Source organism: Oncorhynchus tshawytscha, linkage group LG07 (genome assembly GCF_018296145.1).
Source record: "Oncorhynchus tshawytscha isolate Ot180627B linkage group LG07, Otsh_v2.0, whole genome shotgun sequence".
NCBI classification, from domain to species: domain Eukaryota; kingdom Metazoa; phylum Chordata; class Actinopteri; order Salmoniformes; family Salmonidae; genus Oncorhynchus; species Oncorhynchus tshawytscha.
In genome coordinates, this window is record NC_056435.1 from 32,132,716 (window position 1) to 32,193,663 (window position 60,948).

General features: G+C 41.7%; 6 protein-coding genes across 14 annotated transcripts in view; 3 read left to right on the forward strand and 3 right to left on the reverse strand.

The window, feature by feature from the left end:
• Nucleotides 1-1,395, forward strand: part of LOC112254372 (host cell factor 1) — a 13,631-nt gene extending 12,236 nt beyond the window's left edge. For all 6 annotated transcript variants that reach the window (XM_042324297.1, XM_024426891.2, XM_024426890.2 and 3 more), the window contains one exon: nt 1-1,395. This exon is cut by the window's left edge and continues 1,205 nt beyond it. The gene's annotated coding sequence lies outside the window, so the exon portion shown is untranslated.
• A 4,868-nt stretch (nt 1,396-6,263) lies between these two features.
• Nucleotides 6,264-12,108, forward strand: LOC112254373 (GATA-binding factor 2). 2 transcript variants are annotated; one of them, XM_024426894.2, is made up of 7 exons: nt 6,264-6,519; nt 6,653-7,579; nt 9,626-9,862; nt 10,012-10,515; nt 10,627-10,772; nt 10,939-11,064; nt 11,357-12,108. In XM_024426894.2, exons 3-7 carry the CDS (start codon nt 9,649-9,651, stop codon nt 11,642-11,644), a joined length of 1,278 nt encoding a protein of 425 aa, XP_024282662.1. In that variant the 5' UTR covers nt 6,264-6,519; nt 6,653-7,579; nt 9,626-9,648; the 3' UTR covers nt 11,645-12,108. The 2 variants fall into 2 exon arrangements, with proteins under 2 accessions (XP_024282662.1, XP_024282663.1); XM_024426895.2 differs by having other exon boundaries at nt 7,457-7,579.
• Nucleotides 12,109-19,599: 7,491 nt separating this feature from the next.
• Nucleotides 19,600-23,626, reverse strand: LOC112254374 (bcl-2-like protein 1). The gene is made up of 3 exons (XM_024426896.2): nt 23,468-23,626; nt 20,636-21,305; nt 19,600-20,385 (listed from the first exon to the last, which is right to left on the reverse strand). Exons 2-3 carry the CDS (start codon nt 21,149-21,151, stop codon nt 20,242-20,244), a joined length of 660 nt encoding a protein of 219 aa, XP_024282664.1. The 5' UTR covers nt 21,152-21,305; nt 23,468-23,626; the 3' UTR covers nt 19,600-20,241.
• A 331-nt stretch (nt 23,627-23,957) lies between these two features.
• LOC112254375 (activity-dependent neuroprotector homeobox protein) lies at nt 23,958-31,109 on the reverse strand. Its single transcript, XM_024426897.2, has 4 exons — nt 30,745-31,109; nt 27,333-27,449; nt 27,024-27,116; nt 23,958-26,816 (listed from the first exon to the last, which is right to left on the reverse strand). Exons 2-4 carry the CDS (start codon nt 27,438-27,440, stop codon nt 24,561-24,563), a joined length of 2,457 nt encoding a protein of 818 aa, XP_024282665.2. The 5' UTR covers nt 27,441-27,449; nt 30,745-31,109; the 3' UTR covers nt 23,958-24,560.
• A 1,895-nt stretch (nt 31,110-33,004) lies between these two features.
• On the reverse strand, nt 33,005-36,876 carry si:dkeyp-97e7.9 (DEP domain-containing mTOR-interacting protein). Of its 3 annotated transcripts, none has more exons than XM_042324298.1 (9): nt 36,080-36,876; nt 35,585-35,763; nt 35,205-35,328; nt 34,776-34,954; nt 34,413-34,625; nt 34,132-34,269; nt 33,780-33,850; nt 33,568-33,672; nt 33,005-33,471 (listed from the first exon to the last, which is right to left on the reverse strand). In XM_042324298.1, the coding sequence occupies exons 1-9, from the start codon at nt 36,163-36,165 to the stop codon at nt 33,346-33,348; spliced, it is 1,221 nt and encodes a 406-aa protein (XP_042180232.1). In that variant the 5' UTR covers nt 36,166-36,876; the 3' UTR covers nt 33,005-33,345. The 3 variants fall into 3 exon arrangements, with proteins under 3 accessions (XP_042180232.1, XP_024282668.1, XP_042180233.1); XM_024426900.2 differs by having other exon boundaries at nt 34,132-34,272; nt 36,080-36,867; XM_042324299.1 differs by lacking the exon at nt 34,132-34,269.
• A 457-nt stretch (nt 36,877-37,333) lies between these two features.
• LOC112254379 (transcription factor MafB) lies at nt 37,334-39,422 on the forward strand. Its single transcript, XM_024426906.2, has one exon. The coding sequence runs from the start codon at nt 37,645-37,647 to the stop codon at nt 38,635-38,637; it is 993 nt and encodes a 330-aa protein (XP_024282674.1). The 5' UTR covers nt 37,334-37,644; the 3' UTR covers nt 38,638-39,422.
• The last annotated feature ends 21,526 nt before the right edge of the window (nt 39,423-60,948 follow it).

Below are 60,948 nucleotides of genomic sequence, written 5' to 3' on the forward strand. Positions count from 1 at the left end.
TCCTTCCCTCTTTCCCCGCACATTTATTTTAGAACGGGTATCCTTAACTGGCGGCCCACGTTTAGCGCGCCCCCCCAAAGAGTATATTTTTGTTGTTGGACATAATACTGTGAAAACATCAGGAAATCAGCTCCAAGTGATTTTTAATTTAGGAAATCTGTTCTGAAGTATTTCCATGCATAATAGAGATGTGATTGTATACACATGTAGCAAGGTTTGAAATGATTGTTTTAGTCATATCTGGTTGGGCTTCTTTCGGTCAATTTGCAGTCTACACATTTTTTTGTAATTATATTCCGGCCTCACGACCAGCCACTCAAGAAAAAAAATCCGCCTGCGGCTTAATCGAGTTGGTGATCCTTGTGTTAGACAGAAAAATTATAGTGGTAGATTTTCTTTCCTTAAACTGTTAGGAACCACCAAATCCAATTTACATTTCTTTTTTTAGGCTCTTATTTGAACAACTATAGAGGTGAGGTGTGCAAGTTAATTGTGAAAAGTATACCTATTAAATTGGGATGTTTTGGTGGGAAGGAAGAAGCATAGCCAGAGTTTGGACTCGCTTGTAAATTAGTTGTATAATTACCTGTACCAAAATGTTTTTACATGTTGGTCATCTCCCACTTGCCTTTTGTGTCTAGACTTGTAAAAGAAACTGTCTCCCTGATTCAATTGCTATGACTTGCATTTATTTCACAGATTTGCAAGTCTGAAACACAGCAAGGTTCATTACCGAAACATTTGTCTTCAAGATAAATCACACAGAGTTTTATAAAGAGGGAAATCTTGGAGTGGACATGACTGTATTCAGTAGTTAGTGAAATAAAGAGTTTTCAGAATGGAAATGACCAGAGAACAAGTGAAGTCAAGGGAGAATGTGTTACCTCTTGAGATTGTAGTACTTGCATCTTGGTTTAATTTCTTCTCTGGGCATCACCTTAGTCTCCAGATTATCCTGATTTATTTCTATAATGAAACCACTGTTTCATATACATCCATGATTTTGTACGTGTCAGTGTCTGTTGAGCAAAGCTAGACATGCATGCAACCAGTGTATTTTAGTAGTAAAAGCCTTAAGTTTGACCATAAGCTGAAGGATCTAAAAAAAAAAAAAAAGTTTTTACATTTAATGAGTTTGTTCCCTTCATGTGGTATACAAATGTGTCCTTTTCTTCCACAGTACCTTTACCGGGTCACTGTTTTTGCACAGTGCCGAGGTCTTTCAGAACTTTACCTCCCACAGTGGGGCAGGTGCTGGTCTTAGCACTGACACTTGTGAGTTTCTTCCAGCTGTTTGCAGGTTATCTGGAATTGTCCTGTATTTTCCGATGTGTGTTTTTTGTACTGTAGGGAGTAATGTATCTTTTAACATCAAAATAAACATGTTAAACATCACATTATTTCCAGTCATTGTGGGATAGTTTGATACACTAGCACTACAATGCACAGTGATTCAAAGTTGGATACATTTTTTATGCCATAGTTTGGATAATAAACTACTGAATAAACACCCGTCTTAGTGGTTGCAGTCATCATCACTTTCACAACTGCAAGCCCCAAAGAGACCTAACGCTGACTCGCTCACCTGTTGTAAAGCTGTCCTGGCTGCATTTGAAAAGGGCTTTGCCACATCAATGTCCCCCTTGGCTCTTCCCTCACAGTACTGTGCACCTACAGTTGAAGTCGGAAGTTTACATACACCTTAGCCAAATACATTTAAACTCCGTTTTTTTTTAACGATTCCTGACATTTAATCCAAGTAAAAATTCATTGTCCATTTGCGACCAAGCTTTAACTTCCTGACCGATGTCTTCAGATGGTGCTTCAATATATCCACATAATTTTCCTCTTCATGATGCCATCTATTTTGTGAAGTGCACCAGTCCCTCCTGCAGCAAAGCACCCCCACAACACGATGCTGCCACCCCCTTGCTTCACCGCTGGGATGGTATTCTTCGGCTTGCAAGCCTTCCCCTTTTTACTCCAAACATAACGATGGTCTTTATGGCTATTATGGCCATTTTTGTTTCATCAGACCAGAGGACATTTCTCCAAAAAGTACGATCTTACTCTCCATGTGCAGTTGCAAACTGTAGTCTGGCTTTTATATGGCGGTTTTGGAGCAGTGGCTTCTTCCTTGCTGAGCGGCCTTTCAGGTTATCTCGATATAGGACTTGTTACACTGTGGATATAGATACCTTTGTACCTGCTTCCTCCAGCATCTTCACAAGGTAATTTGCTGTTGTTCTGGGATTGATTTGCACTTTTCGCACCAAAAACGTTCAACTCTAGGAGAGAGAACGCGTCTCCTTCCTGAGTGGTATGACGGCTGTGTGGACCCATGGTGTTTATACTTGCGTACTATTTTTTGTACAGATGAACGTGGTATCTTCAGGCGTTTGGAAATTTCTCCCAAGGATGAACCAGACTTGTGGAGGTCTGCAAATTTTTTTTTGCTGAGGTCTTGACTGATTTCTTTTGATTTTCCCATGATGTCAAGCAAAGAGGCACTGAGTTTGAAGGTAGGCCTTGAAATACATGCACAGGTACACCTCCAATTGACTCAAATGATGTCAATTAGCATTTTCAGAAGCTTCTAAAGCCATGACATCATTTTCTGGAATTTTCCGAGTTGTTTAAAGGCACAGTCAACTTAGTGTATGTTAAACGTCTGACCCACTGGAATTGTGATACAGTGAATTATAAGTGAAATAATCTGTCTGTAAACAATTGTTGGAGAAATTTCTTGTGTCATGCACAAAGTAGATGTCCTAACAGACTTGCAAAAACTATTGTTTGTCTACAAGAAATTTGTGGAGTGGTTGAAAAACGAGTTTTAATGACTCCAACATAAGTGTATGTAAACTTCCGACTTCAACTGTATCTCTTCACAGCACAGCTTGCTTCCGGCACATCTACAAGAAAGGAAAAGCCAATTGGCTAGCTTGTTCTGGACAGATAGCTCTTTTTAATGGTTCCAGAGATCAGGCTGAGGACATTTTCCACTAACAATGCAGTAGCTTCCTCTCATCTTCCTCCACCTCCACTATTGTGAAATAACTCAAGTGAAGTCAGACACGTTTCAGTGTCAACCTTCTTCAGTGTGTGTGTGTGTATAGTGAAGGCAAATATCTGGTAGGTTAGCCTTGGGTCAGGGCCTCCGCTACTATGTTTCACCTATCTTGTGTTATCAGATCAGTGTCGACACATGAGTGGAGAAAATGAGGAAAAAACACTGAAAATCATTAAGATGTACCCTAATGTTTAGTGACTAACATCACATGTGTTGCTCAGCTCAGTCTTGTTACGTATCACAATGAATGGAAAGTCAGTCAGGTCACTCTTTTCTCCAAACCTCCTGAGCAGAGAAAGAGGTCTCTGACGTGATGTTAAACATAGTTAGGCAACAGTGAAAGCCCCTATATAGGGGCTTACCCAGAGACTGTAAACTCTCTACCGCAGCAGTGTCCCAGATCTGAATGAAGACTAATATGAGTCTTGTTATGAGCTGAGAAAAGACACTAGCAGCCACTGTCAGCAGCTGTTCAATTATTTAATGTGTTGGGACAGATTGGACATCATTAAGATAGTAAGTACCACAAACAAGTACTCACCTGCAGAATGACTGCACTTCCCTCTAGGCTCACTTCTTTGGTGAGAAAGTCAGTCCCAGTGGTTGCTAGGTACATGTTAGTGAAGCAATAATTTACATACTGTATCTGTTCATGAAGAAGGATTTCCCCACCCTGAGCACACACTGAGTTCCCCTTTCATCTCATTTTGGGACTGTGTCACACACAAAATTATATGACAGTTCACTTTACAGAACAGTGATATGGATGCAATTATCATTGATGAATTACATTTGTGAAATGAACGTTATTTGACACTGTGCTATCACAAACAATACCTTGTAGAATAACTATGAACTTTATAGTAATTTGACACCGTTTTTTAAAAAGTTTTTTTTTATAGTAGCATAATTTGACCCTATGTTGCGTCTCAGAAAAAAGGAGGGGATTCCCAAAGAGAAAGTGATCTACCCTTTCCAAGCTCCTTTCCAGAGAAAAGTCGCATTAAAGGGGCACATATGGCAACTATAAATAATGACAAACCTACATTGGCCAGCATTGTCTAATATTATTTTTCGGACTTATGCAGAATTGCCGAGGTTTAGGTTTGCCCAATTCCGTAATGAGTAATCAGACGTGTGGTAGCCGATCTTATCTGAAAACAGACTTGTCTGCGTGCACCTTTTCCCTGTCTTAATTTACCAGCTATGTTATGTCCCATCACTTTCTGTAAACATAATCAACAATGGCAACAACTTTGGTTAAAGGACTTAATAAATCGAATATCTGAGGTAATTATAGATATATGTTATAGATTTTATCTCACGTTTGTCTTTGTTTCTTATCAGAGGGAAACACGAAGTAAAACCTATTCCTGGCAGTGCGCACAACCCCAATTCGAAACACAATTTTCCTCCTTTTTTTCCTACATTTATTCAGCTGGTTATTGACTTGAACTATTTGTACTGAAGTTTATTTCATTGGACGTTACATTTTTGGAGATTTAAATCATGCATTTAAATCCCATCCCAGTGCAGAAAGCTGCTAGAAAGAAGCCTGGCGCCTTGGCAAGTGCTTCAACTACGGCGCCAATTACATGAAAGTGAATGAAGCCAATTAACCATCGAGTGAAGACGACTTGAAATGAAAGACCCTCAGCCAATGAAACAGTTCCTTCACCAGAGGGTGGTCCGTCATATGATGTTATATATGGGCCGACACAAGGATTTCTGGAAGGAGTTCTATCAGCTCTCACTGTTCCAAGGTGTGGTGATTGTTACCATCGCCATCATCACCAATGCCATGATTAATCAAGACGGTATATCATATCATATTATACACTCAAGATTTGATCTTACTTTGATAAATACATTCATCATGTGATATCATTATCACAATATCTGTAAAAAAAAATAAAAAATTAAAAAGGGGGCTATCAGAGTATCAAATAGGAAAGATCTTATCTTTTCCAATAGGAAAGATCAAATTAGACAGTAAAGGTATGTTATGGTGTTCCAAGCACTTGCAACAGTATAACAAATATTTGTTGTTCTGATTTTTATATTTAGAATAATAATGACAACTTGGAGAACTACAACAACAAAAAAATCAACGATGGCAGTGAAACATTTTAATCACATATTTATGTAATTTTTTGTATTGCAATAAAATATCTTAAAAACAAAGCTCTGTGAATATGGCTGTTGCTAAGATGTGCCCTTCTCTTCCAGGGCCTGTGTAAGACGCATATCTTGTATTTATCAGATGAAGCGCTGACAATAGCCTTGCTTAGAGTTTTATACACACAAATATGTTGGGGTGTGTCAGGGTTTTCTGGCAGTTGGGGTGTGGTACCAGCCTATAATTTGTGATTGACCATTATTGAGTAAATATTTCATTAGTAATCATTTTAAATGATTTGTGTAATAATCCCAGTTTTTACTGTTATAACTGTGTAGATGCCCTAGACAACAACACTTCATGTACACAGAGACACAGCATGTCTGAGAGTTAGCAAGAGAGAAAGGGGAGGCACAGTAGTCCCGGGTGTATACCAGTGTCTGAGAATGGCTCAGCAGCCTCTGTGTGGTAAAGATAAGACTACTGCATACAAAGAAGACTGTTTCTTGGGAATTGGAGGTTTGACCTCAATGGCCACCCGCTGTGTCCCCTGCACCTCCCATCATCATGGTATAACCAATTCTATTATGATAAAATTGCTTAACTGTATAATATAGGTTATACTTTTCAGTTTCAGTGTGTGTGTGTGTGTGTGTGTGTGTGTGTGTGTGTGTGTGTGTGTGTGTGTGTGTGTGTGTGTGTGTGTGTGTGTGTGTGTGTGTGTGTGTGTGTGTGTGTGTGTGTGTGTGTGTGTGTGTGTGTGTGTGTGTGTGTGTGTGTGTGTGTGTGTGTGTGTGTGTGTGTGTGTGTGTGTGTGTGTTTTTACGGCGCATGCCAGTGCAAAGACAGAGATGTATATTTGTGTGTGTAAATGTTTTTTTCCATTTTTTCCCACTCATACACATGTGTATTATGAGTGGCATGGCTTTGCAGGGTGCCTTTATTCCTCTGTGTTTACTGGGTGACAGTGTAATTCCTGGCCTCCCCCTTTAATCTTGATAACCTCTTATCAGAGACAAGCAGCTCACTGACAGAGTGCCACCAGCCACATCCCTCGCCACCGCTCTCCACCACTCTCCTTTCCTCACACAAACCCAGCTGTACACAGTCAGGACCACCTCATCCTCTCGCTCTCATCTTCAATGTTTCTCCCTTTCGTTGAGTGAGCCATAAGGCTGAAAATGATCTCTACGACTTTGGATTTAATGCTTCATTCATCAATCAACACTGTATATTTCCTCAGTATTGTTCAAATTTGAATATTGTGTATTTGAATGCTCTCTTTCACCACCATTATAGGAACAGGGACTATACAGCAGTTGTTCAGGTAAAGTCTGTTCTTCTTCAAAAAAGACAGTTACAGGCAGTGAGCTACAGTAGGACATGTTTCTTGTGCAATTAAAAGGTTCACTTCTCTCTAACTCTCTCCTAATTTCCCTGAAAACTGTAAATGAACAAAGGAGGAGGAAAGTGGGGGATGCTTTGACTACCAAATGACTGTGACAGAGTGAGGCCTGTCTGAAGCCTACCTGTGTCCAGACCATATCTCTCTCCATGATTGCAGCACCTCTCCCGATTTGCATTACTGTCCTCCACTCTAAGCTGTGCTGAACCACAGAGAAATGTATTCTTTGCATTTTTCACTTGCTTTGTTTAAATGCCCGCCTCTCCTTTTTCCATGTGTGTCTGGTCTTATCCGCATTGTATGCATATCCATCAACAGACAAAAACAGTCCCTGCTGTAAGCTGGCTGCATGACTCAATAAATATTGTAATTCAGGAGCAAATACTGAGAAGAGATTCCAAAGCGCAAAAGTCTAATGGAGGCAGTGAAATGCTGACTTGGATATCTTACTAGTCTAAGATATTGGTCGAGATATAACTGAAACAAGTCACATTAACACACACGTCATTTTAATACCGTCAACTCCCCTTTTTTTATACAACAGTTCCTTCACATAAATCGTATACAAATAATGTTAAAATGTTCCTGTTTACCATTCCTGTCAATAACACAGAGGTATATAATGATCATAAGGAGTTTCTGGGTATATATTTACTGACAATTTGTAGTTGTGACTGACTATAGTGAGTCCACTCAAGCAGACAAATTAGATGTCTCTTGGTATAGCAGGACCAGGAGGTGTGTCTTTCAAAAGAGTTCTTCCTAACCCCTCCCATCGTTCCCTTTCTAACGTTAACCTCAGTCATTTTTTCGAGGGGTACAAGACCTCAGTTATTCTTCTGGCGATTTGCCCACACAGACATAGATCCAGACACTGGAACCTCAGGGCGGTGTGTTCTCTCAATCTCTCACCTAGCTGGGTATCCTGTACTGCGGCCATCCTCTGCTCTCCTTTGACATCCACTCTTCACAAGGACCTCAGGTAGGTGCAGCGTTTCTGTCACATTACAGTGCCACTGTACACTCTTAGAAAAAAACGGTTCTAATAGGGTTCTTCGGCTGTCCCCATGGGAGAACCCTTTTTGATTCCATGTAGAACCCTTTTGCATTTTGGGTTCCATGTAGAACCACGTGTAGGAAGGGGTTATTCAAAGGGTTCTCCTCTGGGGACAGCCGAAGAACCCTTAAAGGTTCTAGATAGCACCTTTTTTTCTAATAGTGTTCACAATATCAGCCTGAATGATAGTGGAGGATCATAAGTGTAATGGTGTCTACCTGAAACCTGTGGAAGTTAGCCTTCTGTATTACTCCAGACCATTAGTTGTTTGATTGGCTGCAACCATATGTGAGATGGTAGTGGTGAGTGGCAATGACCTCTTTAGATAATTTTACATTTTGGTAACCACAACTGTAATCCTACAGTTACAGTCAATGAGTAGATGGTTGAATTATTTCTACACAGACAAGAGTATACTTATCAACATGTGTTGTGGAGAAATGGTGCATGGATGTTCAATGGATGTGAATTTATCAAGCATTTTCATTTAATTAATTTACTTTTTTAATTAGAAAAATGTTACGTTTACAAATTTATTGTAACGTCTAATTATTTTTGCCATAATGGCTGGTATACTAACGAGAGTAAATTCCATTGCAAAATGACAGTGAAATGTCACTATTTTCCTAATGTGGCTATTAAGGAAATAGTTTTGTTGTTGTTGTTGCAGTGATAGCATTGATTTATTCTGCACTGTTTGTTATTCAGAGAAGTTCCATGACAGTGGTTTTGTATGGTCTGCCGGGTGGTAGTCAGCAGTAATTGTGCGACAACACATTTCTATTAATCAGATGAGATTAGGGTTGGTGTTCCGTCGCATCACTGGTGCTGGGTATATTTAGTATGACAATAATGTGCTCTATCTGATTTTCTCAGACTCTATCAGACCCTATCAGGCTCCTCTTTCCTCTTATCACAAGTTAATAAAGATATGGGTCAACATTGTCTCTACTACTGACAACATGCACAGTGTGTTCCAGAGCAGACACTACTTCTGTTATTTCCATAGATGTATCATTTGTTTTGGTTAGAAGCACTCTCTGTTACATTATATAATCAATTAGCCACTACAGTGAATGTGATCACGATGTGGTGGTAAAAAAAAGAAATAGGTGGGCAAAAAACTGTGATTGCCGGTCATGGGGAAAAAAGTAACGCTTCCAATACATTAAGTGTATTAAAAGGCAAAAAGTGTGGAAACTGTAGGGGGGATAACTGTGTTTATTTGCATTTACACTCCACTACACAATAAACTCATTTATACTAGGCTTAGGCACTTTATGTTATGCTAAATTGTCACTGAACTACATCAAATTATCTAAATGCTGAACATCTAGATTATTGCCATCTAATGAACTGTTTTCAATTTCATTACTACATTTATATTTGCTTTCCTTAGAACTTTTGACATTTAACCTTTATTTAACTAGGCAAGTCAGTTTAAGAACAAATTGTTATTTACAATGACGGCCTACAACGGCCAAACCCGGACGACCCTGGGCCAATTGTGTGCCGCCCTATGGGATCCCAGTCACGGCTGGTTGTGATACAGCCTGGATTCAAACAAGGGTGTCTGTAGTGACAACTCTAGCACAGAGATGCAGTGCCTTAGACTGCTGCCCCATTTGTGAGCCCTAAATAGGAATTCCTATAAAGGTCATTGGTTGTAAGCAAACGTTTGTTCACTGTTTGTAGTTACAGATAGGCCTATTTATTTTTAGGGTCTACTTTCAGCCACAGTCAAATGAGGATCCTTGAAAGGGAAGTTTGAAAACCTGCTGCTGTTGAGTGACCTTCATGTCTTGAAGTTACATGTGTTTCTTTAAAATGGCAGCCTCACAAAAAACAGTATTTGTAAACACTTCACATCAGTCTACTGAGATGCTGGTACTGTCTGGTTGTTGCTATAGCTCCTAATCAGGTTCCAACTAGGAATAATTAGGTTTCTCCTAATCCTTTCTGTTGTTTCAGAGTTAGTGGTTATCTCTGTAAGAATGGAAGATTCCTCTGAACAGTCTCACTGGGTGTCTCCGGCTCTGCTCAGCTCTGATCCCCTGGCCAGCTTCTCCTCAGAGCCTGGCTTACTACCTCCAGGAGAGGAGGGAGAGCCCTTCTTCTCCAACCCCGAGACTGACTACACCAGCCTTCCCTCATACTTCTCCAACCCCAGCCACAGCAGGGCTCCATCAGGCTACAGACAGAGCTCAGGTCAGAAGCGAGGAACATAAGATAGCTTTAAAACATTTATGTTGACCTTTCATAGAAATAATTAATATTGCATTTAAAATAATGCACAGTTTCTGTAATCAGGGACTCCCCTGACAACTGTGCCCCTCTACTGCTTCTCTCTCATACAGTTCGCCAGGTGTACTCCTCGCCCTCTCTCCTGAGCAACCTTCAATGGCTGGATGGCCCTGGCAGCCACTCTCTGAGCTCTCCATACAACCCATCATCCTCTACCTGGACCAGCAATCCTTTCACTAAGACTCCTCTGCACCCATTCACCCCAACCTCCCTTTATGCCTCCAGCGCCACATCCTCATTCACCTCCAGAGATGGGTACTCCTCTCCAGGTAGGGATGGCAAGGAGAGTCCCAGGCTTCAGGAGGCCCTGAAGGCCGAGCGCTTGAGTCCTTTGGGTGGAAGTGGTGGAAGCAGTTTTCTGAATCTGACTTCTGCTGCTGGGAGTGTGTGCACACCATCTCCCCACTCCCATTCACACATGCTGGGCCCCTACAGCTCGTACATGACCTCTCCACAGGACTACACAATGGCAGGCCTATACTCCTCCCCAGGGGCATGGATGAGCCCCTCCTCCTACTCCCCCAAACTACGTAATAAGATGAGGCTGTCTCCACCAGGTGAGCATCATGCATCATATCCATGCTATCCCACCTAAGTAATTTTACTCTGTCCTCTGAACGTCCTGTGGGATTCCAGATAATTATTTGTGTGTCTGTGATTTGTGGCAGAGGCCAGAGAGTGTGTCAACTGTGGAGCCACTGCCACCCCTCTATGGCGTCGAGATGGAACAGGACACTACCTGTGTAACGCCTGTGGGCTTTACCATAAGATGAATGGCCAAAATCGTCCCCTGATCCGACCAAAGAAAAGACTGGTATGATATGGCATAAGGACCGGATAAGATATGATAATAATCCGTTGTAAATTCCATGGTGTTGACATGCCAATCAATTGGTCGAAAAACACAATGAATCCAAATAAACATTGGAGCTCATCTTTAATCTACAGAATTGACTTATCTTTCTCTCTCTCTGTTTCAGATTGTCAGCAAGCGGGCCGGGACTCAATGTGCCAACTGTCACACCAGCACCACCACGCTGTGGAGACGGAACGCCAGGGGTGAGCCTGTGTGCAACGCCTGTGGACTCTACTTCAAGCTGCACAACGTGAGTCAATGAACAAGATACATTGACTGTTCTCAATTAGCTAGAGAACTATTATTACCATTTGTAGCTAGCACTTCCTCAGTGATTGAAAAGGCAAAACCCCACACAACCCCAAGCTACTGATTCTGAACCCAAGTCATTGAACATAAACTTGAACTTAACCCCTTAATTTTAACCTCAATAGAGAGTTTAAAAAAAATCTACCCCCTGTAGTATAGTAGTATCAGGTTAATAAGAAAGAGAATGTACTAATTTATGTATGTAAAATTAAGGTACACTTCTCTTTTGACAGGTCAACAGACCCCTTACTATGAAGAAAGATGGTATCCAAACACGAAACCGTAAAGCGTCCAACAAGAACAAGAAGGGCAAGAAGAGCGCCATGTTGGAGCAGTACCCTGACCTTTCACAGGGTCCCCCCCTCGATGACCACGGAGGCCCCTACTCGCTGGGTCCAGGGTCACAGCTCTCCTACAGCCACACCCCTCACTTCCTCTCCCCACCCTCCGGCCTGCACCCGTCTGTCAGCCTGTCTTACACCCATCACCCAAACACTGGCATGGTGCCCACACTGGTGTGAAACAGACCTAGACACATTCAGACCCATAAAGGCAACATACAGCACATACAGTACAGACACAAACTCGCCTACTGAGGAAAAGCTTCTTTGTAGCAATGGATGCCTTGTACATAAATGCATTTATACTTTTTTCCTTCCTATTTTATGTGTGAAGTTGATCTTGTCTTAACACTGGAGATAATACTGCACATTTTTACAAGATCAAAAAATAAAAACTTTTATGGAAGGATTTGATTGTATTTTGTTAAAGGCATATTCTATTTTTATGAAAACTAAAACTTTAAAAGTAAAGTTTAAACTTCCCACTGTAATCATTGATACGGGTAACACTGGTATGAACTTGTAGCTATCTGTATTTCGTAAATACGTACCGAATTGTGTGGACTAAAGTTGCCATATCCCTTTTCAAATGTTTATGATTTTAGTTGAAGGTGAAAGGGCATTAAAATGTGAATTGTTTTGTATTTGCTACATTTCTATATTTGTAATTTCTTACAAGCTCCTCATAAACAATAAAACATGAATGGTAAAATTAAGAAAACTGTTTCTGATTATTTACTATACAAATTCCTGGGGTTGAGGCACACGTTTATCATTTTCAACGTGTAAATGGTATTTAAATCTTCTACACTCTTTCAGGTGCTGTGGTGAGTCACTATAGTGGCATTGTACCTTCACTCACTGAGGTATAATGGTGTCTTTGTCCAGGCTCTGTTGGGGGTAAGGACTGACAGTGGAATTGTATTGGGAGCACCGGACATGCAAATCCTCAGTTTTCCATTAAGCAGCGGTAAAGTGACAAATCATTCAACTCAAGTGAGAAAGGTGTGCCAGGTTCTACATTTAGATTGATGTGGCATTACCTAACGTTAGGTCAACAAAAATGGACACACAAGCTGGTACACACACACTCAACTAAAAATAACTATATGAAGAAGTGTAATATTCTATATTTCATGGAGTCGTGGCTGAACAAGGACATGGATAATATACATATCGCTGACTTTTCTATGCATCGTCAAGACTGGTCGGCAGCCTCGGGAAAGATGAGGGAGAGGGGTGTTTCTCTTTGTTAAGAAAAGCTAGTGCGTAATCTCTAATGTTAAGGAAGTCTCGAGTGGATGCTAAGCTACAAGACTGTTTTGCTAGCACAGACTGGAATATGTTCCGGGATTCATCCGATAATATTGAGGAGTTTACCACATCAGTTACCGGCTTCATTAATAAGCGCATCGACAACATCGTACGTACACATCCCACCCAGAAGCCATTACAGGCAACATCCGCACTGAGCTAACGGCTAGAGCTGCCGCTTTCATGCGATACACTAATCCAGAAGCTTATAAGAAATCCTGCAACGACCTCCGACGAGCCATCAAACAGGCAAAGCATAAATACAGGACTAAGATCAAATCCTACTATGCCGGCTCTGATGCTCGTGGATGTGGCAGGGTTTGCAAACTATCTCGGATTACAAAGGGAAACACAGCCGCGAACTGCCCACTGACGAGCTTAATGCCTTCTATGCTCGCTCTGAGGCAAGCAACACTGAACCATGCATGAGAAAGCACCAGCTGTTCCAGACGACTTTGTGATCTCGCTCTCCGTTGCCGATGTGAGTAAGACCTTAAAAAGGTTAACACAAATCCGCAGGGAGAGATTACCAGGACGTGTACTCAGAACATGCGCTGGTCTGCTTGAAACCTACATGTTTCAAGCAGACCACCATAGTTCCTGTGCCCCAGAACGCCAAGCTAACCTGTCTAAATGACTATCGCCCCGTAGCACTCACATCTGTTGCCATGAAATGCTTTGAAAGGCTGATCATGGCTCACATCAACACCATCATCCCAGGCACCCTGGACCCACCCCAGAATTTAGGGAGAGGGGATGTGTAGAGTGCAATCTTCATTGCACTCCACACTGCCCTCTCCCACATGGACAAGAGGAGCACATCTGTGAGAATGCTGTTCATCGACTACAGCTTAGCATTCAACACTAAAGTGCCCTCAAAGATCATCACTAATCTCAGGACCCTGGGACTGAACACCTCCCTTTGTAACTCGATACCGGACCCCCTCACAGGCCGCCTCTAGGTTATGAGAGTAGGCAACAACACATATGCCATGCTGACCCTCAACATGGGGATCCCTCAGGGGTATGTGCTTAGTCCCCTACTGTTCTCCGTCTTCAACACCATCATTAAGTTTTCTGACGACTTGACGGTGGTAGGCCTGATCATCGATGACGAAGAGACAGCCTATAGGGAGGTCAGTAACCTGACAATGTGGTACCAGGGGCTGTAGTGGAGCAGGTTGAGAGCTTCAAGTTCCTCAGTGTCCACATCACTAAGGAATTAACATGGTCCACAAACACCAACACAGTCGTGAATTAGGCATACCAATGCCTCTTCCCCCAAAGGAGGCTGGAAAGATTTGCCATGGGTCCTCAGATCCTCAAAAAGTTATACAGCTGCACCACTGAGAGCATCTTGACTGGCTGCATCACCGCTTGATATGGCAACTGCTTGGCATTTGACTGCAAGACGCTACAGAGGGTAGTGCATAAGGCCAAGTACATCACTGGGGCCGAGCTCCCTGCCATCCAGGACATCTATACCAGGTGGTGTCATAGGAAGGCCTTAAAAATTGTTAACCACTCCAGCCACCCAAGTCATAGACTATTCTCTCTGCTACCGCACGGCAAGCCGTACCGATGCACCAACAGCACCCTGAATAGCTTCTACCCCCATGCCATGAGACTGCTAAATAGTTAACCAAATAGCTACCCGGACTATCTGCATTGACACTTTTTGCACTCTTTTGACTCATCACATAAGTTGCTGACACTGTTTATTATTTATCATGTTGCCTAGTCATTTTACCCCTACCTATATGTACAGTGCATACAGACCCCTTGACTTTTTCCACTTTGTTATGTTTCAGTTTCTTTCAAAAATGGGTTAAATAGCTTTTTCCCTCCTCTATCTACGCACAACACCCCATAATGACAAAGCACAAACAGGTTTTAAGAAATGTTTGCTAATTTATATATTTTTTAAAAATATGATATTTCAGTTACATAACCCTTTACTCAGTACTTTGTTGAAGCACCTTTGGCAGCGAATATACAGCCTTGAGTCTTCCTGGCTATGAAGCTACAAGCTTGGTACACCTGTATTTGGGGAGTTTCTCCCATTCTTCTCTGGAGTATGTTTTCATCAAGGATATCTCTGTACATTGCTCCCTTCATCTTTCCCTAGATCCTGATTAGTCTCCCAGTCCCTGAAAAACATCCCAAAGCATGATGCTGCCACCACCATGCTTCACCGTAGGGATGATGCCAGGTTTCCTCCAGATGTAACGCTAGGGCATTCAGGCCAAAGACTTCAATCTTGGTTTCATCAGACCAGAGCATCTTGTTTCTCATGGTCCTTTAGGTGCCTTTTGGCAAACTCCAAGTAGGCTGTCGTGCCTTTTACTGAGGAGTGTCTTCCGGCTGGCCGATTGGTGGAGTGCTGCAGAGATGGTTCTCCTTCTTGAAGGTTCTCCCATCTCCACAGAGGAATTCTGGAGCTCTGTCAAAGTGATCATCGGGTTCTTGGTCACCTCCCCAACCAAGGCCATTCTCCCCCGATTGCTCAGTTTGGATTGATTGGTGGAGTGCTGACCGGGCGGTCAGCTCTAGGAAGAGTCTTGGTGATTCCAAAGTTCTTTCATTTAAGAATGATGTACACTTCCTCAGATCTGTGCCTCGACACAATCCTGTCTCGGAGATCTTACGGAAAATTCCTTTGACCTCATGGCTTGGTTTTTGCTCTGATATGCACTGTCAACTGTGGGACCTTAAATAGACAGGTGTGTGCCTTTCCAAATCATGTCCAATCAATTGAAGTAACCACAAGGGGACTCCAATCAAGTTGTAGAAACATCGCAAGGATGATCAATGGAAACAGGATGCACTTGAGCTCAATTTTTTTGAGTCTCATAGAAAAGGGTCTGAATACTTGTGAAAATAAAGTATTTCTGTTTTTTATTTTTCATACATTTTCAAAAAATTTATTGCAAAAAGATAATGTATAAACAACAATCATGATGTGCTTTGTAATGAATCAGAGTCAAATATGATATCAAAGTTGTATATACTGATTAAAATTTGCTTACAGATATAGCCAAAGGCAAAATCAATATCATGTGCTAATATCTAACTGTAAGTCGCACTGGACCTTTTTTTTTGTAACATAGCTGAACTAGACTAAATTATACATATACGTATGGACAAGTATAACCCAATATAATATAGAAGTTGTGACCTCGAAAGTGTATTTTTCAGTCTGCGGTGGGGAGTAGGGTTGGGGTTGTTCAGTACAGTGGCTGTCTGACTACTGATAACTTATCACTGAAGCCACACACTGTAAACCACCCACCTGCTGCCAAAAGCCAGTCATACACACTCCCCCCGCAGTTACTCACTCAGAGGCTCTGCAGAGCACACAGGTACTAAGCAATGCATGAATGAATAGGCCTGATCTAACAATAAACAGACTAATCAATCTAAAGAGACCAATCAATTGAACAATAATGATTACTACAGTAATAGTGATCCAATGATAATATAAAGCTAATAATTGGTAGTATGATAGCAGTCACTTTAAATCAAAAACTAAATCAAGCTATTCATGAGGCATGACCATAAAGAAGGCTACAGTTGTGAGCACCTCTCTGCATAGATGTTTTCTTACTTCGGTATTACTGTATATTTCTTGCACTTCACACTGCGTCATGCTTTCAAACTACACAAGCTGTGGACACAAATCCACACAAATAGATTCAATGGACCAGATCTAGATGTAAACATTCATTTGCATAGTTGTGTCTTTATTCATGCAACATTCTGTTTCAGCCTTATCAGCAAACCACCCTGTTGCAAGAAGAACCAGTGAACATCTGGACATGCCACCTAGGCTCAAGCTTACATCCACTTTCATTATGAGAAGGGGTCATAATCATCTTTAGCCTGCTTTTACATGTCCAAAAAATAAACTTCATACAGTATGACTTCCAGGACTCTCTTATGTCCAGGGCTCTCTGACCATAGTGTCAAGATCATGTATAGCAGCTTTGGGCTCAATTCAGAATTGAATTGAGAATGCCTCATAAATTCTAATTAAATGATTGAATTTGAATTAAAGTAGTCAACAGGATACAGAATTGCAATTTGAATTAGAATTAAAGGAAATATAATTGAATTCAGTGAAATTAAATTAAAATGCCTCTTCTAGGTGTAGTCTTAACAAATATACATATTGTACATAAAACATCAAGCATGTCGTTATATACAGCACCAGTCAAAAGTTTGGACACACCTACACATTCAAGGGTTTTTCTTAAATCTCACTATTTTCTAGAAGAATGTAGAATAATACTGAAGACGTCAAAACTATTAAAAAACATATATGGAATCATGTAGTATGCAAAAAAGTGTTAAACAAATCAACATATAATTTATATTTGAGATTCTTCAAAGTAGCCACCCTTTGCATGTAACGTCTGCTTCCAACTCACACTCTCTCAAGATCCCCTGAACGCAGGTCACTTTCCAGCTCACACTCTCAAACACATAGATCCCCTAAACGCAGCTCACTCTCCAGAACCCAATCACCTGAATTCTGATCACCTGTTCACACACATGTATGTCATTATTCAACACTATTTAGTTCAGTTTTTTGCACCCCATCATTGTGAGGTATTGTTTGTTTTGTGACGCCCCTCTATTTGGAGCATTGGGTTTCCTGCAAGTTATCCTCCCGTGTATGATAGTTTTTGCGTGCCTCACTAACGATGCATATTCCCTGCCTGTACCTTAGCCTATCGGATTTCCTGTTATCAACCTATTGCCTGATCTCCCGGATGACATTACCTGCCTTTTCCCTGCCTATACTGTTGCCTTGTTGGACCCCCTGTGTATGACCTTCTGCCTGCCCTTGGACCCAGCTACCTGCCTCCTCCAGTGGTCCTTTACAACAAACACCTGCTGCGCCTTGCGCTTGAAAACAGTTTTCTGTCTCCCATCGTGTTCATTACATTGCCTTGATGACAGCTTTGCACACTCTTGGCATTCTCTCAACCAGCTTCATAACGTAGTCACCTGGAATGCGTTTCAATTAACAGGTGTGCCTTGAATTTCTTTCCTTCTTAATGTGTTTGAACCAATAAGCTGTGTTGTGACAAAAGATAGCCCTATTAGGTAAAATGCCAAGTCCATATTATGGCAAGAACAGCTACTTTGAAGAATCTCAAATATAAAATATATTTTAATTTAACACTTTTTTTGGTTACTGATTCCATGTTATTTCATAGTTTTGATGTTTTCACTATTATTCCACAATGTAGAAAATAGTAAAAATAAATAAAAACCCTTGATGAATAGGCGTGTCCAAACTTTTGACTGGTACTGTATATGCATAACATTTTGTTGAAACAATTGATTTTCAGGACAAACTCTTAATGAATGATCAAGGAAATAAAAACCTGTATGTGACTATTCTTAGTTATATTTCATGAATCACATTTTGTTCAATATGTGGAAATACATTTCCCAGAATGCATTAGTTTCACTCTCAGGTTGACCCCGAGGACTTAAACAATAAGCCAAACAAATGAAAGGGTTGGTGGAAATATAATGGTCCATTCTAAGCAACAATGTTAAAAGAGTATATCAACATTGTTTCCAGAGAAAAGTGATATATTCTTTGGTGTATGGAAGTGTGACCTGTCAGATTCAATGAAACTCTCATGTGCTATGACTGAATTTCTTTGAACTTCACTGAATTAAATTATTCTTCCTGTTACTAAAACTCAAATTGTACATCCTGTGGGGTGTGACTAATTAAATTCAAATTTCAACTCATGAGTTGAATGGGAGTCCATTCCAAATTTTTGAATTGAGGCCAAGCCTGATGTATAGAGAATAGGCCTTTATTTCCCATAAATATCACTCATATTATATATATACTGTATATTCCCTACACATATTCTCTATAATAATATAGTTTTGAAGACAAAACTCTGCTTCAGGCTAATTCCGCTCAGTTTTGTGAGGTTTCAAAAGGAAGCCAGATGCAGAGGTAGGGAATATGACATGAGAATATGACGAGTAAGAGTTAGATTCTCTGAGACGCTGGTGAGTTTCCATAATTTATTTCCTTAACTGGCTTTATCCGCTGGTGTGGCTAGCTATAGTTTGCGGAAAAGGCAACAAATGACAGGGAGAGATTAGCAACCACAGGCTGGGTCCAGCCTGCTCGATATAGTCCTTCCAGATCTGTCATGTCTATTCCATTCAGACTTTCAGCCTTCTTCTTTGAGAAGTCATCTCTTTGGGTGTTTTTAATATCGTAGGCGCCAAAGAATAGATCTAGTAGTATGTTATTATCTGGAAATACCTACAAGTTTATCAACCTATGTATGTGCTCTTGAAGTCAACTTGAAGTCAACTACATTGTGTAGGATGAGAACAGGAAATATACATTATTTACAACTACATACTATAAATTCAAGTATGAAATTCAAAGGGATTACAATGGCTTCTTTTAATTGTGCAAGGGTAGCAGGACTAGGATTCCAAGCCAAGTTGGATGTTTCACTGCCATCAGTGTTGTAAGCCATTTCCAAACTCCACTAGCAAAGAGCTTCGAGAGACAATGTGACATTAGCAGTATTTTTAGAGATACACTCTTCAGATCAACACTCTCTGGGAAACAGGACAAGGTATTCCTGATATGTTGCACAAGAGTTGAGGCTGAAAAATAGTCACTCCAGAAACTGTATTTGTTGAGCACATGCACCCCCTAATGGCATATGAGAATACAGCGTGGCCAATCAATGTATCACTTACTCTGTTCTCTCACTCTCTGTGTTGTACTATTGTCAGTGAATCACATAAAACAAAACCACTTAAAACATGAATATGTTTTATTATTTAGTGCATGCCTGAAACTTCAGCACAGCAAGGAAGGAACGGAACACTTAAAGAAAATGTCAAATGAAAACAGGTTTGGTTTAACTTCTTGGAGCACACTAAATAAAAACAATATTTTAGAATCTTCAATGTTATGTCAAGTGTCCATTTGGAAAGAATGTATGTAGTTGGTCCTAGGGTATACAGGGTAACACACAAACCTAAAAACACAAAAACAATCTATCACACAAGCTGTATTTTTCCCATTCACTCTTAGCTTATCAGGTCCATTTAAAGCATCTCTAGTCTTGAACGCAACACCCTTTACCAATGTAAAGAAAAAAAATAAAACCAACAATATGAAAAATATCATAAAATGTTATTATATGTATCACTTTTAAAATGTAAAAAGAAGGGCGCAGGACAGGAGACGTGAGTAGTAAAACAGCTCACCAAGCTACATATTGATTGCCCAAAAACAGCAATATCCAGGGCTACTAATCAGGTTTCTGTCAGTGCACAAGCAGACTGGGCTTATGTAAACAAACTATTCAGTTCTATTTTCAATGATTTTGCGTTTATATGTGCTGGGTTTATATGTGCTGGGGGTAAAGTAGATGTCGCTCCTATTCCACCACTCACTGGCATTTCTTCATGATGAGAGTGCCGACCAGTACTCCTGAAAGCAGCATCACCCCAACTAGCAGCCATTTTTTTAAGCTCTCCTGGGACCGTCGGACGTCTGCAGCTGCATCTCTGCCAAAGATCTCCGCAAAACGGTCCTTTCAGGGAACAGAGAGAGGAAGATAAATACAGTGAACCTTGTGTTAGCAACTCATCAGTGTATCCCAATACCCCTCTGTAGCTTCTCCTTTTAGGGTAGTCGATCATGGTATCCTCAATTTCAGAGAGTGGGTGCAGCAAACGAGGCACACACACACACACACCATAGTGTTGACAATGAGAATGTATTACAAAATTCCATAACAAGGATATAGAATGTGTGGATGTATAATATCAGCTCTAACCTACCCATCCTCCTTGGCTCTGGATCCAGGGCTGGATATGGTTGTCCAGGTAGGTGGCCATCCAGTCTGCGATGCGCGTCACCAGGTGGCTCATATCCTTCTCAACACACTCAACACACAGGGCCCCGCCAAAAGCAAACAGGCCCACCACGCGACCCCAGTTGACCCCGTCCCTGAACACTTCGTCCATCACGCTCTCAAAGCTGTGGTAGGCTGTGGCAGGGGTGATGTGGAGCTGGGAGCAGAGGTCACTGAAGGCGCGGGTGTAACGCAGCTCAAACTCATCCACTGAGTCCCGTAGTGCTGCTTTCACCGCCTCAATTCCCCCTTGTGCAGAGGAAGGCATACCCAAATTGCTTCTGCCGTTCCTGTTGTTCCCCAAAGACCCATTTGCAATGGCTTCATCTCCCTCAGTCCGTCCACTTGCACCCTCCAGCACCAACTGACAACATGGATAATTTCTCTGGGACAGTTTATAGCTTATAAAAAACACCACCAGTTCCCTGTTACTGTAAGACATATTTTCCACCTTCTATGCACCCTCTTTATCCATTGACTCTACACTATTTGGAATCGCAGGGCTCTCCTGCCATACCTAACACTGTAACTGGGATGTCTGGAATGAAGGCTTGCCCTCTGGCAGTTTCCTCTGGGCTGCAACAAGTAATCACACTCTGGAAGAAAAGAAACACACACACACAAATTCTCAGATGCAGATGAAAACACTGTGGATTCTATTGGTCATTAAGAATGAAACTCTCTGCCCCAGCAGCATCACAATCACCTAGAAATAATGTAAATCAATATTATGATCTACTAGTCCTTACATAAACCAATATAGAAAGTCTTGCTAAATCCAGGTCTGTTTGGGTAAGGTAGAAAAAAACAACATGCATCTCCAAATAAGCCGCTGACACATGTATGAAACTAATTACGCAATTAATACCATTAATGTCAGGTAGCAAGCTAGCTGTTTTTGTTAACTAAATGCAGTGGAGGCTCCTTAGAGGAAGAAGGGGAGGACCAGCTTCCTCAGTGTTAAAAAAATAAATACATCTAAATGTACATTTTTTGATAAAACTATACTAAATATATTTACATGTCACCAAATAATTGAATAAAACACTTTCGCAATGAAGGACTACAGTAGCCTCAAAAGCACTCTGTAGGGTAGCACCATGATGTACACAGAGGGCAGCTAGTTTCCATCATCCTCTGGCTACACTGACTTCAATACAAACCCCAGGAGGCTCATGGTTCTCACCCCCTTCCATAGACGTACACAGTAATTATGAGACCTTCCAGAGGACGTCCTCCAACCTATCAGAGCTCTTGCAGCATGACCTGACATGTTGTCCAACCAATCAAAGAATAAGATAATGAATCTAATACTGAAAGCATAAGCTACAGCTAGCTAGCATTGCAGTGCATGAAATGTGGTGAGAAAAAAATCAGAAAAACAATAACTTTTAAGCTAACTAATTAATTTCTTCCCAACTGAATGAGAAGCAAGAGAGAGAGGGAGCTTTAATTTTGTTTTATTTTTTTCACTTTCACTTACTTAGCTAGCAAATGCAGCTAGTAAGCATCCCTCTGTTTGGGTAGGCTAAACTATGTTAGCTAGCTGTGTCTATCCAACACTGGAACTCTTCTAAGTCAAGGTAAACGTTTGGTTTTGTTTATTTATTGCTACCGGGGCCCACTGGTGTAACTGCTAGCTAAACTGCTTCCTGACTGTACACTCACTGTACTGCATGATTGTAGCGGGTTTACTAACAAGTTAGTTCCATTAGCTATGTTGACTATGACATTGGCTAATATGGTGACAACAATGTAGGCTGTGTGTAGCGGTTAGCAGTTATGATATGAAGGTTTGGCTTGGAAAAGTCTTTTCACCTGGTCACAGGCAGCTGATGTGCACTGAAGTCCATACATGAAGAGAAAATGTGAGAGGAGGATGTGGCTGATATTAAAGTGAACTGTGTTTGATCAGAGGTGTATTAATTTAGCCGATTCTGTTGAAAAACGTTTCTTAAACGGAACAAAACGGGAATAAACATCACTGCATTTGTCAAATATAAACTCTCGATTGCAACTGGACTAATGATTACACCCTAGATCAGCTAGATGCAGGCACGTGTGCAAGACGGTATTGAACGTGTCACTGTCACCTTGATTACTCACATTTCTCTCTCAACCTACGTTGTAAACTTTCATTCATAGGCTAGGTTGTAGCAACCTCATGATGAGTATATTGAAAATTCGAGTATCATGTAGTAGCCGGAACCTATCGATGTTACATTGAGCTGGGTGAATGGAATACGAATGGCAGTGGTTTAATATGCTGTAATAGTAATAAGGCCATACTCATTTTAAAACGGATCCGACCGCAACAGATCTAAAGCGTTTAATTTCCACCAAACAATGCGCTTTCTTCGCTAGATAAAATGAAACGGCTAATATAGCTATTGTTTACATTATGGCACGTTTGACAAGTTGCATAACCTAGCTACTAGTAACAAATTGTCAAAATGTGTTTGCTTTCCTGCTGCGCAATAGCATATAAATGGATTTCCCAGCTCAAAAACAAACGTATTGAGATCAAGTTAATATCACCTGGAGTAAAAGTGACAACCAAGCAATAATTTCTCAATACGGTATGCATAAAATAAGTGAATATATGTAGCTAAGTTATACGTATAAATTAGCATCGTTGCTAGCAAGCTAGAAATGACAGCTTCATATATTGCTTAGCTACACACTGTACAAGCTTCCGATCTCCATAGTAATATTTTATAACCCAATCATTAAAAATACCATGGTCTGTCATACTTACAATTGCAACTAAGACTGAAGCACCTTTCAAGGGAGAGGTATCGATTTTTTCAAAGGTGGATTCCTTTTTGTGCATAAAGGCATATAGAATATCGACATATTTGCAGCAGCGAAAAGGCCATTAATGCACGTTGGCCATTGGCCAGTTCTCTCAAGTAGATCGGATGTTCCGCCTTTTCACAAAATTAACAACCAATCAGACTAGGCACAGCGGAAGTTGAGACCTGTGTTCAAAATGTCACAGTGCAGATATTCTGTGTTCTGATATTTATATCAATGTATTCCCTCAGATTTTGTACAAATATTTATCTTTATAAATAATCTACTTACCCTTTCATTGAGGGTATATTACTCTGAGTTGACCTTTTCAATTTACCAAACATTTAATGAAAATGTAACAAATATTTTTACTTTAATAAATGAATTATACAATGGAATATATTTGCATAACAGAAGGGCACAATGACATGATACTAGTGTTGGTCAAATGAGAAGGTTAATTGCAAACAGCTTTATTAAACAAAAGTGAACATAGGCATACATATTACCCTGCTATCTCTAAAATGTAAATGACAATAATACATCATATGGGTGGACAACCCATATGCATATATGAAGAGTGAAAGTTTTTTTTATTACACTTAAAACGGTGACATTAGTCTGAATGTATGCATAATCTAATGTAGGCCTACTAAATATGTACAATGTTACAGCCAATATTAGTTACAGACGCCATACATTTTATTTTGCACCATTGTTTAGCTCACTTCAGCAAATGTTTATCTGGAGCCAGAAATTAAGTTTGTTTCTATACTTGTGTAGTTCCTAATTCATAAGTCATTGTTCTTTACTTAAACTGCGTATCCCACTGACTTTATGAAGTCTTCATTTGTCCTGTCAGCCTCTCATACTTTCCTATAACCGAATAATTGTAGTGTGCAATGATTACCTGCACCAAACCCCCGTTATACTTTGTGTACCGCAGGTCTTTTAGACTTCTCACTTTGATGTCTCATGTTATCAAACCAAGGCACCTTCTCTCTTGAAGGCCCATCAATGCTTGGAGTTCTCTCTTCTGGCAGGTTTGATTTCTCTTAAGATGTGACATCCACAGATTTGTGTGTGTCAACTTCCCCATTCTTAACAGAACAGTCCTCTTGTTCTGACTCACTATCAGACGAGTCAATTGATATGGGTTCTGTCACTTCTGTGTAAGTACTTAGCTTGAGGGTACAGTTAATTGTCTCGCATCGTTTGCTTTGGTCTGTGTTAAGTGTCGGCCTAGACTTAAAGGCTTTCTCCACTGAGGTGACAGGGAGCTTGGTTTTCTCCTCAAAGTCCATGTCATGCTTCAGTCCCTTGAGTGCCTGCATGTCAAAGCCAAGTAGCACTTTCAATTTCCTGGTCTCACAGTCCCTCTCACATGACCTCCTTCGGTGAGCGAAGTGACTGGCAATGTCAGACTTCCAGAGCCACAGGCTTGCAGACAGCTTCTCTTCTTCCTGTGAGGTTAGATAGGGACGCCGATTGAAATAGGCTGAGAGGAAGGCTTTTCGTGCCTCATAGGTCTTGTGCTCATAGCTTCTGGGGTCCAACACTAGATCCACAGCCTCCCCTGGCTTGTCCATGGGGTAATATCCAACATCATTGTTAATCTTCATCCTCTTGGAGTCAGACATGGTTTGGGTGGGTAGCTGACGCTTTAAGAACCCTGCACCAGAAGAGTTGAGTGTTAAGGCAGACTTTGGTCCCGGACCCTTCTGGGCCCTGCCCACAGCTCGGCACTGCACAAGATGCAGAGTGATCGTGGAGGCCACCATGTTGCTGGTGTAGACACCCAAACAGTGGATGCACTTGTACGTCAACTTCTTCTCCACAGGGTGCATCGTCTGAAGCACTTGGTGTCGTTCCCTCAGATGCTGTGCCAATGCATCAGAGATGGGACCCTTGAGGATGGTGAAACACAGTGGGCATAGGGTCTTGCCAACCTCATTGCTGCCAGATACAGTGGCTTGACTTCTGGCAAGCATGTCATTCTTTCTTTCTGGCATCTTTGAAGGCAGACTCTTCACTGGAGTAAGGAAGCTGTTCTGAGCATGGGAAGCCATAGACTGCTCCTGGGCAGCTACAGGTTCCTTCATGTTATAGGTTATAACAATAAGCTGTATGATCTTGTTCTTAGCCTGCCCAATTGTGAGGTCAAAGGTTAGCGGGGAGGCAGCTGGAGGACCAACAAAGTCATCTGGGTGAGCCTGACCCACATGATCCAGCATTTTCTCCACATTATTGAAGCTGGCATGACACTGTGGGCAGGTGAGCCCATGGATCAGCATGTGGTTAAGCAACGTGTCACTTGGCAGATAACGGTTGCAAAGCAAACACTTACTGGTGAAGTTGTGGATCTTCATGATGAACTTTGCAATTGCCCATACCTTCTTAGCCTTGTGTGCCTTCTCAAAATGAGCACTGTACAGGTTTTCAGGGAAGAGCTCATTGCAGACCGTGCATATCTTCCACTTCTGTGTTTGGGATGTAAGACTAGTGTTAGCACCAGAAACCTGCTTTCCTGAGGGCGACGTTAAGTTATTGGATAAGGAGGCTCTGCCTTCTCCCAACCCACTATGGCCAGGAATGGTCAAACGCTGGCCAGCAATAGAGGACTGACTGGTCATATTCTTCAGTCCAGAAGGCCCCTGCTTTTGATGGGTCCCCACCATATGGCTAACCTGTTCAGACGTCAGAGTACGACCCCCAGTCACCACAGAACCCTTCTGGGTCATACCATAGCTTTGTGGTCTAGACACCACAACATTAGCATGTCCAATCATGGTTGTCACCTGAGAGCCAATGCGCTCATGATATTCAATGACATGCTGCACTAATGCCTCATAGCTACGGGTGGAGAACTGACAGCGCTTACAGAGGATGTTGTTACCATTGACAGCATTGGCTCCATTTTTGACTGATGTCTCTGAGACCATGGCAACATAGGGTGAGACCACATGCTGGAAGTGCTCCCTGTATATGTGCCTTCGCACAACATTGTACAGAGGGTCCCGGTAGGTACACTTCTTGCAATAGTACATTGCCCTCTCCACCTTGTTATTTGCACCCATAGCAGCCCCCTGGTAGGCACCCAGACCCTGACGCACCGCACTGGATATGTGGAAGACCTTGACATGAGTTTCCATAGTCTTCTTGCTCGCAGTGAAAGTGCAGTAAGGACAGTTCAGCAGGATGCGGCTCTCAAAGTTGTTCCTGTGGACATTTCGAAAGTGGTTCTTGTAGCCTGAGTAGTACTTGGAAGAGAAATGGCACTCTGTGCAGCAGAAAGGCTTTGACCGGTACTCCTGTAAGACACAAATACCCAGGAGAGTTTAAGAATGGGACACTGCACCAAAAAATTGTAAATTGTTTTGTTAATGATTGCTCCTTCATCCAAAACTAGTTTGACTTATGATTGTGACCAACAAAGAAGCACTATAATCATTACAAGCCCCAAAATAAGTGGTAATTGAATAACCAATCTTTTAAATTGACTAGTGCGAGTGATTTACCTGTGTTTTGGAGAATGACGGATCCCATGAACAAAGTTCCAGGCAGACAGTATTCTTCACATAATTCTCATCTGGGCAAAATTCTTTGAGGTCCTATGTGAGAGGGAAGAGCAATTTGATCAGAAATCACAAAACTGTATGCTGGATCATGTCAAATTGGAATACATGCCTATTCATTTCTACCACCACAATGGTTGAGAGCACAAGTGACGACAAAATTATAAATGAAACTCACAGAAGTAACAGACACACTTCAACCAAAACCTTAGTGATAGGTAAAAGCTATGAAAAATAAACATTTAAGCTCACCTCCGCTTGCTCCTTGCAGTACTCCAGTCCAATGTCACTAAGTGCCTTCTTCACCTGTTTCCTTGCTCTTCGTATGCTAGTGAGGTTGTTCACAGGGAGTTGATACATCTTTCCAGTCTGCAAGAAGAATACATCAGGGAGAATTCTATTAGTACTCATGTCAAACCTATATGGCCTACATCGTTACAGTTGATGGTTAGCTAGCTAGTGAATTTTAGCTATATTCGCATAGACATGACATCAGTCAAAACAAGACATGGTATCAAGAATAAGATAAAAATAGCTGAAATTAGCTACCTACGATTCCCTGCATGGCAGCTTCTTGTCATTGTTGCTAGCAATCTGGCCACCCAGAATCACAACACAGACTTTTGCCACATTGAATAGCGCGCATCGTTTGTGACGTTGTCAGCTAACCAATCTATAACAATTTTCTTACATTCATTTATGAATAAGATTTTTTTGTTGTTGATTCAGCACATTTTTCTATAAATTGTTGAACATAATAGACTCCAGTCTACAGGCATATCAAAGTTGCAGAGTGGGATCTCAGCTAGTTAAAAATTATAACATGGCACACATAGTAGGCAATGCAAGTTTTAGATTGGTTAGTCTAGCGAGTTATCTATACTTGTAGTAATAATGGGCAAACCAACCAGGCCCTTACAGCACAGCATGTGCCCATGGGCTCTGACCTCCAGGGGGAACCCATTGATTTCGATAGTCACTCTCAGATAGCATTAACATAGCATAAGTCATGGCAAAATGTGAAGTCCCGTAACACTTGACTTGTGGGGGGAGGGGGGGTCGTAGAGCAAAAAAGAACACCATTGTGATTGTCAGAGTCTCCCCTTTCCATAGAGTGGTCAAGAAAATGTATAGGCCAAACCGTTCGGACGCTACAGACATTTTTGTGAGAAGAAGCTTGGCCACCTTCGACCGCAGATGTGGAAAACAGACATAGGCGGATGCGGCGGACTGAGACGCAGGCCACTCAAAAAACTGATCTCTCTAGCTTAAACTGACTGATTTTGATGGGGATTTTTTATTATTTACTTAAACTAGCACGGAACCCAAACAAGTTGTGCGCGTGCGCCATCATGCATAAATGTATTTTGTCTACCCACACCAAACGCAATCACAACACGCAGTTTCAAATATCAAACAAACTCTGAACCAATTACATTAATTTGGGGACAGGTCGAAAAGCATTAAACATTTATGGCAATTTAGCTAGCTAGCGCTTGTTAGCTAATTTGTCCTATTTAGCTAGCTTTCTGTGGCTAGCTAATTTGTCCTGAGATATAAACACTGAGTTGTTATTTTACCTGAAATGCACAAGGTCCTCTACTCCGACAATTAATCCACACATAAAACGGTCAACCGGATGAAATAATTGAATAATATAGATTTCTAAATGTATTTTGCAACACTCGCGGTGTAGCCAGCTTGTTAAGGATTAAAACTGCAGAAAGGTCTCTCCGCCCCATGACAAAATTATCAGAATTGCTTGAAATGTGTTATAAAATGTAAAAATTATCCGCCCCATGGAAAAATGTGTGATATTGCAGGAAATTAATGTTAAAATGTACATTTCTGTCTACACTGTCAAGGGCCCACTTAGGGCACCCAAAAAGCTAGAGCCGGCCCTGCTTACAGATTAAACATTATGGAGTTTTTAAAGCCTCTTTGATGTAAGGTCCCCTTTTCAGCCTGTGAAATCTGAAACCACTTGAAGCTGGGGTGTCCCTCCTAACATTTCATTTTCTTTTCAACTCCTGGCTGAATCCTACATCACCAACAAAGCATATGCCTGCAATCCTTACATCGTAGCGCAGCAAGAGAGTGTGGTTTCATCGCGGTAGCACATTCAGAAATCAAATTATAGCCATTACTCTAAAATAATTCATACACGTTAAACAAAAAAAACACTGTCATAGACGGAAAAGATTAATATGAGATGAAAGTCAAGTTCCTAACGAGTTCAGGAAGACAAGCTAAAGCTCTTTGAATCGTTCACAGCTATCGGGGAATACATTTTGATTAAGAGACATTTATAAAATATGCACATTTTGTTTAACACTAAACATACAAATATGCATTTTACAGTTATAAGGAAGGTGAAATCTTGTTAGTTGTTTTAGAATTTGAATATGCATTATTTAGAAAGTATACAAGTAATTTCAAGCCTTATTCATACAGTTTTGTTGAATAGGAATTATATATATCATATTTTCATCATATTTGTACTAGGTACTTGAGCTTCTGTCCTCAAAGGTGACTACACCTCAGCAATGTATAACTATTTTTTTTTATCAGAAAGGTGAGATTTTAACCTTTGAGTATGCAACATTACTAGTTAATGTTTATGGCCCTCTCATGATAAATAATTACTTTTGAGGATATTGTAGAGGACATTTCGATTACATTTAGTTACCTTTAACTGGTTTAAAGGAGCCCTGGGTAAGGCCAAAATGTCATAAACATACCAACTAATTATCTCGCAATTAAGCTTTTAGATCCAATGTCAAATATATGTCAACAATCGTTCCTCCAAAAAGGACCATTCTATGGAGAACATTTCGTGAAAATCCTCAAAAATATTTTTTTATGCCCATGTTTCGTATAAAATCACTCTGATGCCTTAGCTATTAAGTTAGTTATGATTATTTGCAGTTGAAAATCATAGCTAAATCCCAAGAAAGCCGCATGGATGGCACAGAAGTGATGGGACTTTAGTTCTGGCACAACAGTATTTATTTTCAACATATATTTTGGCCTAGGTTGTGATGTCGTGACTACAGCAAGCTAAACGTGGTAATAATGGCAGCGTTCAGTCAAAGATTTTGAGACGACTATCTAGCTAACGTTAAATTAGCTAGCTAACTTGGCTTAGTTGTGCCTGCAAGTTAGGCTTTTGAACTTATGGTACCTAAACTAGCTATATTGTTAACAGTAAAAAGCTAGCGACTATTTCCAAATGTCAGTGCACTGAAAAGTCTGGGTAGTATATAGCTAACGTTAGCTATTGTTACCGTGAAAGGGCATCATTTTTAGCAAGCATAGAAGCCAGCTAACGTTAGATCTCTGGTGTTGGTAAGCTTGCTAACCACGATGGTTATTTAGAAAACGTTGTTAAACACAATACATGACTGTAAACTGAAGTAGAAAATACACATCATGGATGCTAGTTACTATTTAACTTACTTGCTAGCTGACGTCTGGGGTTAAGCTTAGTAGAAAGCGAGCTGGCTAGCATGCAGTAGTTAGCCAACGTCCAGCCGATCAGTTAGCTAGCGTAGCCATGCATGTTTGTCAGCTAGTTAACGAGTTGCCTCACATAACGTAGCTAGCTAATGTTAGCTAGCTAATTATCAAACACATTTAGGGTCTGTCCTCCAACCAATCTTACCTGGTATGTCTCCGAACCCGACCACAAAACAACTGGGAGCCCAAATGCTAGTTTACAAGTAACGTTAGCTCGCTAGCTGGCCAACGATTGAATCCAACTCAATGATGCAGTAGTTGTTCGTCCTCGCCAAGCCGGTGTTGCTGCTTAGCTAGCTAGCCGAATCTCTGTGCCATCTGCAATATGTTAGATTACTTTCTAACAGGCAAAATATTTGTGATACATGCTAGTGCATATTAGATAAAAATACATTGGACTGTTACAATAGACTCTGATAATCATCAATAAATCCTTCCCTCCTGAATGTTCCCAACTAACCCCAACCAAATCAACAATACAATCCAAAATGGCGAGGAGAAAAAGACGGAAGTGAATGTTTGGGGATGAGAAGTTTTTAATTTACGATTTTTTTTTCTGAGATACGTGCTTTCTTTAGCACTGAGTATGTAATTGTTTCAAAGGTCACAACAATGATCCTTACGTGTATCAATGATCCTTGTGTATAAATAAGGAAAGTTTCATTAGAAGTATGTTTTACTTGAACTGGACCCACCCACATAATCCAGGATATGTGGGCCCATGGAATACTACTGCCTTTTTGATATATACTGAACAAAAATATAAACTCAACATGCAACAATTTCAAAGATTTTACAGAGTTACAGTTCATATAAGGAAAACAGTCAATTGAAATAAATCCATTAGGCTCCAATCTAAGGATTTCACATGACTGGGAATACAGATATGCATTTGTTGGTCACAGATGTATATAAAAAAAAGTAGGGGCGACACGTGGATCAGAAAACCAGACAGTATTTGGTGTGACCACGATGCAGAGCAACACATCTCCTCTGAGTTGATCAGGCTCTTGATTGTGACCTGTGGAATGTTGTCCCACTCCTCGTCAATGGCTGTGCGAAGTTGCTGGATATTGTTGTGAACTGGAACACGCTGTCATACACGTTGATCCAGAGCATCCACATCAAATCAAAATCTATTGGTCACATACACATGGTTCGCAGATGTTAATGCGAGTGTAGCGCAATGCTTGTGCTTCTAGTTCCGACAGTGCAGTAATATCTAACAAGTAATCTCACAATTCCCCAACAACTACCTAATACACACAAATCTAAAGAGGTGAATGAGAATATAAATATAAATATATGGATGAGCGATGGCCGAGCTGTCCTTGATTATCTTTTTGGCCTTCCTGTGACATCTGGTGTTGTAGGTGTCATGGAGGGCAGGTAGTTTGCCACCGGTGATGTGTTGTGCAGACCGCACCACCCTCTGGAGAGCCTTGCGGTTGAGGGCGGTGCAGTTGCCGTACCAGGCGGTGATACAGCCCGACAGGATGCTCTCGATTGTGCAAAGTTTGTCAGGGTTTTGGGTGACAAGCCAAATTTCTTCAGCCTCCTGAGGGTAAAGAGGCGGTGTTGCGCCTTCTTCACCACACTGTCTGGGTGGGTGGACCATTTCAGTTTGTCCGTGATATGTACGCCGAAGAACTTAAAACTTTGCACCTTCTCCACTGCTGTCCCTTCGATGTAAATCGGGGGGTGCTCCCTCTGCTGTTTCCTTTGTTTTGTTGACGTTGATTGAGAGGTTGTTTTCCTGACACCACACTCCGAGTGCCCTCACCTCCTCCCTGTAGGCTGTCTTGTCGTTGTTAGTAATCAAGCCCACTACTGTTGTGTCATCTGCAAACTTGATGATTGAGTTGGAGGCGTGCATGGCCACGCAGTTGTGGGTGAACAGGAACTACATTAGGGGGCTGAGCACCCACAAGACGCCATACATGTGGTCTGTGGATGTGAGGCCGGTTGGACGCCCAGCCAAATTCTCTAAAACAATGTTGTTGGAGGCTTATGGTAGAGAAATTAACATTCAATTGCACATTTTAGTGTGGCCTTTTATTGTCCCCAGCACAAGGTGCACCTGTGTAATGATCATGCTGTTGAATCAGTTTCTTGATATGGCACACCTGTCAGGTGGATGGATTATATTGGCAAAGGAGAAATGTCACTAACAGGGATGTAAAAAAAAATGGAGAGAAAGAAGCTCTTTGTGCATATGGAACATTTCTATGATCTTTTGTTTCAGCTCATATAGCCTTGTTTATATTTTTCTTCAGTATAGTTTTGGCAGGCATTGCCAATTTCTCTCTAGGCTAGCTACTGAAGCTAAATCATGAATAGACGTAATAATATTTAACAGGCTGAATCTACAACTCAGCTATCCAGAGCTCAACAACAAAGCCATGCACTGGGATAATTTTTATTTCAAGACTCCTAAGAAATTGGAAGTAGTTTACAGATCTTTTTGTAGGCTACAAGGGTTGGGTTTAGACAGGCATCCTAATTCTAATCTTTTTAAGTAATTGATCAGTTGACGAATTAGATCTGCGCTGGAAAAACTCTGATGTGAAAAGATCTGATTTTACTGGTCAAAAGACCAATTAGTGGATAAGATCATCATTGGGCTGCCTGTCTAAATGCAGCCAAAGATACCACAACTTTCCCATTTGGCACACAGCACACAATAGTGGAGTTAGTTCAGGAGATTTTGGAGGTTGATTTTGGAAGATTTTGAAGGGACTCCAAGTCACCCCAGTGGTTCCATGACCTCCAACACAACAGTGTGAGGTCCGGTCATCACCAACCTGGTGACCTGGCGGTAATCCAGGTGAAGAACGCTCCGCCCATTCACCTGGCACACAAACTGACGCACCTAGGCATTAGAAGTAGAAGTACAGGAGAATGTCATGATAAACACATATTCATATATTACTGTGTGTGTAACTATTTTTGTATGTGTTTGTGTTACCTTAACCCCTGCAGCAGCAGCAGGGCTTCCAGGATCGACTGCCTGCACGTAAACTGGAGCCACACCTCTGATCACAAAGCCCCAGCCCACTGCATCTCCCATCACCTGAGATGCAAAACACTGGTATGAGGGGGCTAAAACATATTTACTTCCCCAATAGAGACAAGACTAGAAAGAGGAAGGACATACAGTATATTGGCCTTATAGCTCACCGTCAACACTCTCTTGATGAAAGGTGCACCAGGGGACAGTAGCTCCTCACATGTTACATTCCTCTTAAGCACTGTCAAAACCAATGTAGAGTTTTCTTTTCGGTGTTTAAATACATGATTTTATCAATAGCATTGCTATACGATGTTGACCTCTGGGAGACTTGGCAGGTCAGAAAAAGTAGGCGCTCTTGCTCAATATTAAATATTTTTAAATGTTGTTATACTTTTTGGTTAAAACATTATGTTTTGCCCTTAATGGCCTTCATCAGAGACGAACTGCTTAGGGAGACTACATCTTTGTAAGCCTGAACAGAACTAATTATGTCAAAAAAGAACAGAGGGACGATCTGACCTGATTTTGGATTGCATCTCACCACTGGGGCAGAGGAGAGTGTGGCAGGGGGTAAATATCCACTAGCATGTAGCTGCAGAGAGTTCAAATTGGCCTGATGCACATTGGGTATCATCTTCAATGGTTTATTGGGCTGCACTGCTATGAGAGGTCAGACATAAATGCATGCATGTTTGCATAAACAGCTCATCCACTGTGTCACAACAGTATAGGCAACCTTGGAAGAAATGTGCATATGAAGTATTTTAGAGCTCTTGCTTTGTTTTTATGTTTGCATTTACCAGATTGAAAACCACTGCTTTCCTCTTGTGGGGGGATCTTGGGCAGGACAAAGGGGCTGTCGGCATGGTTGTCCTCCAGTGCATGCACTGATGCACCTTCCTTTTTGTCTCGATCAGTTTCATTCAAGAGCTCAGACAGGTGGCGCCGGCGGCGAAAATTGATGCAGAACTGATACAGTAATCTACTGTCAAAGAAGTCGTACTTCTTTGACACTAATGGGAATTGGGAAGAGGAGAGAGGAAAAGCATCGTACTAATTTTTCTGATAGAAGTAATTTGAGTAGGTGATCAACTGCGAGAGGCTATGGAAACAGTATTACCTCCAATGTTATCAGCCAAAGGTTAAAAGGTAACATAACTCACCATGCTGAATGATGCCATGCTCTAGCAAAGCACGGCAGAACTCCAAACCCTGGCGCCTACTCTCCGTCTCTCCATTCTGTAACAACCAGTCCATCAACTGGCAGCCAGGGATGGAGCGCTGGTATGCAACACCCTGCTCCTCCCTTAGTTGCAGAATGGAGTCTCTGCCTGTTATTAGACTGCAAAAAACAGACACACAAATCAGGTCACATCCATTTTGCACTCCAGAGACAGAATGAATGGAACAATTACACACAAACTTGTGTATACAGTTGGTAAAGTTTCAAGTTTCAGTCTGTAATCACCATAACTAGCACATACTGAGAACATAATACAGATGATGTGGTTACCCTAAGATGGGTTTGACCTCAGCAAGGACACTTGTTCCTAACAGATAGAGACCCCCAGGGTGAACAAAGTAGTTCTTACTGCTCATACAATCGTTGTCCTCGCATGAAGACCTTCACCTCGGTGTTAAATGGAAATGTGCCATCATCCTTACGGAAACGGTACAGCAATTTTGCATCCTTGAATATAGGGTGCTTGTCACAAACTAAAGAGATCAGAGTGGAAGAGAGACAAAGGAAACGTCCTGAGAGTGTCTTCATATTGCCCTACTTTATGGTTCAGCATTTTGGATCTCCCATATCAATTATCAATGTTAGTATCTTGGCAAAGCTCTTATGCTCTTGTGAGAATCTGCATTATAGGAGTTGGATATGCACTTTGTCCTGTGACAGGGCTATAAGCTCTTGGAAAAGCTACTATGCATTTTATATCCCCCGAGGAATGTTATTGTGGTGCCCTACCATGGTGCACAATGTCATGGTCCATCAGGTGTTGCATGAGGCAGACCGCTGCGGCCTGATCGGGAGCTTCCTTGTTGCTGATCAACCAGTCTGTAAGCTCTTTGGCTACAAAGCAGTTGGGGTAAGTGCGCAGATGGTACCGTCGATCCTTGATCAGTTTGCCATCATGCAGCCTCAACCTTGCAGTGAGGTAAAATGTTGAATAAAGCAGCTATAACTACTATAAGTAGACAAGGGCACATTAAGAAATATATTCAAACATGAATTGAATCAGTTTCAGTTGACATCTCGAAATGATATATTGTATCCCTTATAATTAAATGTTTACATTAAATTGGAAGGTCAGCTGAAGGAAATATGCAAACTACTATATCTGGAAGGAGCTTGTCGGATTTAGACACAGTACGTTTCAACAGGTAGCATAACCATAAAGAAAGCCAATCTCTCTCTCTCTCTCTCTCTCTCTCTCTCTCACACACACTTTCTCTCTCATACCTCAGTTGTTCTCCAGCAATCATAACTTTAGCCTTGTGCAGTCTGGCCATTGATTTTCTGTTTATGCTGCTTCCCATTTTCTCCATGTTCCTTTACTGTCACTGGTCTGAAAAAAACTACTCATTTCATTAGAAGCCTGTATGTTTACCAAATAACCAGTGCCCAGCAGCACCCTCTGACCATGTTGGATAGATGTTATGTATAAACACACACACACACAAACCGAGGGAGAGAAGGCTACAAGAAAGTACAATATGTGATGTGCTGAGAAAATCACAAGCCACCATTATCATACTTACTTGGTATAGGCTACTGTGCATGCTCTTTACATTATTTTAGCAAGGTCACTATAAAAAAGCCAACATTCACATTTTGTTTTAATTTAAAAAGAGCGGGGTAGCTATCAGACAACTAGTTTTCATTCACAGTTCAGTACACACTGAGGGGCAAGAATGAAGTTTTACCTCATATCACCTCAAGGGGTCAGCATAGATCCATGAATAGAACATTTGGTTGCCCATTCTCAGGAGAAACCCCATAGAAATACAGTTATTTAGAATTAACCTATAGCTCTATGATCAAGCCTTTGTGCTTTTCATATCATGTAAGGAGAAATCAAATAATAACACATGCAAGTGGAATATAAACACTTATTTTCAATGGACTACTCATGGATTAGAGATAGGATAGGCTATTTGTTTTTATGGGTGGTGGTGCATTATTCAAAAAGCACAACAGCTCTATCAGAATTCTTAATTGTCTTTTTGCAGAATTAACTTGCACTTAAATATAAGCACCGTTGTCCAAATATAACCGTGACGCTTTTATGTTATTCATATGGAAAGTCATATGGTAATTTAGGGCGACAAAATGTTTATTTACTAGCCCTATTGACTAGAATTAACATAGGCTATTTAATCCTGAGATGCTTTGCATTCCAGCATCAGTTCCTAAATTGTCTTTCAAAATAAACACTTTTAATACATCAATTGGCGAGGGAAAGTGTGAAGGAAAGAGAAACGTATGCACAAATTAAATAAAGAAGTAGGCCACAGTAGCCTAGAAAACGTGTACAATATGTCTGCAGGTCTATGTAAAAAAAAAAAAAAATGTGGGCTACATTCTACATTCAACCTCTGCTGGATTGTCAAAACACATACATCAGCTATTATGCAAATTGCCCTTCTCGCCGTCTTTTTATTGGAGAGGAGCATGGAGGTGTAGTCTATATCGTGTGACATCATGCAACGGTTCTTTATGAAGAAAGTGCGCTCGCAAGCAGAAACCAGTAGCGCTACACACATGCAGAGAGCTCTTGGCCCCGCCGTGGACTCTGAGCACTTTTCTTCTGTCCGATTAATAGTATGCGTTTCTAAACTTTTGAGTGAAGAGGACTGGTTTCTTTCCATTTTTGCGCACGCGTATTTTCACTGTAGATTTCATTTGACGGACTTACTGATTGTATAAAACGTCTTACCAATAGTGCAATTGTTGCAAAAGACTGCATGAGAGAATTGAGTTTTGTGACCCTTGGATGTGGCCAAGATAAATAGATCCAGAAAAGAATGACCGCCGAATCGCATACAAACCTGGGTCTGCCGAAAAACCCTTTGGGTTATGTCAGTGCGTTCGACTTGATGAAGTTCGATGTGAAGAAGGAGACAATGCAGGGGATCGACCGCTCATTCTTTGGGCCGTGCAGCGAGCTCCAGAGACCGGACTCAGTCTCCTCCACCCCGGTCAGCACCCCTTGCAGTTCGGTGCCCTCATCACCGAGTTATAATCCGGGTGAGCAGAGGAACCCTGATGATGATCTTTACTGGACGCCCAGCAGTGGAGGTTATTCTCAGCAAATGTATCCCAACACTTTTGGCCTGACACCTGAGGACGCAGTGGAGGCCCTCATCGGTACCACAGTCCACGGGCACCAACCCTCTCCACACGATCACCAACAGGCTCTCCAATCGGATTTCGAAGGGTACGGGGCGGCACATAACCTCAACGGTCATGCCCAGCAGTACCCTGGACTTAACCGTCAACCCGACGCCCTCTCGGGTCCCACTGATATGCAAGATATGCACTGCCAAAATCAATATAACCACAACAAGCACGACCTCGACTACTCGGCTCAGCACTCACCCGACTCGCAGCTAAGTGCGCACCACCTCCATCAGCAGAATCGCCACGACAGACGACTCAACGTGGAGAGCGGCTTCTCCGACGACCAGCTGGTGTCTATGTCAGTGCGGGAGCTCAATCGGCACTTGAGGGGTCTGACCAAGGACGACGTGATGCGTCTGAAGCAGAAGCGCCGAACCCTGAAAAACCGCGGTTATGCACAATCCTGCCGCTACAAACGTGTTCAGCTGAAGCACGTTCTGGAGCATGAGAAGACCAGCCTCGTCACACAGGTGGAGCAGTTAAAGAACGAGCTCAACCGGCTGGCACGCGAGAGGGACGCATATAAACTCAAATGCGAGAAATTGACTGGTTCTAATGGTTACCATGAAACTGGGTCTACCAGTGACAATCCTTCCTCGCCCGAGTATTTTATGTGAGTTTATTCTTTGTAACAGCCACAAAATCTATTTTACTGATTTTTTTTTATTGATATGCTTATTTGTTTTAACAATATTAATGATTTCATACTAGTTCTTGATGCAAACCTATCATCTAATTCAGCTTTTAATGTTATTACGATAATAAGTCAGATTTGTAATATTAATCTATAATCAATCATGCATGCTGGACATGTATGGAACTGTCTATTTAGTAGGCCTAAACTTGGCTGTTGTAGGCTACTTTGCCACACACACACATCTTCATGAACATACTTGAAATAGTTCCTCTTACTTTTGTTAAATTGAATAACCAGTCTGATTTATGAAATTACATTACATACGAGAATTAGAATATTAATTTTGTCTTCATGTAGGCTACTAGGCCGACTCTCAATCTTGTCTTACGTTGATTCATCCACCGAAACACTTGGAAATGGTTTTACTTATTTGTGTTCAGATCTTCACTCAAGTGCTTTTCTGTGATAATTCTATTCTAACAAATATAATGCATACATGGTTGATGATGTATCTATCTCCTTGTGCTGGACATCCTTTTACTCACATTGCATTTTGAGGACCTGGTTCTGCTGGCCAGATGTGGCTTAAAATTGTGTTGTTTTTCTTTCACAGACATTTTTGTTAATTGTTCAAGAAAAAGAGCTAGATTTAAAAAAAATATTATTGATTTATTATTGCCTGCAAATGACCATTTTTTTGTTACCTATCCAGCCATGTTGAAATCATTTGTCATCTGCTTTAGATCAATAAAGCCATTAATACTTCTTTGTGTTAGTCTGTTGAGTAATTGTTGGATCCACTTATAAACATTTTTCTGGCTCATTTATGTATCCTTTCATTGATTACATGACTAGATCATGGAAGCCAGTAGCTTTAGATTTCGTAAAATTTTCTTTCTCCAGAATATATATATTTTTTTAGAGACAAAGGTTTGCTTTATGTGGCCATATTGTTTTAACACTTAGCAATACAATTATTATTTTACTCATGTCTGTATAAAGGAGAAGTGTAGTGCGACAGGCAGACAAAATGTAAAGGAACCAAGTCATCTTGCTTACTTTTAATTAGGCTTATTGATGTGGAAAGAAGGACAGTTATTACAACAAGAAGGAGCTCCATTAAACACCAAATTCAAAGCTGTGACAAATGTGTTTTATAAAAAAAGGTTATTGAATGATTGATTTAAAACAAATGTCTCTCCATTTACACTCCTTTCACCATACCATAACGTCTAGGATTCATTCTGTCTGAGAAAACAAGTGTGAACTTTGCACTTGGAGCATACACATTGTATATCAGGCTCCAAGAAAGCTGTGGAAGCATGGTTATATAGTGAAAATATAAAATTGTATTTATTTATGTTTCACACACAGTCAACTGACTTGATATTTTAAAAAATTATACAAAACTTAGGCCTAATAATAAACACTTTTGCATACAAATGCACTAATTTGGCTTGTGACAAATGAAAGTGGAGTGTCTCTTTTTTCTGTATGCTGACCTTTGACCTTCATTGATGGTTGCTTCCTGAGGGACCACTGGATGTGAAGACTCTGAAGACTCACTGGCTGGGGCTGTGTGGTGGAGACAATGCCCATTTCAGACAGAATATGTGGTATATTACCTGTAACATGTGTATATGACCCACCTTCAAACAGCGTCTTATTTACGACTTTTTTGCAGGTATACATACCACTTTTATACATATCAGTGGGTAACTGGCAAAATGGGAGGGGTGGGGGGAGTTAAACCATGGTGGCTGTTTGCAGTTCAAATTAGGGAGGTGTTAAACAATGGAAGTGTTAATGAATTTACAGTAGTTTCGGAAAATGTACAGACCCCTTGACATTTCCACATTTTTTTCACATTACAGCCTTATTCTAAAATTTTTTTTTTTTTTAAATGATCAGCAACCTACACATAATACCCCATAATGACAAAGCAAAAACAGGTTTTTAGAATTTTTTGCAAATGTATAAAATATTAAAACCAGAAAAAATATTCACATAAATATTCAGACCATTTGCTAGGAGACTGGAAATTGAGCTCAGGGGCATCCTGTCTGCATTGATCATCCTTGATATGTTTCTACAACTTGATTGGAGTCCACTTGTGGTCAATTCAATTGATTGGACATGATTTGGAAAAGCACAGACCTATCTATATAAGGTCCCACAATTGACAGTTCATGTTAGAGCAAAAACCAAACCATGTGGTCAAAAGAATTGTCCGTAGAGCGTTGAGACTGGATTGTGTCGGAGCACAGATCAGGGGAAGGGTACCAAAAGAATTCTGCAGCATTTAAAAATATATATTTTATTTATTTCACCTTTAGTTAACCAGATAGGCCAGTTCAGAACAAATTCTAATTTACAATGGCGATCTGGCAAAGATAAAGCAAAGCAGTGCGACAAAAAACAACACAGAGATAACACATAGGATAAACAAAAATAACAATAGAAAAATCTATATATAGTGTGTGCAAATGGAGTAAGAAGGTAAGGCAATAAATAGGCCATAGTAGCAAGTAATTACAATTTAGCAAATTAACACTGAAGTGATAGATGTGCAGATGATTATGTGCAAGTAGAAATATTGGTGTGCAAAAGAGCAAAAAAGTAAATAAAAACAATATGGGGATGAGGTAGGTAGTTGGGTGGGTTATTTACAGATGGGCTATGTACAGCTGCAGCGATCGGTAAGCTGCTCAGACAGCTGATGCATAAAGTTAGTGAGGGAGATATGTCTCCAACTTCAGCGATTTTTGCAATTTGTTCCAGTCATTGGCAGCAGAGAACTGGAAGGAAAGGCGGCCAAAGTGGGTGTTGGCTTTGGGGATGACCAGTGAGATCTACCTGCTGGACCGTGTGCTACAGGTGGGTGTTGTTATGGTGACCAATGAGCTGAGATAAGGCGGAGCTTTACCTAGCAAAGACTTATAGATGACCTGGAGCCAGTGGGTCTGGCGAGGAATATGTAGCGAGGGCCAGCCAACGAGAGCATACAGGTCGCAGTGGTGGGTGGTAATATGGGGCATTGGTGACAAAATGGATGGCACTGTGATAGACTGCATCCAGTTTGCTGAGTAGAGTGTTAGAGGCTATTTTGTAAATGACATCGCCGAAGTCGAGGATCGGTAGGATAGCCAGTTTTACGAGGATATGTTTGGCAGCGTGAGTGAAGGAGGCTTTGTTGCGAAATAGGAAGCCGGTTCTAGATTTAATTTTGGATTGGAGATGTGTAATATGAGTCTGGAAGGAGAGTTGACAGTCTAGCCAGACACCTACAGTGCTGTGAAAAAGTATTTGCCCTCTTCCTGATTTCTTATTTTGTTTGTACTTTTGTCACACTTAAATGTTTCAGATCATCAAACAAATTTTAATATTACACAAAGATAACCCAAGTAAACACAAAATGCAGTTTTGAATTGATAATTTTATTTATTAAGGGAAAAAAGATATCCGAACCTTCATGTCCCTATGTGACAAAGTAATTGCCCCCCCTTGTTAAATCATGAATTTACTGTGGTTAATCACATTTTTTGGAAAGCTGAGTTCAATTTCACTAGCCACACCCAGGCCTGATTACTGCCAGACCTGCTGAATCAAGAAATCACTTAAATAGAACCTGTCTGACAAAATGAAGTAGGCCAAAAGATCTCAAAAAGCAAGACATCATGCCGCGATCCAAAGAGTGGCCGGCCTACCAAAATTACCCCAAGAGCGCAGCGACGACTCATCCAATAGGTCAGAAAAAAAAACACAACAACATCTAAAGAACTGCAGGCCTCACTTGCCTCAGTTAAGGTCAGTGTTCATGACTCAACCATAAGAAAGAGACTGGGCAAAAATGGCATCCATGGCAGAGTTCCAAGGAGAAAACCACTGCTGACCAAAATTAACATAAAGGCTCGTCTCACTTTTGGCAATAAACATCTTGATGATCCCCAAGACTTTTGGGAAAATATTCTGTGGATTGACGAGACAAAGGTTGAACTTTTTGGAAGGTGTACGTCACGTTACATCTGGCATAAAAGTAACACAGCATTTCAGAAAAAGAACATCATGCCAACTGTCAAATATGATGGTGGTAGTGTGATGGTCTGGGGCTGCTTTGCTGCTTTAGGACCTGGACGACTTGCTGTGATTGATGGAACCATGAATTCTGCTTTCTACCAAAACATTCTGAAGGAGAATGTCCGGCCATCAGTTCGTGACCTCAAGCTGAAGCGCACTTGGGTTCTGCATCAGGACAATGATCCAAAACACACCAGCAAGTCCACCTCTGCATGGCTTAAAAAAAAACAAATGAAGGTTTTGGAGTGGCCCAGTCAAAGTCCAGACTTGAATCCGATTGAGATGCTGTGGCGTGACCTTAAAAAGGTGGTTCATGCTTGAAAACCCGCCAATGTGGCTGAATTAAAACAATTCTGCAAAGAAGAGTGGGCCAAAATTCCTCCACAGTGGTGTGAAAGACTGCTGCTGAGGGTGGAACCACCAGTTATTAGGTTTAGGGCAATTAATTTTTCACATAGGGCCATGAAGGGTTGGATATCTTTTTTCCCTTAATAAATCAAATCTTCACTTAAAAACTGCATTTTGTATTTACTTGGATTTTCTTTGTGTAATATTTAAATTTGTTTGATGATCTGAAACATTTAAGTGTGACAAATGTGCAACAAAAATAAGAAATCAGGAAGGGGGCTTTTTCACAGCACTGTAGGTATTTGTAGTTGTCCACATATTCTAAGTCAGAACTGTCCAGAGTAGTGATGCTAGTTGGGCGGGCAGGCGGGTGCGGGCAGCGATCGGTTGAAGAGCATGCATTTAGTTTTACTAGTGTTTAAGAGCAGTTGGAGGCCACGGAAGAAGTGTTGTATGGCATTGAAGCTCGTTTGGAGGTTTGTTAACACAGTGTCCAAAGAAGGGCCAGATGTATACAGAATGGTGTCGTCTGCGTAGAGGTGGATCAAGGAAACACCCACAGCAAGAGCGACATCCTTTATATTAGCAAAGAAAAGAGTCGGCCCGAGAATTGAACCCTGTGGTACCCCCATAGAGACTGCCAGAGGTCCAGACAACAGGCCCTCCGATTTGACACACTGAACTTTATCTGAGAAGTAGTTGGTAAACCAGGCGAGGCAGTCATTTGAGAAACCAAGGCTGTTGAGTCTGCCGATAAGAATGTGGTGATTGACAGAGTCGAAAGCCTTGACCAGGTCAATGAAGACGGCTGCACATTACAGTCTTTTATCGATGACGGTTATGATATCGTTTAGTACCTTGAGCGTGGCTGAGGTGCACCCGTGACCAGCTTGGAAACCAGATTGCACAGCGGAGAAGGTATGGTGGGATTCAAAATGGTCAGTGATCTGTTTGTTAACTTGGCTTTCAAAGACTTTAGAAAGGCAGGGCAGGATGGATGTAGGTCTGTAACAGTTTGGTTCTAGAGTGTCTCCCCCTTTGAAGAGGGGGATGACCGCGGCAGCTTTACAGTCTTTGGGAATCTTGGGCGATGCGAAAGAGAGGTTGAACAGACTAGTTATAGGAGTTGCAACAATGGCGGTGTATAATTTTAGAAAGAGAGGGTCCAGATTGTCTAGCCCAGCTGATTTGTACAGGTCACGGTTTTGCAGCTCTTTCAGAACATCTGCTATCTGGATTTGGGTGAAGGAGAAGCTGGGGATGCTTAGGCAAGTAGCTGTGGGGGTGCAGAGCTGTTGGCCAGGGTTGGGGTAGCCAGGAGGAAAGCATGGTCAGCTGTAGAGAAATGCTTATTGAAATTCTCGATTATCATGGATTTATCGGTGGTGACAGTGTTTCCTAGCCTCAGTGCAGTGGGCAGCTGGGAGGAGGTGCCCTTATTCTCCATGGACTTTACAGTGTCCCAGAACTTTTTGAAGTTAGAGCTACAGGATGCAAATGTCTGTTTGAAAAAGCTAGCCTTTGCGTTCCTAACTGATTGTGTATATTGGTTCCTGACTTCCCTGAAAAGGTGCATATCGCGGGGACTATTTGATGCTATTGCAGTACGCCACAGAATGTTTTTGTGCTGGTCGTGGGTAGTCAGGTCTGGAGTGAAGCAAGAGCTATATCTGTTCTTAGTTCTACATTTTTTGAAAGGGGCATGCTTATTTAAGAGGGTGAGGAAATTACTTTTAAAGACCAACCAGGCATCCTCAACTGACTGGATGAGGTCAATATCCTTCCAGGCCTTAGAAAGGCCTGCTCGCAGAAGAGTTTTTGGGAGAGTTTTTGACAGTATTGAAGGGTGGTCGTTTGAAGGTCCCCAAGAACACAGTGGCCTCCATCATTCTTAAATGGAAGAAGTTTGAAACCACCAAGACTCTTCCTAAGCTGCCCACCCGGCCAAACTGAGAAATCGGGGGAGAAGGGCCTTGGTCAGGGAGGTGACCAAGAACCCGATTGTCACTCTGACAGAGCTCTAGAGTTCCTCTGTGGAGATAGGAGAACCTTCCAGAAGGAGAACCTTCCAGAAGGACAACCATCTCTGCAGCACTCCACCAATCAGGCCTTTATGGTAGAGTGTTCAGACGGAAGCCACTCCTCAGTAAAAGGCATATGAAGCCCGCTTGGAGTTAGCCAAAAGACACCTAAAGACTCTCAGACCATGAGAAAAAGATTGAACTCTTTGGCCTGAATGCCAAGCGTCACGTCTGGAGGAAACCTGACACCATCCCTACGGTGAAGCATGGTTGTGGCAGAATCATGCTGTGGGATGTTTTTCAGCGGCAGGGACTCGGAGACTAGTCTGAAACAAGGCAAAGATGAATGGCAGAGAGATACTTGATGAAAACCTGCTCCAGAGCTCTCAGGACCTCAGACTGGGCGTTCTTTGTCACCTCTCTGACCAAGGCCATTCTCCCCTGATTGCTCAGTTAAGAATGATGGAGGCCACTTTTTTCTTAGGGACCTTCAATGCTGCAGAAATGCTTTGGTACCCTTCCCCTGATCTGTGCCTCGACACAATCCTGTCTCGGAGCTCTACAGACAATTCTTTCGACCTCATGGCATGTTTTTTGCTCTGACATGCGCTGTCAACTGTGGGACCTTATATAGACAGCTGTGTGCCTTTCCAAATCATGTCCAATCAATTGAATTTACAGCAGGTGTGCTCCAATCAAGTTGTATAAACTTCTCAAGGATGATCAATGGAAACCGGATGTACCTGAGCTTAATTTCGAGTCTCATAGCAAAGGGATTGAATACTTAAGTAAATAAGTAGTAAAAAATTCAAACATTTCTAAAACCTGTTTTCGCTTTGTCATTATGGACTATTGTGTATAGATTGATGAGGGGAAAATATTATTTCCTCAATTTTAGAATAAGACTGTAACGTAACAAAATGTGGAAAATGTCAAGGGGTCTGAATACTTTATGTATGTTAATGGATTTACATTTAATTTCAATTGTGGACTATCGTCCTACTTTATATCAAGTGTTGTTAAAACATGTATTTATGTTGTGGTTACAAACTGTAAGCAAGTGTACTGTTATATGACTGCTCAATTACACAATATAAACACATTTGTACAACATGGTTGGTGTGACTGCACATTGATTATAATGTTGTTTTTTTACATCCATTACAATTGCAAACCAACTTAAATAGATTGTATTACACCTTCCCTCAATGTTGATCACACTAGTTTTATTGTAAATCTCTGAAATTGGGCAAGTTGCAAAGATATTTAACATTTGTAAGTACTACGTAACAATGTGTACCCATACTGTACCAGCCAAAGTATTTAACATTTATCCTAAATAGGCTTGTATCATTTTCGCTAAACTTTGTAATAAAAAATGTGCAGTTTGTTTTGGTAAGATATTTACATTTACTCACTGAGAGCTGTTTAGTAAACACAATAAAACAGCATCCATGAGAGATTTTCAATAGATTGAATGTTGAATAAAAGTGTTGTGTTCTTTTTTCCTTTAACTTTTTTTCTCAAGATTTCCAATGAGCAGGTGTTATACGAATGGCTTTAACCTTTAACCTGGCTGACTGTTTCTCCTCCACTCATACAGTATATGACCTCAGAGTGTTGACCTTACCCTCTGTGCAGTGTGTGAACTGCCTCAGAAACAGAGCACAGGTGCAAAAGCACTTTCCCACTGAAAACAGTAGGCAGATTCCCAGAAGGTCATTCCACTGCCCAGGGTGAGGATCAAGTGGTCTGTTTGTAGTGTCTTCTGCTTGTCGTCACCAATGTGATACACAGGAGCAGAAAGATGTGAATCAGGCATGGACCCGCTCCCAAGATCTGAATATGTAACAATCCTTTGATTTCCATCTATTTACTGTAATAACCAGTGCAATTACAGTGGATTTGTGTGTGTATGCATGTGCGCTTATATATCTGCCTGCATGTGACAGTCACTGTGTTTAGTATGAAGTAGATTGTTGAAAGAGAGGAGACAGCGGTTTGCGCTCCTGTAACACAGTTTGCAGGACACCATTCTAAAAGCCATTAGCCAGCTCTTTTTCATTGCATGTGATAGGCTAGTGTGCCTGATGTGGAAGCCAAGCACTTCCCCCTCCTCGCTCGGTCTCTGCCACCAACACCCCCACCCCACACCCCACACCCACCGCCTCAGGCTGATTACTGAGTCAGCAGGATGAAAGGTGTCTGCTTCTCTGTGGCGTCAGCGAGAGAGAGTTGAAGAGAGACGGAGAGAATGGTGGAGAGAGAAAATAGACTAGAGATGGAGAGAAGGAGATAAATGGTTTACAAACACAACATATGGATGGAAAGAACTAGAGAAACAGATGTATTGAGAGAAAGAGTGGTTGAGGGAGGAAAATATAGTGGAGGAGGGCATGCATCATCAGCCACCTTTACTCCTTTCAAATTCACAAACAGTTGACCTTCAGTTGACCTACCAGCAGGTCATCACAGTAGAGTAGACCATTTTAAAGTGTTATCATCAGTTATTACTGCTGGTTTAGTTATAGTTGTAATGTAATACATCGAAAGGGACTGATTCACTTTAAATTCTATTGCTCAATAAAAATGTGTAAACACAGGTGACAACATGATTTTAGGGTACTGTTCTTGTTTGTAGTGAAGGTAATTGTGTGATGGGGGATGGGGCAGGCAAATGGTGTCCTGCTCTTGGAGCTTTGTGCTGATTTGCCGAGGCCTGGCTGCTCCACAGACAGTGGGCACAGACATAGGAATGTTAGGGATGTGCGCCATTGTGTGGGGAGAGGCAGTGTCACCAATGAACACAGCCAGGGCGTCAGTAATGGAGGGGTGCGGGGCAAAAAGGGCCTTTTCTACTCAAACTTCAAGCCAATCCACCATCCTCACAGTCATACCCATCCTTAACAGAAGTAGGATCTTAATTTGTAGTGTATTTGGGTTTTAAAAAGGCTTCTGAAGTTTGTAATGTCTATGTTGAAATTTCAGACTTGATTTCCCCTTACAAAAAATGTATTAACCCCTACAAAAATGTCCATGAAATATAATCCACATAAAATAATTCACATTTCCTGATGCTGCAGGATTATTTTCCTGCTGTAGCAAATGGATCAAATTAAGATCATACATCAGTAGCTAACCCCATACAACAGCAAGGCCAGGGGTGTAATATTTGTCACAGCAAATGCCTCTCCTGCCAACAGTTACAGTAAAAGTATGATTTTTCATAATTCACCTGCTTGCTGAGGAAATATCCATGATAATACCATCCACTGACCAGACATTTGACATCTACAGCAGCAGGACATTACCAGTCAGAGCCAGTTATTTCCAACTTAACTATTGTTATTGTGCAATGGATGACCTGTCTATCTGTGGCTTCACGTGAACAGCACAGCAAAGAGTGGAATAGAGGATGGGATGGGGGGGGGCTTCCTCTTTCACTTCCTATATGAGGGTCCAGTCAAGTGACTCTTTGAGAGAGTGGGTTGTGTGGTGCAGGAAAATGCAGCTCGGGCAGCGGTGGTTTCCGCTCAGGATGTCCAGTCCTATCTGTGCAGAGTTGTGCCAATCTGAATCATGCACAGATTACACATGCACACACACAAACATGCACACAAACATGCACATTAGGATCATTATTGAAAGTACTGTATGAATCCTAAATGTATTAGTCAAGTCTCTCAAGTCATAAGTGACACTGTTTTGTCTTGTGTTTTTATCTAATCCCTTGGGTCTACAATAAAATGCACGTCTTCAAGCCAAGATGGCCACATCTTGAAGGGTTGTATTGTAATTATGATGGCACTACCGTAAATGACCCAGTTTATCACATGACAGCTTCAGCAGAGGAGACTCGTGATCCAGATTAATGTGTAGCTCCAGTGCTATAATAAAGGTGGCAAGCTATCTCGTTTGATGTAATAGAGCACCAGGAGACAGTCCTGTCTTCTGCGTGTTTACAGGCATGAGTCACTGAGGATCTGATAAGGATCCCCCCTGATAAAGCAGCAATCACATTTCTCTGAGTACTTCTGAGAGGGATGAGACAATTACTGACCCTGGACTTTGGAGACAGAGCAAAGGTAACACTCTGCATATAGTAATTCACAGTTTAAAGGCCCTCAACTGTAACAAGAATTCAATGGAGTTTATGTATATTGTTTGAATATTAGCTCAAAATCTAGACATGAGCACAATGTAACAGTTAAATCAATTGTACAATTCAGAGACCTAAAATAACCTAGTGTCCCATTCCCACCCTTGTTTTTCTGAAGCTCCTGACAGTTCTTACAGTAAACAGTTCTTTCTCTTTTTTTTCTCTTTCTTTTCATAGTGGTGACATAGCAGTTTATTGGCCGAGAGGGGAACATGGAAGTTAATTCATGTAGTGCTTAATAAACAGAGAGCAGCAGCAGTAAGCTGGAGGTCAAAGATTGAAGCTGGTCATGTGAGAGAGACAACAGGGAAAAGAGAGAGAGTAGAGTTGAAGGAGAGAAGAGAAACGAGCAGGAGTTCCTCTCTCCTTCACTCTCATTTCCCTGCTAGGATTTCCTGCTCTGTTTTATGGGGGTCACGCAGCTGGCAGGCGCCCTCCTGTTTCAGTCCGTAACGATGACAGTCGTCCATTAGTGCCCCGTAGAAACATGAGCCACGGAGGTTAACTCAGGCTCTTCCCCCCCTGACTGCCTCTTCCCTTTTCACAGCCTCTGGCCCTTGGCACTGGTTCAGTATCTGGATGGCAAGGGCAGAGTTGGAGCTCTCAGTAATGTTAGCAAAGCAGTGACGATTAAGGGTCATTCCCCATTCAGACGCCAGTCTGCACCCTGTTGAGTTCAACACAAACTTCAAAGCTAGTCTCAAACTGTGTGGCTGTATGCACTGCTGTTTAGTATTTGAAGTAATGAGACTTGCATCCTGAAGTCACTGAGGAGTTTGTTTATTGGTAAATAGGATGTTGTTGTAAAGCTAAAGAGCTGTTTCCTCAAGGTTCAATAATAAAGTAGGACTCTGATTAAGATTAGGATGATGTGAGAATGAATTAGAAGGTAGAGTGTCACAACAAATGTTAGTATGTGTGACCGCCTGGCATATGTATGTGTGTGCATGCTCTCGCCGGTGCATGTCTGTTAGTGTGTTTGGAACAGGGATACATCCTTCTCTGCTGCTGGGGTTGGCTATCCTGGATGCTGGGTTACATTTCTTGTGTGTGAGCTGTTTATCCTAAATGTTACATTCACATACATGCATACGGTACATGAACACTAAGAAGCCTAGTCACAGGCGTCATTTGATTTGTATGACCAACCCCAGATTTAAGGAGGACTTCCTTTCAAGAGAAGATTGTGCAATTTACTTGATCGCCATCTGCTATTCCTTGGAAGAAACAAAGGTGATACATATTTACTGTAAAATTACTCCTCTTATGATAAAGAGTGAATAAGAGTGAAAATAGAAGACAGTTAGCCATTCTGAAAACACAATTAGCCCCCTGCCCCATAAGGTCATTTAGTGAGTTACTATGTGTATCATTAACATGAGTATGGTCTAGCTAGATAAAGATCTTTTGGCATTCGGGTTCTAAGATATACTAACTGGGAGTCGGGTGTGTCCTTCCAAGACATATGTATCATACATCTCCCTCCATTTTTTATCAGAAGTTTGTGTTTCTCAGAAAAGCTAAAAAGACCTCAAGGCCACTCCTCCCTATGGTTTCTTCTCTACATCTTTCTGCTTCCTCTTTTTCTTCTTCCTACAGTCATAACAGTTGAAAGGGTTGCTTTTCCCTTCACACACCCATTCTTTGATTCCAGACCCAGTTTTCTCACCATTGTTAAAGCCTGTTTAAAACAACTAAAGCAACCAAAGACACAAACCAACTCTGTGCTGTAGTCTAGCTGCATGGAGAAGGGCTTTCATTGACACAGCATAGAGCCTATGAGAGTTCTACTTAACTAAGCCATCCTTTATACAGTACACTCATGTACAGTGCATTTGGAGCATTTGGAGTATTCAGACCCCTTTTCCACATTTTGGTACGTTACAGCCTTGTCCCCCCTCCCGCCTCTCATTCATTGACACACAATACCCCATAATGACAAAGCAAAAACAGATAGAGAATTTTTTGCAAATTCATTAAAAATAAAAAATGGAAATATTGCATTTACACAAGTTACCCTTTACTCAGTACTTTGTTGAAACACCTTTGGCAGAGATTACAGCCTCAAGTCTTCTTTGGTATGAGGCTACAAGCTTGGCGCATCTGCATTTAGGGAGTTTCCAAATTCTTCTCTGCAGATCCTCTCAAGCTCTGTCAGGCTGGATGGGGAGCGTTGCTGCACAGCATCTCTATAGAGATGTTCGATCGGGTTCAAGTCCAGGCTCTGGCTGGGCCACTCAAGGACATTCAGAGACTAGTCCCGAAGCCACTCCTCGGTTGTCTTGATTGTGTGCTTAGGGTCATTTTCCTGTTGGAATGTCAACCTTTGACTCAGTCTGAGTTCCTGAGCGTTCTGGTGCAGGTTTTCATCAAGGATCTCTCTGTACTTTGCTCTGTTCATCTTTCCCCCGATCCTGACTAGTCTCCCAGACCTTACCATTGAGAAACATCCCCACAGCATGATGCTGCCACCACCATGCTTCACCGTAGGAATGGTATTGGCCAGGTGATGAGCGGTGCCTGGTATCCATCAAATCAAATCAAAGTTTATTTGTCACGTGCAGAAAAAAAAGGTATTGCAATGGGTAGGTAAAGAAATAAAACAACAGTAAAAAGACAGGCTATATACAGTAGCAAGGCTATAAAAGTAGCGAGGCAACATACAGACACCGGTTAGTCAGGCTGATTGAGGTAGTATGTACATGTAGATATGGTTAAAGTGACTATGCATATATGATGAACAGAGAGTAGCAGTAGCGTCGTTGTCAGTGATCAGGCCTACCACTGTTGTGTCGTCTGCAAACTTAATGATGGTGTTGGAGTCGTGCCTGACCATGCAGTCGTGGGTAAACAGGGAGTACAGGAGGGGACTGAGCATGCACCCCTGGGGAGCTCCAGTGTTGAGGATCAGCGTCGCAGATGTGATGCTACCTACCCTCACCACCTGGGGGCGGCCCGTCAGGAAGTCCAGGATCCAGTTGAGGAGGGAGGTGTTTAGTCCCAGGATCCTTAGCTTAGTGATGAGCTTTGAGGGTACTATGGTGTTGAACGCTGAGCTGTAGTCAATGAATAGCATTCTCACATAAGTGTTCCTTTTGTCCAAGTGGGAAAGGGCAGTGTGGAGTGCAATAGCGATTGCATCATCTGTGGATCTGTTTGGGCGGTATGCAAATTGGAGTGGGTCTAGGGTTTCTGGGATAATCATGTTGATGTGAGCCATTACCAACCTTTCAAAACACTTCATGGCTACGGACGTGAGTGCTACGGGTCTGTAGTCATTTAGGCAGGTTGCCTTTGTGTTTTTGGGCACAGGGACTATGGTGGTCTGCTTGAAACATGTTGGTATTACAGACTCAATGAGGGACATGTTGAAAATGTCAGTGAGACACCTGCCAGTTGGTCAGCACATGACCGGAGCACACATCCTGGTAATCCATCTGACCCCGCAGCCTTGTGTATGTTGACCTGTTTAAAGGTCTTACTCACGTCGGCTACAGAGAGAGTGTTCACACAGTCGTCCGGAACAGCTGATGCTCTCATGCATGCCTCAGTGTTGCTTGCCTCGAAGCGAGCATAGAAGTGATTTAGCTCGTCTGGTAGGCCCGTGTCACTGGGCAGCTCGCGGTTATGCTTTACTTTGTAGTCTGTAATAGTTTGCAAGCCCTGCCACATAAGACGAGCATCGGAGCGTCGGAGCCGGTGAATCCCGGATTCAATCTTAGCCCTGTATTGATGCTTTACCTGTTTGATGGTTTGTCGCAGGGCATAGCAGGATTTCTTGTAAGCTTCCAGATTAGAGTCCCTCACCTTGAAAGCGGCAGCTCTACCGGCAGCGAATGTTGCCTGTAATCCATGGTTTCTGGTTGGGGTATGTACGTACAGTCACTGTGGGGATGACGCCCTCGATGCACTTATTGATAAAGCCAGTGACTGATGTGGTGTACTCCTCAATGCCATCGGAAGAATCCCGGAACATGTTCCAGTCTGTGATAGCAAAACAGTCCTCTAGTTTAGCATCTGCTTCATCTGACCACTTTTTTATAGACCGAGTCACTGGTGCTTCCTGTTTTAATTTTTGCTTGTAAGCAGGAATCAGAAGGATAGAGTTGTGGTAGGATTTACCAAATGGAGGGTGAGGGAGAGTTTTGTACCCGTCTCTGTATGTGGAGTACAGGTGATCTAGAATTTTTTTCCCTCTGGTTGCACATTTAACATGTTGATGGAAATTTGGAAAGTTTCCCTGCATTAAATTCTCCGGCCACTAGGAGTGCCGCCTCTGGGTGAGTAGTTTCCTGTTTGCTTATTTCCTTATACAGCTGACTGAGTGCAGTCTTAGTGCCATCATCTGTCTGTGGTGGTAAATAAACAGCCACAAAAAGTATAGCTGAAAGCTCTCTAGGCAAGTAGTGTAACATAGGATATTACCGTATTTGATGTCCCATTGGTAGGATATTAGTGATCGTACCTCGTCTAGTTTATTGTCCAATGATTGCACGTTGGCGAGTAGTATTGACTGTAACGGCAGCTTTCCCACCCGCCTTTTCCGGGTCCTGACCAGGCATCCGTCTCTTTGTCCTCCGTACCTGCGTCGCTTCCTCTTGCAAATAATGGGAATGTTGGCCCTGTTGGGTGTTTGGAGAATGTCTTGTGCGTCTTGCTTGTTGAAGAAAAAATCTTTGCCTAATCCGAGGTGAGTGATCGCTGTCCTGATATCCAGAAGTTATTTTATTGCCGTAAGATACGGTTGCAGAAACATTACGTACAAAATAAGTTACAAGTAACGCAAAAACCCCCACATAATAGCACAATTGGTTGGGTGCCTGTAAAACTGCTGCCATTTCTTCCGGCGCCATCAGACGTAAAGTTTGGAATTCAGGCCAAAGAGTTTGTATATTGGTGCTTCCAAACTTCATCCATTTAAGAATGATGGAGGCCACTGTGTTCTTGGGGACCTTCAATGCTGCAGAAATGTTTTGGTACCCTTCCCTTGATCTGTAGCTCGACACAATCCTGTCTCGGAACTCTACAGACAATTCCTTCAACCTCATGACAGGTATGTGCCTCTCCAAATCATGGCCAATCAATTGAATTTACCACAGGTGGACTCCAGTCAAGTTGTAGAAACATCTCAAGGATGATCCTCCAAATACAACACCAGTTCTGCCAGGTCCCCAAAGCACACACATCCCTGGGTAGCTCGTCTTTTCAGTTCGCTGCAGCTAACAACTGAAACGAGCTTAAAAAAAACACTCAACACTGTGCTGTTGTCTGTACCCAATAATGTTTGTACCATGTTTTGTGCTGCTACCATGTTGTGTTACTACCATGTTGTTGTCATGTAGTGTTGCTACCATGCTGTGTTGTCATGTGTTGCTGCCTTGCTATGTTGTTGTCTTAGGTCTCTTATATTTATTTTTTTACATTTCTTATTTTTAATCCCAGCCCCCATCCCCGCAGGAGGCCTTTTGCCTTTTGGTAGGCCGTCATTGTAAATAAGAATTTGTTCTTAACTGACTTGCATGGTTAAATAAAAATTAAATAAAAATTAAGATCAGTGGAAACGGGATGCGCCTGATCTCAATTTCGAGTCTCATAGCAAAGGGTTGGAATACTTGTGAAAATAAAATATTTCTGTATTTCCAAAAATGTCTAAAAACCGGTTTTCGCTTTGTCATTATGGGATATTGTGTGTAGATTGATGAAGAAAAAAATAAATATTTAATACATTTTATAATAAGGCTGCAACGTAACAAAATGTGGAAAAAGTGAAGGGGTCTGAATATTTTTTTCGAATGCACTGAAAGCATTTGTTCTCATTTGTGGTACGTAACATTGCAAAAATCAGAAACGTTCTGTCCATAAATGATGCAGAAAAATGTATCCATGCTTTTGTTACTTTTAGGTTAGACGACTGCAATGCTCTACTTTCCGGCTACCCGGATAAAGCACCAAATAAACTTCAGTTAGTGCTAAATACAGCTGCTAGAATCCTGACTAGCACCCAAAAATTTTATCACATTACTCCCAGTGCTAGCCTCCCAACACTGGCTTCCTGTTAATGCAAGGGCTGATTTCAGGGATTTACTGCTAACCTACAAAGCATTACATGGGCTTGCTCCTACCTATCTTTCCGATTTGGTCCTGCCGTACATACCTACACGTACGCTACGGTCACAAGACGCAGGCCTCCTAATTGTCCCTAGAATCTCTAAGCAAACAGCTGGAGGCAGGGCTTTCTCCTATAGAGCTCAATTTTTATGGAATGGTCTGCCTACCCATGTGAGAGACGCAGACTCGGTCTCACCCTTTAAGTCTTTACTGAAGACTCATCTCTTCAGTGGGTCATATGATTGAGTGTAGTCTGGCCCAGGAGTGTGAAGGTGAATGGAAAGGCTCTAACCCTATTACAGGGGGAGTGTGAAGTGTGAAGGAGTGTGAAGGTGAATGGAAAGGCTCTAACCCTATTACAGGGGCTGAGTCACTGGCTTACTGGTGCTCTTTCATGCCGTGCCTAGGAGGGGTGCGTCACTTGAGTGGGTTGAGTCACTGATGTGATCTTCCTGTCTGGGTTGGCGCCCCCCCTTGGGTTGTGCCGTGGCGGAGATCTTTGTGGGCTATACTCGGCCTTGTCTCAGGATGGTAAGTTGGTGGTTGAAGATATCCTTCTAGTGGTGTGGGGGCTGTGCTTTGGCAAAGTGGGTGGGGTTATATCCTTCCTGTTTGGCCCTGTCCGGGGGTATCGTCGGCCACAGTGTCTCCTGACCCCTCCTGTCTCAGCCTCCAGTATTTATGCTGCAGTAGTTTAAGTGTCGGGGGGCTAGGGTCAGTTTGTTATATCTGGAGTACTTCTCCTGTCTTATCCGGTCCGGTGTCCTGTGTGAATTTAAGTATGCTCTCTCTAATTCTCTTTCTCGCTTTCTTTCTCTCTCTCGGAGGACCTGAGCCCTAGGACCATGCCTCAGGACTACCTGGCATGATGACTCCTTGCTGTCCCCAGTCCACCTGGCCGTGCTGCTGCTCCAGTTTCAACTGTTCTGCCTGCGGCTATGGAACCCTGACCTGTTCACCGGACGTGCTACCTGTCCCAGACCTGCTGTTTTGAACTCTCTAGAGACAGCAGGAGCGGTAGAGATACTCTTAATGATCGGCTATGAAAAGCCAACTGACATTTACTCTTGAGGTGCTGACATGCTGCACCCTTCGACAACTACTGTGATTATTATTATTTGACCATGCTGGTCATTTATGAACATTTGAACATCTTGGCCATGTTCTGTTATAATCTCCACATGGCACAGCCAGAAGAGGACTGGCCACCCCTCATAGTCTGGTTCCTCTCTAGGTTTCTTCCTAGGTTTCGGCCTTTCTAGGGAGTTTTTCCTAGCCACCGTGCTTCTACACCAGCATTGCTTGCTGTTTGGGGTTTCAGGCTGGGTTTCTGTACAGCACTTTGAGATATCAGCTGATGTAAGAAGGGCTATATAAATAAATTTGATTTGGTTGAGATACAGGAAGTACTTTGTTCTGGGATTTTAAAAACAGAAAGAAAAAACCCAAGCAGTATTTTCCCATAGTAGGAAACAAATGAGAACATTAATGGTTGAATGACCACGTTCTTTCTAAGTGGTAAAGAGATTTCTGCAGTGTCTAACCTGAATATACAGAAGGGAAACATGATATCATTAAACACTATGCATCCTCTATCATCTGTCATTCATTTTTTTCCGATCTCCACTGTACACTTTCTTTTTGTATGCTATCTTACTTAATAGCATGCACATACACAAGACACACAGTCTCATACGTGTTAATATGAATCTGTTGACATGGCAAAGGACATGCTAGAAGAGAGAAGGGAGTGTGAGGTCTGTCTAAGTGGATACAATGCCCACATGTGGCTGAGCAGTGAGCCTACATCCCTAACAGACAACATGTTGTGTAACTGTGTATCAGGGGTTTACAGACCCCCGACATGTGACCCCACACCCTTTGACCTTAACCTATCCCTGTCAGGTGTTCCGGAACGCTCAAGAGGGCTCCATTGTTGTGGGAATTTCCCAACTGTCTGTCTCCCATATACTCACTTAACCTCACACACGCAAATGATGTCCAAGAATTCAGCTACAGAGAGATATAGTACTATTACCAAATCAGCACGCGAAAGGATGTTTCAAAGAATTAACAAAAGGCTTCATCAAGAAATTGCTTTGTCAAAGAAATGTAATGTTTGACTCCCTAACTTAATTAGGAATGTCACATTTCTGTTGAGAGTTCCCAGCTAGCACATAACGTTCTGAGAACCATATCTTTCCAACGGTGTGTATTCATGCATGCCAAGGGAATCCAGGCTTCCCCAAAATACAAAAACATACAAAATATTTATATTTTGACTCTGAGTTTCATACATTTCCTTCAATATGCAACAGGCTAAATGTATCTCACCGGAGAAATCATGCAAACAAATGCAACAGTGCCCCTCTGTCTCAGTATGTGTAGCCTGTCTATCTGGTCAAAAATAGTATGACATTGTTGTCTCCCGTAGGACATTGAATGCAAGGGAAGCCAGCGAGCATTTGGCCTCTCTTGATAAAAATATATGAAATAATAGCCAATCAGTATTGAGCTGAACTGATTGAGCTCAGCTGTGAATGGTCCTAGCGCATCAAAAAAAAGTGTCAAGGGAAGCCAGTTATGATTTGGCTTCACACCAATAACATTACATCAGAAGCCAAACGTCATTGACAGCAAAAAGTGTGAGTTGTTGCATCTTGTGGTGTCATTGTCATCCGGTGGCTAGCTAAAATTGTCCATTTCAAAATTAGCCATGGATGGAGATAGGGATTTGGACTTGTGGTTACTTAATTATCTCTACTATATAATCTTACATTCACACATTGTACCCTTGGCCTGAGAGGATGGAAGTTTAACATGTAGATAGGTGTAGTACGCTAATGTTAACCAGTTGGCCTGGCGCATTGTTGCCCACAAAAGCAAGCAAGCATTTTAGCCAGGTAGCCTAGGCCAACAAAAACTAAAAGCGTGTACTGTATGACAGTCGTAGGCCGTTTAGGCAATATGAAAGGAGGATGGCAATAGCATTTCTCTACAAGTAGGGTGAGTCAACATGTTCTTTCTACTTGCACAAACGCACACACACAGAAATCAGTAGGCTACCAGTTCTTCTGTGGGTACAGCACTGTGCAAAAGTTTTAGGCAGGTGTGAAAAAATGCTGTAAAGTAAGAATGCTTTCAAAAATAGACATGTTAATAGATTATATTTATCAATTGACTAAATGCAAAGTGAGTGAACAGAAGAAAAATCTACATCAAATCCATATTTGGTGTGACCATCCTTTGCCGTCAAAACAACATCAATTCTTGTAGGTACACTTGCACAAAGTCAGGGATTTTGTAGGCCTATGGTCAGGTGTCTGATTAAACAATTATACCAAACAGGTGCTAATGATCATCAATTCAATATGTAGTTTGAAACACAATCATTAACTGAAACAGAAACAGCTGTGTAGGAGGAATAAACTGGGTGAGGAACAGCCAAACTCAGCTAACAAGGTGAGGTTGCTGAAGACAGTAAACTGTCAAAAGTCATACACCATGGCAAGACTGAGCATAACAACAAGACACAAGGTAGTTATACTGCATTAGCAGCAAGGTCTCTCCCAGGCAGACAGGTTTCCAGATGTGCAGTCCAAGCTCTTTTGAAGAAGTACAAAGAAACGGGCAACGTTGAGGCCGTAGACACAGTGGTCGGCCAAGGAAACTTACTGCAGCAGATTAAAGACACCTGCTTACTTCCCTTTGCAATCAGAAGATGTCCAGCAGTGCCATCAGCTCAGAATTGGCAGAAAACAGTGGGTTCTGGTACACTCATCTACAGTCCGGAGAAGTCTGGTCAGAAGTGGCCTTCATGGAAGACTTGCGGCCAAAAAGCTATACCTCTGACGTGGGAACAAGGCCAAGTGACTCAACTATGCACGAAAACACAGGAACTGGGGTGCAGAAAAATGGCAGCAGTTGCTCTGGACTGATGAGTCAAAATTTGAAATATTTAGCTGTAGCAGAAGGCAGTTTGTTCGCCGAAGGACTGGAGAGCAGTACACAAATGAGTGTCTACAGGCAACAGTGAAGCATGGAGGTTCCTTGCAAGTTTAGGGCTGCATTTCTGCAACTGGAGTTGGGGATTTGGTCAGAATTAATGGTCTCCTCCATGCTGACAAGTACAGGCAGATAATTATCCATCATGCAATACTGTCAGGGAGGCATCTGATTGGCCCCAAATTTATTCTGCAGCATGACAACAACCCAAACATACAGCGAAAGTCATTAAGAACTATCTTCAGGGTAAAAAAGAACAAGGAGTCCTGGAAGTGATGGTATGGCCCCCACAGAGCCCTGATCATCGAGTCTGTCTGGGATTACATGAAGAGAGAGAAGCACCCGAGGCTTCCTAATTCACAGAAGAACTGTGGTTAGTTCTCCAAGATGTTTGGGCCAACCTGCCTGCCAAGTTCCTTCAAAAACTGTGTGCAAGTGTACCTTGAAGAAAAACTATGCTGTTTTGAAGGCAAAGGGTGGTCACACCAAATATGGATTTGATGTAGATTTCTTCTGTTCACTCACATTGCATTTTGTTAATTGATAAATATAAACTATTAACATTTCTATTTTTTGAAAACATTCTTACTTTACAGCATTTTTTCACACCTGCCTAAAACGTTTGCACAATACTGTATTTCAGTACAGCATAACATTTTCTTATGGTTGTATTTATAGTCATGTTCTCAAATTGCTCTAAGAACCTAAAGAAACAATGTTCTTCTGTGGGAAATTCAGTACTTCAGCATAATGTTTTCTACAGGTTTCTTCATGGTTCTATTTCAAGTCATGAAACAATGTTCTTTTGTGGCAATTTCAGTACATCAATGTTTTCTGCAGGTTTAAGAAAAGTTTCCATAAAAACCACAAGAAAACAGTAACGTTCAAAGAATGTTCTAAGAAAGTTATTTAAAATCATATAAATTCTGTCAGTGTCAGACAAACTCTCTCTATCTTCTATTTTGTTAAGTGTGTTGGCGACGCCCACTACTTGGCTATACCGGATTTTTTTTCCTTTGAAATGGTGTCAGTTTGAATAGACTAAAATTAACAGCTTAGTATGAGTTGAAGTGGTGCAGTGGACTAATTCCATGGATAGAGTACGGAAGATCATAGGTTCGAATCTCACTGATGCCGTGCCACAACAAAAACTAAATGTGTTTGCATGATTGCTTAAGCAAATTAATGTGTCCTATATGGTCTCAGAACATTAATGAAATATCTCAGGAAAACTTTTAGGAAACCATAATAAAATGTTCTCAGAACTTCCCTGCAACCTAAAAATTTATGTTCCCAAAACAGGCAACATTTTCACTTCCGTTCTCAGAACGTTTCAAAAACATTCATTTTTTTCCGGTCAGGAAATGTATGGCTTCTTCCTCAGAACCAATTGGCAACGAAAAAAATACGTTCCCATAACTTCCAAGAAACCAAATGCGCTTGCTGTGTTGTACTATGTTGGTGAAAACATCCTGGGTAGTTATCTGTTCAAAGTCTCCATTGTGCAGTTGCGTAAAGGTCAAAAAGTCATGATAACACTCTCTGACAAGGGACGTGGTGGTGAGGGCTATAT

Excerpts from the sequence above, each read along its gene's own strand:
- LOC112254374 (XM_024426896.2), bottom strand. The coding sequence starts at position 21,151 with ATGTCTTACAGTAACAGGGAACTGGTGGTGTTTTTTATAAGCTATAAA. Across the intron at positions 20,386-20,635 it reads TCCAGAGCCAAGGAGGATGG|GACCGTTTTGCGGAGATCTT; the intron begins GTAGGTTAGAGC and ends GTTCCCTGAAAG.
- LOC112254375 (XM_024426897.2), bottom strand. The coding sequence starts at position 27,440 with ATGTATCAACTCCCTGTGAACAACCTCACTAGCATACGAAGAGCAAGG. Across the intron at positions 27,117-27,332 it reads ACTGCAAGGAGCAAGCGGAG|GACCTCAAAGAATTTTGCCC; the intron begins GTGAGCTTAAAT and ends CCTCTCACATAG. Across the intron at positions 26,817-27,023 it reads CGTCATTCTCCAAAACACAG|GAGTACCGGTCAAAGCCTTT; the intron begins GTAAATCACTCG and ends TGTGTCTTACAG.
- si:dkeyp-97e7.9 (XM_024426900.2), bottom strand. The coding sequence starts at position 36,165 with ATGGAGAAAATGGGAAGCAGCATAAACAGAAAATCAATGGCCAGACTG. Across the intron at positions 35,764-36,079 it reads ATTGCTGGAGAACAACTGAG|GTTGAGGCTGCATGATGGCA; the intron begins GTATGAGAGAGA and ends CCTCACTGCAAG. Across the intron at positions 34,273-34,412 it reads AAGCAGTGGTTTTCAATCTG|CAGTGCAGCCCAATAAACCA; the intron begins GTAAATGCAAAC and ends GACCTCTCATAG.
- LOC112254379 (XM_024426906.2), top strand. The coding sequence starts at position 37,645 with ATGACCGCCGAATCGCATACAAACCTGGGTCTGCCGAAAAACCCTTTG.
- LOC112254373 (XM_024426894.2), top strand. The coding sequence starts at position 9,649 with ATGGAAGATTCCTCTGAACAGTCTCACTGGGTGTCTCCGGCTCTGCTC. Across the intron at positions 10,773-10,938 it reads TCCGACCAAAGAAAAGACTG|ATTGTCAGCAAGCGGGCCGG; the intron begins GTATGATATGGC and ends TCTCTGTTTCAG. Across the intron at positions 11,065-11,356 it reads TCTACTTCAAGCTGCACAAC|GTCAACAGACCCCTTACTAT; the intron begins GTGAGTCAATGA and ends CTCTTTTGACAG.